Raw genomic sequence first — 72089 nt, 5'->3', positions numbered from 1 at the left:
AGCATAGATACCTTAATGTAATGTAATGTAAAGTAGGTCAGAATAAAACAAATTAACAAAAATGATGTAAAACAATGATTATCTATGATAGAACATTGGGGGTAATTTATCAAACTGGTATAAAGTAGAACTGGGGCTTAGTTGCCCATAGCAATCAGATTCCTCTTTTCATTTTCCAAAGGAGCTATCAAAAATAAAAGGTGTAATCTGATTGGTTGTTATGGGCAACTAAGCCAGTTCTACTTTACACCAGTTTGATAAATGACCCCCATAATTCTTAAAGGGGTTTTCCGAGACTTCTATACTGATTGGTAGGGTATGACGCCATTGATCAGCTGTTTGAGAAGGCACCAGTGTTCGCAGTAGTGCCACATCCCTCTCTCAGCTTACCAAGCACAGTGCCATACATTGTATAGTGGATAAGCTTGGTATTGCAGCTCAGCCCCATTCACTTCAATGAGGCTGGATCTGAATTCTTTTGTAATTGCATGTAATTAAAATAATGTAGCATACCCACTGAGATATTCAATAAAATGTATCTGTATAGCGCCACCTGCTGTTTGTCTTTTTTTCTTATTTCTTTGACCTGCTCACTGAGAAGGCCACACATGCTCAGTTTCATCCTTCAACTGCCTCCTGAGCTGTGATTGGGAGAGCATGGACACGCCCCCTGAGCTGCAGCAGAAAAGACACTCCCCTTGAGCTGCCATCTTGATATAACTCTAGTAGAGCAATGAATGGGGAGATCTCTGGATCCATGTGAGGTATCAAGTTGGTTCTAGCTTTGTTAAAAATATATTTTGAAATACTATATGATGCCTGATTTTAATTTTTTACATTACTCATTGGATAACCCCTTTAATATACAATTAGTGAATAAAAGCCTGAAGTTGCTCATGCACATAAGATCATTGTTGGACTATAATGATATATGCACCATTACTTATGCAGCACACCTTATTTTTTGTCCTATAAGATACATCCCCCCCCCCCAAAGGGGGAAAAATGTCAGTGTGTCTAATAGAGTGAAAACTAATGAGTGCTTCCATTATGAAAGTACACATTATTACCCGATGACCAGGAAGCGGCGAATGCAGCAATTCCGGGCTCAGTACTCATTGCTTCCTGGTCCTCAGCTGCTAGTTGTGCTGTGACTGTGCACAGTGTGAGGATGTTTGTGCTCTGTGACCTCATGCTGTGTGTGTCGGTTCACAGCACAGTGCACAATACGAAGAAGAAGGGAGCTGGATCCTAGGAGCGGTGGCTTCTGGAGCAGGAGAGGCAAGTTGATTTTTTTTCAATTTGCTCTGAGGTATTGGGGTGTGATCTGAGGCGTGGGGGTCTCACCTGAGGTGTGGGGGTCTCATCTGAGGCGTGGGGGTTCTTATTTATATTGGTGATCTTATCTGAGGTCTAATTAGGGGTCATTCACATTGGGGTCTGTGCTGAAGATTGGGGGTCTGATCAAAGGTCTTATTGGGGTCTTAACATTGGAGGTCTGATCTGAGGTCTGATTGAGGGTCTTTTTAACATTGGGGTCTGATTAGTGGTCTGATCTGAGGTCTAATGAAAAAATAATAATCTGATTCTCCGCCTCTAAAACAGTCTTATAGGGTGAAAAATACAGTATTTGGTTTTTCTATGAACAAGCAATGAATTACATTTTGATAATAACAAAGAATAGCATAATCAATAATAGTCACAATAGTACACCAATGAAGAGTCAAGCAAAACTGACTTTATATATGTGAGTACTTTCACACTAGTGTTTTTATTTTCTGGTGTTGAGTTCCGTCACAGGAGCTCAATACTGGAAAATAACTGATCAGTTTTATCCTAATGTATTCTGAATGGAGAGCAATCTGCTCAGTATGCATCAGGATGTATCAGTTCAGTCCCTCTTACGTTTTTTGGCCGGATAAAATACCGCAGCATGCTGCAGTTTTCTCTCTAGCCAAAAATCTGGATCACTTGCTGGAATGCCGTTTCCGGCATTAATTTCCATTGAAATGTATTAGTGCCGGATTCGGCATTAAGTGTTCCAGGAAAGCGGATCCGGTTTTTCCAGTCTGCACATGCGCAGACCTTTAAAAATGCAAGAAAAAAATAATACCCGATCTGTTTTTCTGGATGACACCAGAGAGACGGATACGGTATTTCAATGCATTTGTCAGCTGGATCCGCATCCGGATCCATCTGATAAATGCCATCCGTTTTTGCCAGGATTGCCGGCGATGGAACTGCTGGCCGGAATGCTCTTCCGCAAGTGTGAAAGTACCCTTACTCTCATGATAAATTCCCCCCTTAATTAATTTTTTAGGCTACTTTCACACTCGCGTTTGGTGCGGATCCGTCTTGCATCTGCACAGACGGATCCGCACCAATAATGCAAATGCTTGTATCCATTCATAACGGATCAGTTTGCATTATTCATAAAAAAAGAAAGTCTAAGTCAAAACGGATCCGTCTTGACTTACATTGAAAGTCAAGGGGGGGAATGATCCGTTTTCAATTGCACCATATTGTGTCAGTGAAAAACGGATCCGTTTGGCTCCGCTTAGTCAGCTGCAAGCTGCGTTTCAGTGACAGTCTAAAAAACGCAACGGAGACCAAATGCAGCCAAATTGATGCATTCTGAATGGATCCTGCATGCATGCAGTTTTTTCCCCGTGTAAGGGTACTTTCACACTAGCCTTATTCTTTTCCGGCATTGAGTTCCGTCCTATGGGCTCAATACTGGAAAATAACTGATCAGTTTTATCCTAATACATTCTGAATGGAGAGCAATCCGTTCAGGATGTCTTCAGTTCAGTTCAGTCTTTTTGACTTTTCAGGATGGAGATAGTACCGCAGCATGCTGCGGTTTTATCTCCGTGCAAAATTCCGGAACACTTGATGGATCCGGCATTTTTTCCCATTGAAATGCATAAGTGTCTGATCCGGCCCCGAGTGTTCTGGCAAAACGGATCCGGCATTGCGGTCTGCGCATGCTCAGACCGCAAAATTTTTAAAAAAATATATAAAATAAATAAATAAATGCCGGATCTGCTTTTCCAGATGAGATCGGAGAGATGGATCCGACATTTCAATGCACTTGTCATTCGAATCAGGATCCTGATCCGTCTGACAAATGCCATCAGATTGCATACATTTTGACGTATCCGGCAGGCAGTTCTGGCGACGGAACTGCCTGCCGGAATCCTCTGCCACCAGTGTGAAAGTACCCTAAGGGTACTTTCACATTAGCGGCAGGGGAGTATGGCAGGCTGTTTCGGCGGGTGAACAGCCTGTCGGATCGGTCCTGCCGCTAGTTCACGTGTGCCCCCGGACGGCGAGAGGCAGCCGGACTAAAAGTACTGAAAGTCACAGTAAAAGTTTCTATCACGTAGCTATATAGTACTTGCGCTGCTGGACCCAAAAGTGAAGTGGGTTGTGTTCACACAGAGAAAACAGAAGTAGTGTTGGAACCTCGCTGCTCATTCAAATAAGACCTTTTCTTTCGGTGCACATATCCACATGGCGAGACACAAGACAAAGATACTCTCGTTGTTAGTTCCACAAACTCCTAGAGAATTCTTTATGGAGTATCAAAAATCACACAATAGTGAAGTACCTCCGATGCATTTAAAATAACATGTTTTTTTTTATACTCACAAGCGTATTAAAATTGTCAGCATGTCATAAAATAGATGGGTATCATAGCCCGACCCCGGTTTCGCACAAGGCTTCGTCAGGGGCGATATCTAAAGTTCCTCTGCAGTAAGTTTGCTATATCTAAACCATCCCCCAATCCTTGAATTCATGGAAAGATCCAGGCAAAACACACTTTAAACAAGGGAGTTAACCCCTCCATAGCCTACTTGCGTATCCCACATAAGTAGAGGATAATAACTGAATCCTTCTTATATAAAACACTTATCCACATTTTTTCCAGTCAATATAATGACATCAATGTAAAAATTGGATAAATATAAAGGAATAAAATACACACAGCAATATTACAACTACCATTTATTTTACCTTCACGCAACCCACATGTTCTAAATAGCCAATAGAAGAAGGCGGTCATTCTTCATTCAAAATATGGTCACATGTTTAAACTACAACTGCATAGCCCTCCTCCTCCACGACAGTAGTCACGTGTTTAACGCGACCAATGGATACATAGTATTCCTCTTCATTCGTAATCTCATCCTTTCTCTGCATTTCCATATAGAAGGTTAACCTAATACAACTATTCATCATCTTTCACATATTTTCTCTGCTGTGCCTGATATGTCATCGGCACACTGGATAAGTTGGAACTACACCAAGGGCTGATGGTAATTATATTGTTACACTTTAAACGCATTTACGTTCTTGTGATGTATTTTTCTATTTTTTGAGGTAGAGTGATTTTTAGCGGAATTAAACCAAACATGGTTTCAGGTTAAATTCTATATACATCCCTTTTGGCTGTAAGGTGTTAAGCTTATATAAACATTCTACATCACGCTTATTGATCTGCGCAACAGGATCACCACCTCGCCAATATGTTTTTACAGACTCAATTTCCATAAACTTAAGACCTTTGGGATTTTTTTCATGGAATTGCTTGAAATGCTATGTTGTACTTTTAGTCCGGCTGCCTCTCACCGTGCGCTGCAGTGCTGTTGCCAGAACTCCACCCCCGCCCCCATTATAGTCAATAGGGACGAAGCAGCAGTCCGGGAAAACTTGTGAACTAGCGGCAGGACGTATCCGACAGGCTGTTCACCCTCCGGAACAGCCTGCTGGACTCCCCTGCTGCTAGTGTGAAACTAGCCTTAGGGTACTTTCACACTTGCGTTGTTGGATTCCAGCAGGCAGTTCCGTCACCGATCTGTATGCAAATGGGTAATATTTGTAGACGGATCCGGATCCGTCTCACAAATGCATTGCAATACCGGATCCGTCTCTCCGGTTGTCATCTGGGAAAAATGGATCCGGTATTTATCTTCTTCACATTTTTAAAGGTCTGCGCATGCGCAGACCACAAAACCGGATCCATTTTTCCGGAACACTTGCGGCATTAATGCAATTCAATGGAAAATAATGCCAGATCTGGCATTCCGGCAAGTGTTCTGAAATTTTGTACGGTATTTTCTCCGTCCAAAAACCGTGCAGTGACTGAATTGAAGACATCCTAATGCATACTGAAAGGATTGCTCTCCATTCAGAATGCATTAGGATAAAACTTTCTTTTTTTTTCCGGTATTGAGCCCCTAGGATGGAACCCAATACCGGAAAGGTTCAACGCTAGTGTGAAAGTACCCTAAAAAACGGATTTCAGACAGAAAGGGCTCAAACGGATGCCAACTGATGCAATAGGATCTGTTTTTTTACTGGATCCTGTTTTTTTCCTTCTATCTCTCTCTTCTTCTGATGGATCAGAAGAACGGAAAGCTTAACGGTGATGTGAATGCACCCTTAAGACCTCTTTCACACGGGCGAGATTTCCACGCGGGTGCAATGCATGAGGTGAACGCATTGCACCCGCACTGAATCCGGACCCATTCATTTCTATGGGGCTGTGCACACGAGCAGTGATTTTCACGCATCACTTGTGCGTTGCGTGAAAATCGCAGCATGCTCTATTTTGTGCGTTTTTCACGCAACGCAGGCACCATAGAAGTGAATGGGGCTGCGTGAAAATCGCAAGCATCCACAAGCAAGTGCGGATGCGGTGCGATTTTAACGCAAGGTTGCTAGGAGACGATCGGGATGGGGACCCGATCATTATTATTTTCCCTTATAACATAGTTATAAGGGAAAATAATAGTATTCTTAATACAATACAATAGTGCTGGAGGGGTTACAAAAATATAAAATATAATTTAACTCACCTTAATCCACTTATTTGCGCAGCCCGGCTTCTCTTCTGTCTTTATCTGTGAGGAAAAGGACCTGTGGTGACGTCACAGCACTCATCACATGGTCCATCACATGATCCATTACCAAGTCGATAAGGTGAGTTAAATTTATTTATTTTTTTTAACCCCTCCAGCCCTATTTTACTAAGTATTCTGTGTTAAGAATGCTATTATTTTCCCTTATAACCATGTTATAAGGGAAAATAATTACATCTACCCAACACCTAACCCAAACCTGATCTTCTGTGAAGAAGTTCGGGTCTGGGTACCACATTTAGTTTTTTATCACGCGTGTGCAAAACACATTGCACCCGAGCGATAAAAACTGAACAACGGAACGCAATCGCAGTCAAAACTGACTGCAATTGCGTAACTACTTGCGCGGATTTGCCGCAATGCACCCGGGACGCATCCGGAGCCAAAACTTCACGCCCGTGTGAAAGAGGCCTAACTGTTTCTTTTGATCTGATTGTAGCACAGTTACGTAATTTCAGTTTTTTGGATACCTAGAGACATTGTTGACAAATTCTGTTTATCTTTGATCCTTATAAATATAATTATTATTATTTGTATTATTATTATTATTATTATTATTATTATTATTCAGTTAGTTTGTCAAATATACTGTTGTTTGGGCATATATATTTTTCATTTCCATCTAGCACCTTGCATTGTAATAATTACATACATATTAAATCTGTACATGCCATACTTCTAGAAATATGCTAATACCTGTATTGCTATTTGCATTTAATTTCTGTTATTAGTAAATGTAATCATAAAATGTAATATTCATCATTATTGTCATTCTCATCATCATACATAATGGGTATTTACCCTGACATTCATATTAATTCCATTGTCCACATCAACTATTAAATATTGGGAAAATGACATCTTGGAACAATGATGAAAATCCTGATAATATTCTACATTATGCTCCTTGTATTGTCAGATTTCAGAAAATTTAATTCAGTTTTATGAAACATATGTTAAAAAGTTGTACACTTCCAATAATTATACTACAACATCTCCACTCTTATGCAAAACTAACTAGATATTGTCACATTAAAATAGCAAATTCAATCTGCTTTTTATGAAACACATGTTTAAAAAAAAAAGAGTGGAAAAGGCCCCCTGTAATTATTTCAAGAGTGTTTCAACAGACTGGCTGGCCGACTGGATATTGCATTTGTTTAAAACTCAATCATGCAAAATGAAGACTCGATTTGAAAAATTTTAATAAAGATAACCAGCCTATCATTATATCATTTGAATGCTAATCGCCACTTTCATTCGGAGGAGGAAAAACCGATAGTGTCAACTCTGCTGGAGGCTCTTTATTTTGCAATAAAAACATTTACATTCTAATGATTTTATTAAAGCACAGTAGCTGTCACCAGCCCCAGATGACTCCCTTGCAAACTGTATCAGTTATCAACTCATATTGCCTTTATCAAAACCACCCAGTGGTGAGCCAGGCCTACCACAATGAGGTGTCTATAGCTCGGAGAGCTGGTATTTAATCATTTCTTCTCCAGTATTGTTCTGCTTACAGTGCATAAATAAGTGCTTGAAAATAACCCCAGAGTGCTACTGACAATGAAACAAAGTATCGCTTCTATTTATCTTCCTTGCATTCTTCAGAAATGTCCCCCCCCCCCTATTCTAGTGCTGCAGGCGCTCTTTTTATTCACTATAACCTATCTTTTAACGGCTTTGAATTTCTCGAAGATGAGCAGTAGGACTCACATACAGAGTCTTTTTTTCCAATCAAAGAGGCGGGTGTTATTTGCTTTGGGAAGTGATATAATGAATGTTGAAAACAACTATATTAAAGACAAAGGGTGGACTGCGAAGTCAGGTTGACCTTAAGAAGGAAAGCTTGAAGAGCAAAGATGTGAGATGTTATTTTTGCTGCTGTCATTGTAACAGGGTAGTAATCTGAAGGCAAAACAGATATATAATATCAAAATGTGGGTGAATATATCTTGTTCCGTTCGGCATTACCTATAAAACATAACAGAAATAAAAAGGAGCTGTCATTACTTTAGTCAGTGTCTGTCTATCGCAATTCATATGTCGATGAATGTAACCGTGATGCTCCCCATATTCATAGACATTGAAGGCAATATATATTTTACACTGACATTGAAGCCATATGAGAAATTAAGAGATTATTGTCATTACATTATTGCCTTGAGCTATGTTTATAGTTTAAGGTCGAAAATTTGTATAACCCATTTAATGCACAATGTTGAGGCAGTTTACCTTATACATTAAAAAGGACATATCACCATGAATTGCAGTGCAATCTTCAGGCAGCATATTATAGAGCAGAAGGAGCTGTGCAGATTAAGATTTTTTGGGGAAAATTATTGAGAAAAATTTGTAATTTATAAATTTAAACCTCTTTAAACCTCTACTTTTCCAAAGCTTTCAGCAATCTATGTATGCACTCTTAAGCCTCATGCAGACGTTCATGGAACACGGTCGGTGAGATACCGGACTGGCATTGCAGGAGTGCACGGCATCATTGGTTGCTATGACGTCCTGTGCGCTGCTGCAATGCCAGTCCGGTATCTCACGGACCGTGTTCCACGGACGTCTGCATGAGGCTTTAAAGGGTATATTAGACTGCCAGATTTTCTGGCAGATGATTGCAAAGGAATGTTCCTATGAACGCTCATTAGTGATCATCTGGCAGTCTAAAACTGTCTCCATTGCTTAAAAATCGCAATGGTGCCAAAGGCAGATTGCACTGTGTCAATAGGTTTTGGAACCGCGCTGCTGGAAACTATGTGTTCCGGTCACAAGTGGATGGTACAAGGGTGTCAGCCCCTCTCCTCAACACCAAAGGATACGATCCTCCTAGATCCCCTCCTCTACAGGATTTAAGGAGATAGGCAAAATAGTGAAGCACCCTTGAGAATCTTATCATAAAAAGGTTTTATTCTACTTACAACAGGTCAGTAGACAAAAGGCATAAAAATACAAAGTGATCGTCACTTTCCTGCCCTGTAGGAAGGAAAGTGACGATCACTTTGTATTTTTATGCTTTTTGTCTACTGACCTGTTGTAAGTAGAATAAAACCTTTTTATGATAAGATTCTCAAGGGTGCTTCACTATTTTGCCTATCTCCTTAAATCCTGTAGAGGAGGGGATCTAGGAGGATCGTATCCTTTGGTGTTGAGGAGAGGGGCTGACACCCTTGTACCATCCACTTGTGACCGGAACACATAGTTTCCAGCAGCGCGGTTCCAAAACCTATTGACTTGACTTTGCCAGTGTGAAACCTACCACACTATTCCGGGACCAGCAGCAGCGCAAGTAATTGTCCGTGTTGGGACACAGGACTGACTTTCTGTTTTATTTAGATTGCACTGTGTAATAGCAATCTTCTGCCAGCACACCGCTTTCCTGCATGGAGATGAGCGATGGCATAGGGATCGCTCCTCCCCGTGCCATGAAGGATATTGCTGCATGTAATAGCCGTTGTGTCTTCCGCTAGCTATCTGACAATTACAGGGTGGGAACACTTCTCTCTGGACCAGGCATACTCAACCTACTCACTGATTACCCAATGATTAAGCAAAATGCTTGTTCACTGAGGAATATGATTGTGTGGTCACCACAAATATTTGCTGGCAGCAGATCGTGCTGTCTAAACAGTGTTCTGCTGTCGGCAAACAATGATTCTGTATGGGGACGAGCAGTGGCATTAGCAATCATTCCTCCCAATACTGTGGAGGAGATTGCTGCATGAAATGTAATGGTCTCCTTTATAGATGAGCGAATCGATGCTGACGAAGTGGAATTTGATCTGAATTTCTGAAAAAAATTTGATTTGCACCGAATGTGAATTTCCTCGCGCTTCGTAGTAACTAATCACATTTTTCCTAAAAAGGCTGCTGCACGTGTGAGGACATGGAGAAGGGAAGTCTGGGAAGGCGGCATCATGCATGCAGCCAATCAGCAGCCAGCCAGCCCTGTAATGTCACAGCCATATAAATACAGCAGCCATCTTAGATTCTGCCATTCACCAGTGTACTTAGTGCAGGGAGAGACGTGTCTGCAGGCGCTAGGGACAGTGATAGAAAAATTGCCATTGTGCTAAAAAAAAAAGATTTAGAAGTGCAGGGAAAGATTACTCAAGGTGAAAGGATAGGGTGGAATCATTTCACTGCATTTCTGTTGAACAGGGTTCATTCGGGGGGGTGACAGCCTGATTAATAGGAACATTCCTATTAGACCTTGCATTACTGACTGGACACACAAATTACCATTATACAGCTCTGTAATTCCAGCAAACCGTTGTTATTAGGGTGCAAGTGCTGTTTAATACAGGCATTAACAGGGGTTATTACAAGGAAATATTTCTACAGTGTGTCTAATTTTCCCTTGTGCGGTGCACTTATCTGTAGTAAAGGCTTTCGTGGATTGTTTTAGCGGAAAAAGAAAAAATACATTTTCTACTCTGCGGTGCAGTAATCTGTTGTAAAGGCTTTTGTGGGGTGTTTTAGCGCAAAAAAAATAATATTTTCTGCTCAGCGGTGTAGTTATTTCTTGTAAAGCCTTTTGTGACGTGTATCTGCACAAAAAGAAAAAATACATTTGCCGCTCTGTGGTGCAGTAATCTGTAGTAAAGCATTTTTTGGGGTGTTTTAGCGGAAAAAGAAAAAATACAGTGGATATAAAAAGTCTACACACCCCTGTTAAAATGTCAGGTTTCTGTGATGTAAAAAAATGATATAAAGATAAATCAATTCAGAACTTTTTCCACCTTTAATGTGACCTATAAACTATACAACTCAATTGAAAAACAAACTGAAATATTTTAGGTAGAGGGAAGAAAAAATATTAAAATAATATGGTTGCATAAGTCTGCACACCCTTAAACTAATACTTTGTTGAAGCACCTATTGATTTTATTACAGCACTCAGTCTTTTTGGGTATGAGTCTATCAGCATGGCACATTTTGACTTGGCAAGATTTGCCCACTCTTCCTGCAAAAACACTCCAAATCTGTCAGATTGCGAGGGCATCTCCTGTGCACAGCCCTCTTCAGATCACCCCACAAATTTTCAATCGCATGCAGGTCTGGGCTCTGGCTGGGCCATTCCAAAACTTTAATCTTCTTCTGGTGAAGCCATTCCTTTGTTGATTTGGATGTATGCTTTGGGTCGTTATCATGCTGAAAGATGAAGTTTCTCTTCATGTCCAGCTTTCTAGCAGAAGCCTGAAGGTTTTGTGCTAATATTCAGGGCTGTCTTTAATATTGATTGGACCCTGGGCAAAAATTTACTTGGGCCCCCTGGATCCTGCCTTCCCACACCCTAGCATGCAATCACGCCCTCCACCACAACACACACAAAAAAATCCACACATCTAGTAGAGTCCAGTGAATAACTGTAAATACTTCCAGTTCTGAAGACTCCAGCGGTTCAGGATCAGTGCTCTGGGCAGCTGGGCTCAGGCTGGAAGTGGGCACCGCTCTGCAGGAAGGAGACGGGGCTTGGCTCACCCTAGCATTGCAGTGTACCCCAGCACCCCACAGTATGCAGTATAGCACCCTATAGTATACAGCACCCCACAGTATGCAGCATAGCACCCTATAGTATACAGCACCCCACAGTATGCAGTACAGCACCCTATAGTATACAGCACCCCACAGTATGCAGTATAGCACCCTATAGTATACAGCACCCCACAGTATGCAGTACAGCACCCTATAGTATACAGCACCCGACAGTATGCAGTATAGCACCCTATAGTATACAGCACCCCACAGTATGCAGTATAGCACCCTATAGTATACAGCACCACACAGTATGCAGTATAGCACCATATAGCATACAGCACCCCACAGTATGCAGTATAGCACTCTATAGTGTATAGCAACCCACATTATGCAGTATAGCACCCTATAGTATACAGAACCCCACAGTATGCAGTATAGCACCCTATAGTGTATAGCAACCCACGTATGCAGTATAGCACCCTATAGTATACAGCACCCCACAGTATGCAGTATATCACCCTATAGTATACAGCAACCGACAGTATGCAGTATAGCATCCTATAGTATACAGCACCCCACAGTATGCAGTATAGCACCCTATAGTATACAGCAACTTACAGTATGCAGTATAGCACCCTATAGTATAAAGCACCCCAGAGTATACAATACCCCACAGTATATAGCACCCCACAGTATACAGAACACCACAGTATACAGTATGCAGCAACCCACAGTATATAGTAGAGCAGTATAGCACCCCACAGTATACAGCACCCCACAGTATACAGTAGAGCAGTATAGCACCCCACACTATACAGCACCCCACAGTATATAGCCCCCCACAATATACAGCCCCCCACAATATACAGCCCCCCACAGTATACAACATCCCACAGTATATACAGTAGAGCAGTATAGCACCCCACACTATACAGCACCCCACAGTATACAGCACCCCACAGTATACAGCTCCCCACAATATACAGTCCCCCACAATATATAGCCTTCCACAGTATACAGTAAAGCAGTATAGCACCCCACAGTATACAGCAACCCAATGGTATACAGCACCCCACAGTATACAGTAGAGCAGTATAGAACCCCACAGTATACAGCACCCTACAATATACAGCCCCCACAGTATATAGCACCCACAGTATACAGTAGAGCAGTATAGCACCCCACACTATACAGCACCCACAGTATACAGCCCCCCACAGTATACAGCCCCCCACAATATACAGTAAAGCAGTATAGCACCCCACAGTATACAGCCCCCACAATATACAGCAAACCACAATATACAGCACCCCACAATATACAGAAGAGCAGTATAGCAACCCACAGTATACAGCACCCCACAGTATACAGTAGAGCAGTAGAGTACCCACAGTATACATCACTCCACAGTATACAGTAGAGCAGTATAGCACTCCACAGTATACAGCACCCCACAGTATACAGTAGAGCAGTATAGCACCCCACAGTATACAGTAGAGCAGTATAGAACCCCACAGTATATAGCACCCCACAGTATACAGCCCCTCACAATAAACAGCCCCCTACAATATATAGCACCCCACAATATACAGTAGAGCAGTATAGCACCCCACAGTATACAGCCCTCCACAGTATACAGCCCCCCACAGTATACAGCACCCCACAGTATACAGTAGAGCAGTATAGCACTCCACAATATACAGCACCCCACAGTACACAGTAGAGCAGTATAGCACCCCACAGTATACAGCCCCCCACAGTATACAGTAGAGCAGTATAGCACCCCACAGTATACAGCACCCCACAATATACTCCCCCCCCACAGTATACAGCACCTCATAGTATACAGAAGAGCAGTATAGCACCCCACACTATACAGCACCCCACAGCATACAGCACCCCACAGTATACAGCCCCCACAGTATACAGTAAAGCAGTATAGCACCCCACAGTATACAGCACCCCTTAGTATACAGTACACAGCACCCACAGTAAACAGCACCCATGCAATATACAGCCCCCACACTATACAGCACCCCACACTATACAGCACCCCACAATATACAGTAATGCAGTATAGCACCCCACAGTATACAGCAACCCAACGGTATACAGTAAAGCAGTATAGCACCCCACAGTATATAGCACCCCACAGTATACAGCACTCCACAATATACAACACCTCACAGTATACAATACCCCAAACTATACAGATTACAGCACCTCACAGTAAACAGCACTCCACAGTATACAGTAGAGCAGTATAGCACCCCACAGTATACAGCATCCCACAGTATACAGTAGAGCAGTATAACACCCCACAGTATACAGCACCCCACAGTATACAGCCCCTCACAATATACAGCCCCCCACAATATATAGCACCCCACAATATACAGTAGAGCAGTATAGCACCCCACAGTATACAGCACCCCACAGTATACAGTAAAGCAGTATAGCACCCTACAGCATAAAGCACCCCACAGTATACAGCACCCCACAGTATAGAGTAGAGCAGTACAGCACACTGCAGTATACAGCACCTCACAGTATACAGTAGAGCAATATAGCACCCCACACTATACAGCAACCCACAATATACAGCCCCCACAATATACAGCACCCCACAATATACAGTAAAGCAGTATAGCACCCCATAGTATACAGCACCTCACAGTATACAGTATACAGCACCCCACACTATACAGAATACAGCACCCCACAGTATACAGTAGAGCAGTATAGAACCCCACAGTATACAGCACCCTACAATATACAGCCCCCACAGTATATAGCACCCACAGTATACAGTAGAGCAGTATAGCACCCCACACTATACAGCACCCACAGTATACAGCCCCCCACAGTATACAGCCCCCCACAATATACAGTAAAGCAGTATAGCACCCCACAGTATACAGCCCCCACAATATACAGCAAACCACAATATACAGCACCCCACAATATACAGAAGAGCAGTATAGCAACCCACAGTATACAGCACCCCACAGTATACAGTAGAGCAGTAGAGTACCCACAGTATACATCACTCCACAGTATACAGTAGAGCAGTATAGCACTCCACAGTATACAGCACCCCACAGTATACAGTAGAGCAGTATAGCACCCCACAGTATACAGTAGAGCAGTATAGAACCCCACAGTATATAGCACCCCACAGTATACAGCCCCTCACAATAAACAGCCCCCTACAATATATAGCACCCCACAATATACAGTAGAGCAGTATAGCACCCCACAGTATACAGCCCTCCACAGTATACAGCCCCCCACAGTATACAGCACCCCACAGTATACAGTAGAGCAGTATAGCACTCCACAATATACAGCACCCCACAGTACACAGTAGATCAGTATAGCACCCCACAGTATACAGCCCCCCACAGTATACAGTAGAGCAGTATAGCACCCCACAGTATACAGCACCCCACAATATACTCCCCCCCCACAGTATACAGCACCTCATAGTATACAGAAGAGCAGTATAGCACCCCACACTATACAGCACCCCACAGCATACAGCACCCCACAGTATACAGCCCCCACAGTATACAGTAAAGCAGTATAGCACCCCACAGTATACAGCACCCCTTAGTATACAGTACACAGCACCCACAGTAAACAGCACCCATGCAATATACAGCCCCCACACTATACAGCACCCCACACTATACAGCACCCCACAATATACAGTAATGCAGTATAGCACCCCACAGTATACAGCAACCCAACGGTATACAGTAAAGCAGTATAGCACCCCACAGTATATAGCACCCCACAGTATACAGCACTCCACAATATACAACACCTCACAGTATACAATACCCCAAAGTATACAGATTACAGCACCTCACAGTAAACAGCACTCCACAGTATACAGTAGAGCAGTATAGCACCCCACAGTATACAGCATCCCACAGTATACAGTAGAGCAGTATAACACCCCACAGTATACAGCACCCCACAGTATACAGCCCCTCACAATATACAGCCCCCCACAATATATAGCACCCCACAATATACAGTAGAGCAGTATAGCACCCCACAGTATTCAGCACCCCACAGTATACAGTAAAGCAGTATAGCACCCTACAGCATAAAGCACCCCACAGTATACAGCACCCCACAGTATAGAGTAGAGCAGTACAGCACACTGCAGTATACAGCACCTCACAGTATACAGTAGAGCAATATAGCACCCCACACTATACAGCAACCCACAATATACAGCCCCCACAATATACAGCACCCCACAATATACAGTAAAGCAGTATAGCACCCCATAGTATACAGCACCTCACAGTATACAGTATACAGCACCCCACACTATACAGAATACAGCACCTCACAGTATACAGCACCTCACAGTATACAGGACCCCACAATATACAGCACCCCAGTTATACAGTAAAGCGTCATCCTGGGTGTTATAGCACACGGTCTCTTTCGGTGAGTCTCTGTCTCTTTTTTACCTACACGGCATTTGACTCTGGACACTTCATACTTAGTTTCTACTGCGGGTTGCTTCTCATGATATTTATGTTGCACTTGCAATGCAAATCCTGCTGTAGTTTCCTTTTTTGCCTGTGTAGGTTTACTTTTGACTGCTGACTCACCAAATATTCAGGTCGCATTTTTTGGTCATTGGTTGGTCATTGTACCGCATATACTCTATCCCATTGATCACCACTTTCTATATTTTGATACGTGTGCTATCCCAGGGTGGCGCTCTTTTTCTGCTTTTTTTCACTTTTTAACGGCATATTACGGATTGCTTTATATATATACCTTTTAATCATGTTACAATAAAAATATATTTTTATTATTGGTACTATGAGCTCCGTTCTCTTGTTTTTTCGCTTGTTTCACTCGGGAGCTGGTACCGAGTTATAACTACAGGTGTCCACTTGTGGCTGTATTGGGTGGACACTGTTTTCCATTTACCAATTGGACACCTATGGTCTTTTTTGTTTTCTTTACAGTAAAGCAGTATAGCACCCCACAGTATACAGCAACCCAACAGTGTACAGCACCCCACAGTATACAGTAGAGCAGTATAGCACCTTACAGTATACAGCCCCCACAGTATTCAGCCCCCCACAGTATACAGCCCCCCACATTATACAGAACCCCACAGTATACATCACCCTACAGTATACAGTACCCCACAGTATACAGCACCCCATAGTATACAGTAGAGCAGTTTAGCACCCTACAGTATACAGCACCCTACAGTATACAGCACCCCATAGAATACAGCTCCCCACAGTATACAGTAGAGCAGTATAACACACCACAATATACAGCACCCCACAGTATACAGTAGAGTAGTATAGGACCCCACAGTATACAGCACCTCACAGTATACAGTATACAGCACCACAGTATACAGAAACCCGCAGTATACAGCCCCCCACAATATGCAGCACCCCAAAATATACAGACCCCCACAGTATATAGCACCCCAAAATATACAGCCCCCCACAGTATACAGCACCCCACAGCATACAGACCCCCACAGTATACAGCCCCCCACAGTATACAGCCCCCACAGTATAGAGTACACCACAGTATAGAGTAGCTTATAGTATACAGCCCCCCACAGTATACAGTAAAGCAGTATAGCACCCCACAGTATACAGCACCCCACAGTATACAGCACCCCTTAGTATACAGCTCCCCACAGTATACAGCACCCCACAGTATACAGCACCCCACAATATACAGTAGAGCAGTATAGCACCTTACAGTATACAGCCCCCACAGTATTCAGCCCCCCACATTATACAGAACCCCACAGTATACATCACCCTACAGTATACAGTACCCCACAGTATACAGCACCCCATAGTATACAGTACCCCACAGTATACAGCACCCCATAGTATACAGTAGAGCAGTTTAGCACCCTACAGTATACAGCACCCCACAGTATACAGCACCCCATAGAATACAGCTCCCCACAGTATACAGTAGAGCAGTATAACACACCACAATATACATCACCCCACAGTATACAGTAGAGTAGTATAGGACCCCACAGTATACAGCACCTCACAGTATACAGTATACAGCACCACGGTATACAGCACCCCACAGTATACAGCCCCCACAATATGCAGCACCCCAAAATATACAGACCCCCACAGTATATAGCACCCCAAAATATACAGCCCCCCACAGTATACAGCACCCCACAGCATACAGCCCCCCACAGTATACAGCCCCCCACAGTATAGAGTACACCACAGTATAGAGTAGCTTATAGTATACAGCCCCCCACAGTATACAGCCCCCACAGTATACAGTAAAGCAGTATAGCACCCCACAGTATACAGCACCCCACAGTATACAGCACCCCTTAGTATACAGCTCCCCACAGTATACAGCACCCCACAGTATACAGCACCCCACAATATACAGCACCCTACAATATACAGTAAAGCAGTATAGCACCCCACAGTATACAATAACCCAAAGGTATACAGTAAAGCAGTATAGCACCCCACCGTATATAGCACCCTACAGTATACAGCACTCCACAATATACAGGATCTCACAGTATACAGTACCCCAAACTATACAGAATACAGCACCTCACAGTAAACAGCACCCCACAGTATACAATAAAGCAGTATAGCACCCCACAGTATACAGCACCCCACAGTATACAGTAAAGCAGTATAGCACCCCACAGTATACAGCACCCCACAGTATACAGTAGAGCAGTATAGCACCCCACAGTATACATTAGAGCATTATAGCACACTGCAGTATACAGCACCTCACAGTATACAGTAGAGCAGTATAGCACCCCACACTATACAGCAACCCACAATATACAGCCCCCCACAATATACAGCACCCCACAATATACAGTAAAGCAGTATAGCACCCCACAGTATACAGCAACCCAACGGTATACAGCACCCAACAGTATACAGTAGAGCAATATAGCACTCCACAATATACAGTTCTCCACAGTATACAGCACCTCACGGTATACAGCACCTCACAGTATACAGTAGGGATGTCCCGATACCGATACCAGTATCGGTATCGGGACCGATACCGGGCATTTGCACGAGTACATGTACTCGTGCAAATGTCCCCGATACCACTGCCGATACCTGTGCGCCGCTTCTATGTGTCCGCAGCCTGCCCCTGCACCTCGCACAGCTAACAGCTTCAGAGGGCAGCAGCAGGCACTGTGTAATAGGAGCCGACAGTGGAAGGTAGCTCCGCCCCGCCCCTCCCCGCCCTCCAACCAATCAGAGACTCACAGCACAGGGAGCGTAGTGCAGAGACTCAGAGAATCGTCTGACAGTTTATTAGTTAAAAGAATCTAATGAGTCACAGAGTCCCTGCCAGGCCTCCTGCTCTGCGGCTCCCTGTAAGTCCGTCCGGGGGAGGGGGAGGGGGGGGCATTATTAGCATAGCATGTAGTGGAGCTGGGTGTGTACAGGGTGCATGTAGCAGAGCAGGAAGCATGGCAGGGACTCGGTGACAGTCTGTGACTCATTAGATTCTTTTAACTAATAAACTCTCAGATGATTCTCTGAGTCCCTGCAATAACTATACATTGTAATTACATCACAGTCTGCTCCACTGCATTCACTGCAGCAGAGCTGTGTTTGCCAGGAGCAAGTCCCTGGTGATAGTGTCTGTCTTCTATGGCCCTGGTCCTTCCCTTCCTGCCTGCAAGCTGCACATTGATGTCTAAAAAGCAGGCATTAGGGCAAGAAGAAATATACATTACTGTATGATGGCCACAGGACTATTATACTGAGGAGGGGGGCTTCAAAAATTGTTTTCCTGACTCCTTACAGTATGTCTCCTTGTGGCCGTCCCATACAGTATAACGTCTCCTTGTGGCCGTCCCATACAGTGTAACGTCTCCTTGTGGCTGCCCCCATACAGTAAAACGTCTCCTTGTGGCCCCCCATACAGTATAACGTCTCCTTGTGGCCGCCCCCATACAGTGTAACGTCTCCTTGTGGCCCCCCATACAGTATAACGTCTCCTTGTGGCTGCCCCCATACAGTATAACGTCTCCTTGTGGCTGCCCCCATACAGTATAACGTCTCCTTGTGGCCCCCCATACAGTATAACGTCTCCTTGTGGCTGCCCCCATACAGTATAACCTCTCCTTGTGGCCGCCCCATACAGTATAACGTCTCCTTGTGGCCGTCCCATACAGTATAACGTCTCCTTGTGGCCGCCCCATACAGTGTAACGTCTCCTTGTGGCTGCCCCCATACAGTATAACCTCTCCTTGTGGCCGCCCCATACAGTGTAACGTCTCCTTGTGGCTGCCCCCATACAGTATAACCTCTCCTTGTGGCCGCCCCATACAGTATAACGTCTCCTTGTGGCCGTCCCATACAGTATAACGTCTCCTTGTGGCCGCCCCATACAGTGTAACGTCTCCTTGTGGCTGCCCCCATACAGTATAACCTCTCCTTGTGGCCGCCCCATACAGTGTAACGTCTCCTTGTGGCTGCCCCCATACAGTATAACCTCTCCTTGTGGCCGCCCCATACAGTATAACGTCTCCTTGTGGCCGTCCCATACAGTATAACGTCTCCTTGTGGCCGCCCCATACAGTGTAACGTCTCCTTGTGGCTGCCCCCATACAGTGTAACGTCTCCTTGTGGCCGCCCCATACAGTGTAACGTCTCCTTGTGGCTGCCCCCATACAGTGTAACGTCTCCTTGTAGCTGCCCCCATACAGTATAACCTCTCCTTGTGGCCGCCCCCATACAGTATAACGTCTCCTTGTGGCCGCCCCATGCAGTATAACATCTCCTTGTGGCCGCCCCCATACAGTGTAACGTCTCCTTGTGGCCGCCCCATACAGTGTAACGTCTCCTTGTGGCCGCCCCATACAGTATAATAGTGGCTGCCCCCATACAGTATAACGTCTCCTTGTGGCTGCCCCCATACAGTATAACGTCTCCTTGTGGCTGCCCCCATACAGTATAACGTCTCCTTGTGGCTGCCCCATACAGTATAACGTCTCCTTGTGGCCCCCATACAGTGTAACGTCTCCTTGTGGCTGCCCCCATACAGTATAACGTCTCCTTGTGGCTGCCCCCATACAGTATAACGTCTCCTTGTGGCCGCCCCCATACAGTAGAACGTCTTCTTGTGGCTGCCCCCATACAGTGTAACGTCTCCTTGTGGCTGCCCCCATACAGTATAATGTCTCCTTGTGGCTGCCCCCATACAGTATAACGTCTCCTTGTGGCTGCCCCCCATACAGTATAACGTCTCCTTGTGGCTGCCCCCATACAGTGTAACGTCTCCTTGTGGCCGCCCCCATACAGTATAGCGTCTCCTTGTGGCTTCCCCCATACAGTATAACGTCTCCTTGTGGCTGCCCCCATACAGTATAACATCTCCTTGTGGCCCCCATACAGTATAACGTCCCCTTGTGGCTGCCCCATACAGTATAACATCTCCTTGTAGCTGCCCCCATACAGTATAACGTCTCCCTGCGGCTGCCCCATACAGTATAATGTCTCCTTGTAGCTGCCCCCATACAGTATAACATCTCCTTGTGGCTGCCCCCATACAGTATAACGTCTCCTTGTGGCTGCCCCCCATACAGTATAACATCTCCTTGTGGCTGTCCCCCATACAGTATAACGTCTCTTTGTGGCCCCCATACAGTGTAACGTCTCCTTGTGGCTGCCCCCCATACAGTATAACGTCTCTTTGTGACCCCCATACAGTATAATGTCTCCTTGGAATGTTATAGTTCTGTTTTTGGGCCTTTTGGTTGGTCAGTGGTCAGAAAATACATGTGTGTGTATTTTATTGTTAAAATTAGTATCGGTAATTGGTATCGGTGAGTACTTAAATAAAAGTATCGGTACTCGTACTCAGTCTTAAAAAAATGGTATCGGGACATCCCTAGTATACAGTATACAGCACACCACACTATACAGAATACAGCACCTCACAGTATATTGCACCTCACAGTATACAGGACCCCACAATATACGGCACCCCAGTTATACAGTAAAGCAGTATAGCACCCCACAGTATACAGCAACCTAACAGTATACAGCACCCCACAGTATACATTAGAGCAGTATAGCACCTTACAGTATACAGCCCCCCACAGTATACAGCCCCCCACATTATACCGAACCCCACAGTATACAGCACCCCACAGTATACAGTACCCCACAGTATACAACACCCCATAGTATACAGTATCCCACAGTATACAGCACCCCATAGTATACAGTAGAGCAGTTTAGCACCCTACATTATACAGCACCCCACAGTATACAGCACCCCATAGTATACAGCTCCCCACAGTATACAGTAGAGCAGTATAACACACCACAATATACAGCACTCCACAGTATACAGTAGAGTAGTATAGGACCTCACAGTATACAGCACCTCACAGTATACAGTATACAGCACCACAGTATACAGGACCCCACAGTATATAGCCCCCCACAATATACAGCACCCAAAAATATACAGCCCCCCACAGTATATAGCACCCTAAAATATACAGTCCCCCACAGTATACAGCACCCCACAGCATACAGCTCCCCTTAGTATACAGCCCCCCACAGTATACAGTACCCCCACAGTATACAGTACCCCACAGTATACAGCACCCCACAGTATACAGTAGCTTACAGTATACAGCACCCAACAGTATACAACACCCCACAGTATACAGTAGCTTACAGTATATTCACATAACAGCCCCTGTCACCTTTTTCTGATGTAATCTTCACAAAAAAAGCTCCACAGTTAAGACAAACTTCTCCTGCAGCAACACTCCTGGTAGACAGGACCTTTGATGACCTAATAGCCATGTGACCAGTAATATTGCTAGGTTACTGGTCACATGGTGATTATGTCATCTAAGGTCCTTTCAGAATCACAGCTCTCACAGATTGCTGCCTGGAGTGTCGGCAGGCAGGCATGGCATGGCAGCACCCCCCTGTGTAGCTGACAGCCTGACACCCGGGGCAGTGGCCAGCAGGACTTAAGAGGGAGCTGCCTTGGGCCCCCTAGGAGCAACTGGGGCCAGGGCATCTGCCCCTTTTTCCCCTTGTTAAAGACATCCCTGCTAATATTGACTGGTATTTGGAACTGTTCATAATTCCCTCTAGCTTAACTAAGGCCCCAGTTCCAGCTGAAGAAAAACAGCCCCAAAGCATGATGCTGCCACCACCATGCTTCACTGTGGGTATAGTGTTCTTTTGATGGTGTTGTTTTTGCCCCAAACATTTCTTTTGGAGTTATGGCCAAAAAGTTCAACCTTGGTTTCATTAGACCATAACACCTTTTCCCACATGCTTTTGGGAAACTTCAGATGTTTTTTTGCAAAATGTAGCCTGGCTTGAATGTTTTTCTTCGTAAGAAAAGGCTTTCATCTTGCCACTCTACCCCATAGCCCAGACATATGAAGAATATGGAAGATTGTTGTCACATGTACCACACAGCCAGTACTTGCCAGATATTCCAGCAGCTCCTTTAATGTCGCTATAGGCCTCCTGGTAGCCTCCCAGACCAGTTTTCTTCTCGTCTTTTCATCAATTTTGAAGGGATGTCCAGTTCTTGGTAATGTCACTGTTGTGCCATATTTTCTCCACTTGATGATGTCTGTCTTCACTGTGTTCCATGGTATATCTAATGCCTTGGAAATTATTTTGTACCCTTCTCCTGACTGATACCTTTTAACAATGAGATCCCTCTGATGTTTTGGAAGCTCTCTGTGGACCATGGCTTTTGCTGTGGGATGTGACAAAAAAAAAAATCTGGAAAGACCAACTAGAGTAGCTGAACTTTATTTGGGGTTAATCAGAGGTGAAGAAAAACAGCCCCAAAGCATGATGTTGCCACCACCATGCTTCACTGTGGGTATGGTGTTCTTTTGATGGTGTTGTTTTTGCCCCAAACATTTCTTTTGGAGTTATGGCCAAAAAGTTCAACCTTGGTTTCATTAGACCATAACACCTTTTCCCACATGCTTTTGGGAAACTTCAGATGTGTTTTTGCAAAATGTAGCCTGGCTTGAATGTTTTTCTTCGTAAGAAAAGGCTTTCATCTTGCCACTCTACCCCATAGCCCAGACATATGAAGAATATGGGAGATTGTTGTCACATGTACCACACAGCCACTTTAAATGATGGCAGGTATATGCTGACTCCTATTTAACATTATTTTAAATTTGATTGCTTAATTCTGAACACAGCTACATCCCCAGTTATAAGAGGGTGTGCACACTTATGCAACCACATTATTTTATTTTTTATTTTTTTGTTTTCTTCCCTCTACCTAAAAGATTTCAGTTTGTTTTTCAATTGAGTGGTACAGTTTATAGGTCACATTAAAGGTGGAAAATAGTTCTGAAATGATTTATCTTTGTCAGATTTTTTTTACAGCACAGAAACCTGACATTTTAACAAGGGTGTGTAGACTTTTTATATCCACTGTATATTTACCGCTCAGCTGTGTTGTTATTTCTTGTTAAGACTTTTGTGACGTGTATAAGCTCAAAAATAAAAAATAAATTTGTGGCTCTGCGGTGCACTTATCTGTAGTAAAGGCGTTTTAGGGTAAAAAGAAAAAATACATTTGCCGCTCTGCAGTGCAGTTATTTATTGCTAAGCCAGGTGGTGTATTCTGTTGTAAAGGTTTTTGTGGGGTGTTTTATTGTAAAATTAAAAAATCTATTTGCTGCTCAGCGGCGCAGTTATTTCTTGTTAAGCTTTTTGTGACGTGTATTAGCGCAAAAAGAAAAAAATACATTTGCCGCTCTGCGGTGCAGTTATTTCTTGTAAAGCCTTTTGTGACATGTATTAGCGTAAAATATATATATACATTTGCCGCTCAGCGGTGCAGTAATCTGTTGTAAAGGCTTTTGTGGGGTGTTTTATCGGAAAAAGAAAATATATATATGCCAATCAGTGGTGCAGTTATCTGTAGTAAAGGCTTTTGTGAAGCGTTTTAATTTCCTTTTTATTTATTTGATCTAACAGTATGTTAGGCAGAGAGGTGCCAGGCCCTGTACAGGGGAGTGGCAGAGGCCTAAATGTTTCCGGCGCAGGCAGAGCTCGCAGCAGAGTAAGGGGCTGTGGCAGCAGGGGTCACTTCGAGAAGCCTGAGCTCCCAGTCTCAGCTAGCGGTCGTGTCTTAGAGTTGGGTCTTAATCAATAAAGGGCATAAATCACCTAACATTCCTAAATTGTTTGGAATAACGTGCTTTAAAACATACAGTGTGTGTATACGATCAGGTATGAAGTTGTATCAATCAGGTAGTGTAAGGGTTTACGCCCGCTTCACAGTGACAGACCAAACTCTGACAGACCAAACTCCCCATTTAACGCACCGCAAACAACCGCAAACAGTCCATTTGCACAACTGCAAACTCCCCATTTGCACAAGGTTGGATACCAAGCTAGCCATGTCCCGTTCCTTGTCCTCACTGATGTCATTGAAGGTCTCTTCCTCCACCCAGCCACGTACAACACCAAGGGTCCCCAAAAGGTGACAACAAGCCCCCTGGGACGCCTGCTGTGGTTTGTCTTCCACCTCCTCAAAGCCACCTTCCTCCTCTGACTCCTCTTCTTCAGACTCCTCTCTTTGCGTTGCCGCAGGTCCAGCAATCAACGACGACAAGGCTGCTTCTGGTTGTGATGGTGATCACAACTCTTCCTCTTCATGCTCATCTACAGCCTGATCCAGCACTCGTCGCAGGGCACGCTCCAGAAAAAACGCATATGTATATATATTAAAGGGCAAAAATTAAATGACTTTTTTATCTGCAAGGTACTGTGCCAAACGATATGAGTGGTGGGCACTGGCAGTGGGCACAGTACAGTCTGTGGGCCTGACACACACTGGCAGGCAACTGCAATTATATTAAAGGGTAAAAATGTAATGACTTTTTTATCTGCAAGGTACTGTGCCACCGGATATGAGTGGTGGGCAGTGGGCATAGTACAGTCTGTGGGCCTGACTCTCACTGGCAGGCAACTGCAATTATATTACAGAGAAAAAATTTAATTACTTTTTTATCTGCAAGGTACTGTGCCACCCGATATGAGTGGTGGGCAGTGGGCACAGTACAGTCAGTGGGCCTGACACACACTGTCAGGCAACTGCAATTATATTAAAGGGTAAAAATGAAATGACTTTTTTATCTGCAAGGTACTGTGCCACCCGATATGAGTGGTGTGCACACAGTACAGTCTGTGGGCCTGTGGCCTCTCACACACAGGCAGGCAACTGCAATTAGAGATGGCCCGAACTATCCGACGGCGAACAGTTCCCGGCGAACATAGCTTGTTCGCGTTCGCCTCTGCCGGGCGAACACATGCGATGTTCGGTCCGCCCCCTATACATCATCATTGAGCAAACTTTGACCCTGTACCTCACAGTCAGCAGACACATTCCAGCCAATCAGCAGCATACCCTCCCTCCCAGACCCTCCCACCTCCTGCACAGCATCCATTTTAGATTCATTCTGAAGCTGCAGTCTTAGTGAGAGGAGGGAGACTGTAACTGCTGCTGATTTAATTGGGAAATCGATAGCTAGGCTAGTGAATTCAGTGTCCACTCCAGTCCTGAAAGACTCATCTGATCTCTGCTGTAAGGACAGCGTCCTGACAGCACCCCAAAAAGCCCTTTTTAGGGCTGCAACATTAGTCTGCTTTTTTTTTTTCCTTTATATACATATTGCAGTTGCCTGGCCTGCCTGTGTGTGAGGAGCTGCAGGCCCACAGACTGTAGTGTGCCCACTGCCAGTGCTCACCCCTGTCATTCCGTGTGGCACAGGACTTTGCTTAAAAAAAGGCACTTAATTTTTACACTTTAATCTAAGGTTAGTGCTTGCCTGCTGCCAGTGTGTGTCAGGCTGACTTCCACTGACTGTAGTGTGCCCACTGCCAGTGCCCACCACTCATACCGGCTGGCACAGGACTTTGCATAAAAAAGGCATTTAATTTTTACACTTTAGTGTAATTTCAGCTGCTTGCCTGCTGCTAGTGTGTGTCAGGCCGACTTCAACTGACTGTAGTGTGCCCACTGCCAGTGCCCACCCCTGTCATCCCGTGTGGCACAGGACTTTGCTTAAAAAAAAGGCACTTCATTTTTACACTTTAATCTAAGGTTAGTTGCCTGCCAGTGTGTGTCAGGCTGACTTCCACTGACTGTAGTGTGCCCACTGCCAGTGCCCACCACTCATACCGGCTGGCACAGGACTTTGCTTAAAAAAGGCATTTAATTTTTACACTTTAATGTAATTTCAGCTGCTTGCCTGCTGCTAGTGTGTGTCAGGCCGACTTCAACTGACTGTAGTGTGCCCACTGCCAGTGCCCACCCCTGTCATACCGAGTGGCACAGGACTTTGCTTAAAAAATAGGCACTTAATTTTTACACTTTAATCTAAGGTTAGTTGCCTGCCAGTGTGTGTCAGGCTGACTTCCACTGACTGTAGTGTGCCCACTGCCAGTGCCCACCACTCATACCGGCTGGCACAGGACTTTGCATAAAAAAGGCATTTAATTTTTACACTTTAGTGTAATTTCAGCTGCTTGCCTGCTGCTAGTGTGTGTCAGGCCGACTTCAACTGACTGTAGTGTGCCCACTGCCAGTGCCAACCACTGATACCGGGTGGCACAGTAGCTTGCCGATAAATAAGGCATTTAATTTTTAGACAGTAGTCTAAATTCAGTTGCTTGCCTGCTGCCAGTGTGTGTCAGGCCCGCTTCCACTGACTGTAGTGTGCCCACTGCCAGTGCCAACCACTGATACCGGGTGGCACAGTAGCTTGCCGATAAATAAGGCATTTAATTTTTAGACAGTAGTCTAAATTCAGTTGCTTGCCTGCTGCCAGTGTGTGTCAGGCCCTCTTCCACTGACTGTAGTGTGCCCACTGCCAGTGCCAACCACTCATACCGGGTGGCACAGTAGCTTGCCGATAAATAAGGCATTTAATTTTTACACTTTAGTGTAATTTCAGTTGCTTGCCTGCTGCCAGTGTGTGTCAGGCTGACTTCCACTGACTGTAGTGTGCCCACTGCCAGTGCCCACCACTCATACCGGCTGGCACAGGACTTTGCATAAAAAAGGCATTTAATTTTTACACTTTAGTGTAATTTCAGCTGCTTGCCTGCTGCTAGTGTGTGTCAGGCCGACTTCAACTGACTGTAGTGTGCCCACTGCCAGTGCCAACCACTGATACCGGGTGGCACAGTAGCTTGCCGATAAATAAGGCATTTAATTTTTAGACAGTAGTCTAAATTCAGTTGCTTGCCTGCTGCCAGTGTGTGTCAGGCCCGCTTCCACTGACTGTAGTGTGCCCACTGCCAGTGCCAACCACTGATACCGGGTGGCACAGTAGCTTGCCGATAAATAAGGCATTTAATTTTTAGACAGTAGTCTAAATTCAGTTGCTTGCCTGCTGCCAGTGTGTGTCAGGCCCTCTTCCACTGACTGTAGTGTGCCCACTGCCAGTGCCAACCACTCATACCGGGTGGCACAGTAGCTTGCCGATAAATAAGGCATTTAATTTTTACACTTTAGTGTAATTTCAGTTGCTTGCCTGCTGCCAGTGTGTGTCAGGCCCGCTTCTACTGACTGTAGTGTGCCCACTGCCAGTGCCAATCGTATACACACACTGGATGTTTTAAAGCACGTTATTCCAAACAATTTAGGAATGTTAGTTGATTTATGCCCTTTATGGATTAAAACCCGACTCTGCGTCCACTACGTAATTTTCCATGGGAGTTTTGCCATAGATCCCCCTCCGGCATGCCACAGTCCAGGTGTTAGACCCCTTGAAACAACTTTCTCATCACTATTGTGGCCAGAAAGAGTCCCTGTGGGTTTTAAAATTCGCCTGTCTATTGAAGTCTATGGCGGTTCGCCCGGTTCGCCAGTTCGCGAACATTTGCGGAAGTTCGCGTTCGCTGTTCGCGAACTGAAAATTTTATGTTCGCGACATCACTAACTGCAATATACACTCACCTAAAAAATTATTAGGAACACCTGTTCTATTTCTCATTAATGCAATTATCTAGTCAACCAATCACATGGCAGTTGCTTCAATGCATTTAGGGGTGTGGTCCTGGTCAAGACAATCTCCTGAACTCCAAACTTAATGTCAGAATGGGAAAGAAAGGTGATATAAGCAATTTTGAGCGTGGCATGGTTGTTGGTGCCAGACGGGCAGGTTTGAGTATTTCACAATCTGCTCAGTTACTGGGATTTTCACGCACAACCATTTCTAGGGTTTACAAAGAATGGTGTGAAAAGGGAAAAACATCCAGTATGCGGCAGTCCTGTGCCCAAAAATGCCTTGTGGATGCTAGAGGTCAGAGGAGAATGGGCCGACTGATTCAAGCTGATAGAAGAGCAACGTTGACTGAAATAACCACTCGTTACAACCGAGGTATGCAGCAAAGCATTTGTGAAGCCACAACACGCACAACCTTGAGGCGGATGGGCTACAACAGCAGAAGACACGACCAGGTACCACTCATCTCCACTACAAATAGGAAAAAGAGGCTACAATTTGCACGAGCTCACCAAAATTGGACTGTTGAAGACTGGAAAAATGTTGCCTGGTCGGATGAGTCTCGATTTCTGTTGAGACATTCAAATGGTAGAGTCCGAATTTGCCGTAAACAGAATGAGAACATGTATCCATCCTCTGATGGCTACTTCCAGCAGGATAATGCACCATGTCACAAAGCTCAAATCATTTCAAATTGGTTTCTTGAACATGACAATGAGTTCACTGTGCTAAAATGGCCCCCACAGTCAGCAGATCTCAACCCAATAGAGCATCTTTGGGATGTGGTGGAACGGGAGCTTCGTGCCCTGGATGTGCATCCCTCAAATCTCCATCAACTGCAAGATGCTATCCTATCAATATGGGCCAACATTTCTAAAGAATGCTATCAGCACCTTGTTGAATCAATGCCACGTAGAATTAAGGCAGTTCTGAAGGCAAAAGGGGGTCCAACACCGTATTAGTATGGTGTTCCTAATAATTCTTTAGGTGAGTGTATATATATAAAAATAAAATAAAAGCAGACTGATGTACCAGCCCTAAAAAGGGCTTTTTGGGGTGCTGTCAGGACACTGTCCTTACAGCAGATGAGTCTTTGAGGACTGGAGTGGACACAGAATACACTGGCCTAGCTAACGATTTCCCTATTAATTCAGCAGCACTATCTCTGCTCTAACTAACACTGCAACTTCAGAAAAAATCTAAGATGGATGCTGTCCTTGCTTTTTAATAGGAGGTGGGAGGGTCTGGGAGGGAGGGTATGCTTATTGGCTGGAATGTGTCTGCTGACTGTGAGGTACAGGGTCAAAGTTTGCTCAATGATGACGTATAGGGGGCGGACCGAACATCGCATATGTTCGCCCGCCGCGGCGAACGCGAACAAGCCGGCGAATAGTTCGGGACATCTCTAGTCGTGACCAGCAATCCAGCGGTTCTTGAGTGGTTCTTGAGTGGTTGACTCGATCTTTGACTTTTGTCGCAAGTGACATCAGACACCCCCAGCCAAGAGTCGTACACAAACCTTCGTTGGCATGGCCCTCGAGCAGGCCCTGCGCCCTCACCTGTCTTAAACCTATGTCCTTTTCTGTTCCAAGAGCCACAGAAGTATTGTATGCTGTAGGCTCAGCTCCACTATACAGCGAGGACGAGGAAGACAGTCAGCAGCTACTGTCCAGCCAAGATCTGGAGGAGACATCTTCCGTGGGAGCTGGTGTTGCGAGTGGTCAGGCTCCTGACCCAGAGTTCGTTAAGGAGGACATCAGTGACATGCAGACAGTACTTGATGATGATGATGATGTAGCTGATCGCACTTGGGACCCGGGTGACAAAGGGGCTTCATCATCACTGAGAGGAGAGAGTGGCAGTTTGCCCTTGAGCCAGAGGCGGAGCCAGCAAGTCACTAGCATGGGCGGGAGTCAGCATGGTGACAGCAGTGGGAGGTCAGGAGCCAAACGTGCCTGTGGTAGACCACCCACGTCGCGGGAGCCTACCTGCTCGGGAAGTAGTGGTGCAGGAGTTCAAGGAGGCAGCGGCAGTAGCATTAAGTCAGTGCGTAGTGTTGGTGGTAAAATAACCTACTCGGGGGTGTGGCAATTTTTTCTTAAGCCGGCGGAGGAGGTGAACGTGGCCATATGTAGAATCTGTGGGCAGAAGGTGAAGCATGGCCAGAGTGCCAATGTTGGCACCACGTCCCTGCGTCAACATATGCAGCATCTCCACACAGTGGCCTGGGAGAGCCGTGGCTCCGATGTGGTGGTCCAGCCTGCTACAGCAACCGCTGCATCACCCAGTGGCAAGCACCTGGTTTCAGGCAGTCAAAGCTCCACCACCTCAGCCGAAGGGAGCTGTCTGTCATTCTCATCATCTGCTGGTCCTGATTCTTCTACTCCCCCTACTTCTACTCCTTGTCAGTCATTCCATCAGCAATCGATCACAGAAGCAATTGCCAAGAGACAGCAGTATGCATGCACTCATCCAAAGGCGCAAAAGCTGAATGTGCTCCTGTCCAAGTTGCTGGTGCTGCAGTCCCTCCCTTTCCAAGTGGTGGACTCTGCACCTTTCAGAGAACTGATGATTATGTAGAACAGAAGGTGGGCCAGTCCTTGAGCCTTTCGGTGTCTGCCAAAGTGCACGGCAGCGCCGACGTAACATAGTAACATAGTAAATAAGGCAGAAAAAAGACATTTGTCCATTCAGTTCGGCCTGTTATCCTGCAAGTTGATCCAGAGGAAGGCAAAAAAAAAAAAAAAAAACTGTGAGGTAGAAGCCAATTTTCCCCACTTTAGGGGAATAAAAAATTCCTTCCCGACTCCAATCAGGCAATCAGACTAACTCCCTGGATCAACGACCCCTCTCTAGTAGCTATAGCCTGTAATATTATTACACTCCAGAAATACATCCAGGCCCCTCTTAAATTCCTTTATTGTACTCACCATCACCACCTCCTCAGGCAGAGAGTTCCATAGTCTCACTGCTCTTACCGCAAAGAATCCTGTTCTATGTTTGTGTACAAACCTTCTTTCCTCCAGACGCAGAGGATGTCCCCTCGTCACCGTCACAGTCCTGGGGATAAATAGATGATGGGATAGATCTCTGTACTGACCCCTGATATATTTATACATATTAATTAGATTTCCCCTCAGTCGTCTTTTTTCTAAAGTGAATAACCCTAATTTTGATAATCTTTCAGGGTACTGTAGTTGCCCCATTCCAGTTATTACTTTAGTTGCCCTCCTCTGGACCCTCTTCAGCTCTGCTATATCTGCCTTGTTTACAGGAGCCCAGAACTGTACACAGTACTCCATGTGTGGTCGGACTAGCGATTTGTAAAGTGGTAGGACTATGTTCTTATCACGGTCATCTATGCCCCTTTTGATGCAACCCATTATCTTGTTGGCCTTGGCAGCAGCTGCCTGACACTGGTTTTTGCAGCTTAGTTTGCTGTTTATTAAAATTCCTAGATCCTTTTCCATGTCAGTGTTACCGAGTGTTTTACCATTTAGTATGTACGGGTGACTTGCATTATTCCTTCCCATGTGCATAACTTTACATTTGTCAGTGTTAAACCTCATCTGCCACTTATCTGACGTGTGGCGCTATAACTACGGACAGGGACAGAACATGTCCTTTACGTCCCACTGGGTGAATGTGGTTCCTTTACAGCAACTTGGCCAGGTGACGCTGCTTCCACCTCCACGTTGTCACGCTGTTGGTCCAGCGACAATGTCCGCATCTGCTCCCTCATCCTCCACCGTGTCCTCATCCTCCACTGCAGGGACAATGCACAGTGCCCCTCCAGAATACCAAATGTGCAGGGCACGGTGGTGTCACGCTGTTCTGCACCTCGTTTGACTTAGAGTACGCAGTCACACAGGGGAGAAACTGCTCTGTGTCCTTCAGCAAGAAATCCACTGCTGGCTTTCTCCGTGACAACTGAAAATGGGATCAATGGTGACCGAAAATGGGAATAACATTGTGTCGGTGCTGTGTCAAGGAGGGCTGAGCCATGCACTGTGCATGGCACATGTGTTCAATCTGGTTATCAAGTGGTTCCTAAAGTCTTCCACCCATCTTCAAGACATCCTAAAAATGGCCAGGAAACTTTGCATGCATTACAGCCACTTATACACTGCGAAGCACACACTCCTATAGCTGCAGCGGCAGAACAGCATCCCCTAACATAGGCTGAGATGCGACATTTCCACCCGTTGGAATTCCACCCTCCATATGTTGGACCGACTGTACGAACAGAGAAAGGCCATCAACAATTTCTTGATGATCCAAGCGGATAGGAGTACTCCCCTTTCTAACTTCGAGGTCAGCCAGTGGCAGCTCATGCATGACACCTGCCGTTTACTCAGGTCCTTTGAGGAGGCCACGTTATTTGTCAGTTGCCTGGACTACGGGATGAACGCCGTCATTCCACTGCTTTATGTCCTGGAACAGATGCTGGTGAATATGATCTGTCAGGAGACGTGGTGCCTAGATCTCACGGCCACGTGAGCCCTGTGGGGCCTGAACTGGAGGAGGAGGAGGAGGACATTGGAGCACAGGCAATATGTAGCCAATTGAGTGGGTTTACTACTGCAGTGAAAGGAGAGGAGGAGGAGGAGGAGCCGGAGGAGCAAGAGGGCGATGAGGAAGACAAGACAGAGGACCCAGACACACCGTGGCAGTATGAGGTGGAGATGGATGCAGGGAATCCCTCAGTGTTTGCATAGCGACAGCAGAATTGTCACCATTCGGCAGAGGGACGACTTCTGTCTCTCCACCATTTTGTACCCTCGCTACTTTTTTAGACCGACTGAGAGGGAGGACAAGCTGAAGTACTATACAGACATATTATTTAGTCAGTTCGCCTCTGACTATCTGCGCCATCATTCATCCTCTCGCAGGTCTGACCAGGGGGGCCCTCTGCGCTCACATTCCACTGCCATGGTTGCTGGGGAGGTGTGCGGTGGCAGGAACAGTAACAGCTCCATCAGCAGCAGCCGGAGTCTAGAGTCCACAATGAGCAGCTTTCTTTACCCGCATAGTGAAGAAACTACTCACCAGCAGCATCAGGTAGACCTGGATCAGGACCTGAACCAGCAGGTGGTGGCATACTTGGACAGCACCCCGCCACCCCACATTCAAAATCCGCTGGACTACTGGGCAGCCAAACTTGATTTGTGGCAGCAACTGGCAGAGTTTGCCCTGGAAAAGCCATAGTTACCCCAAGAAGAACTCGCCTGTCCACCCAAAATGTGGAGAGACTGAACTTTGTGAAGATGAATCAGGCGTGAATCATGGTTTCTTCTGGCTAACTGCCTCAGCTACTATTTGGAGCTGCCACCCGCCTGATGCCACACATCTGATGCCATGTGCTCCTTCTTTAACCTACCATCTTCTTCGGATACTGGCATTGCCACCCACCTCCACACTATGTCACTGTGCAACTCTGTGGCCTCCTCATGGTGCCGCCAGCTCCACACTCTGTCATTGGGCCTTTCTGTGGCCTCCTGATGTTGCCACAACCTTCAGACTCTGTCATTGGGACACTCTGTTGTCTTCGCATACTGCCTCCACCTCCAGACTCTGTCATTGTGCCACTCTGTGGTCTCCTCATGGTGCCACAACCTCCAGACTGTCATTGTGCCACTCTATGGCCTCCTCATGCTGCTGCCACCTCCACACTCTGTCATTGTGCCACTCTGTGGGCTCCTCATGCTGCCACCACCTCCACACTCTGTCATTATGCCACTCTGTGGACTCCTTATGCTGCCGCTACCTCCAGACTTTGTCATGCTGCTGCCACCTCCACACTCTGCCATTGGGCCACTCTGTTGTCTCCTCATGCTGCTGCCACCTCCAGACTCTGTCATTGTGCCACTCTGTGGCCTCCTGATGCTACCGCAACCTTTAGACTCTGTTATTGGGCCACTCTGTGGTCTCCTCATGGTGCCACAACCTCCAGACTGTCATTGTGCCACTCTATGGCCTCCTCATGCTGCTGCCACCTCCACACTCTGTCATTGTGCCACTCTGTGGCCTCCTGATGCTGACGCAACCTTTAGACTCTGTCATTGTGCCACTCTGTGGCCTTTTGATTCTGTTGCTGCCACCTCCACACTCTCATTGTGCCACTATGTGGCCTCTTCCTGATGCTGCTGCTGCCACCACCTCCACATTCTGTCATTGTGCCACTCTGTGTCCTCCTGATGCTGCTGCCACCTTCAGACTCTTTCATTGGGCCACTCTGTGGTCTTCTCATGCTGCCGCCACCTCTACACTCTGTCACTGTGACCTTCTGTGGCCTCCTGATGCTGCCGCCACCTTTAGAATTTGTTATTGGGCCACTCTGTGGTCTCCTCATGCTGCCGCCACCTCCACACTATGTCATAGGGCCACTCTGTGGACTTCTCATGCTGTTCTCACCCTCCCAACTTCATGACTGGGCCACTACTTAGCCTTTTTGGCTTGGCTGACATCCTTTTTTATTTGACCCTTCTTCTGATCTTTCAGAAGGTAGGTAAAATGAGACGGACAACAGATCCTGTCTGTGTAGTAGCTGTATGGCCTGTATGGTCCCATCAAAATTTGCTTATGATTTGGTAGCCAAAAGCAATAGTGGGTACAAAACACAGAAGACATGCAACTATTCCGTTCACGTGTCATCTCTATTTTGGATCCACTCCTGTTTTTTTGGCATTAGGAATACTGATGGAATGCTAACCAAGTGAATGCTCCACAGACAGAATCCGTTTTTTGTGGTTTATTTTTCTGACGGATCAGTGGAAGGGCAAATTAATCAGTGACGTCGACACACAGTTAGTGCTGGCATCCTCTCCACTCTGTCAGGGGGGCTCTACTTGTATAAGTGTGTAATAGAACAGGTTCTGTAGACATAATGTGGAATCAGCTGATGACGGTGTAAAAGGAGTGGGCTTCTTCTTGGTGCTAACATTGACCTCTTAGGCTGAGTTCACATTTGAGTTATTTGGTCAGTTTTGGCTTCGTGACTGCCCAAATAAGTGAAGTGTGCAGTGATTCTAAGTGTGACGCCTGTCATCTGCATGTAATGCGGACTCACAGTATTATTTCACAACCAAAGCAGACTCCCTATGCGTGTTACTGCAAGGCACAGTGTTCTACACCACTATGAAGGCTGTCTGCAGCCACGAAATAGTAGTTTTTTAAAGTAATTTGTCACAAATTTATTAGGATTGAACCAAATTTTTCCCCAAAAATTTGGCTAAGCGGCTAATTGAATTTTTTAAAAATTTGCTCATCTCCAGTCTCCTTCACTGACAAGCAGGTGATTGTCAGGAAGGAACTCTTCCTAACTTACAGTTATCTGCTATATCTAGCAGTTCAAAGGGACCTTTATACAGGGAAAACTGTCAATCACAGATTAGGAAGGACCAAATGAGCTCACAATGAGCAGAGTAAAAAATATATACATTACAATTTTGCTGAATGTTGTTGTTCGTCCATTGTTTTTTGATGAGGACCTTGACATCTGGTAGATAGATCTTCGGCCATTAGCGATGTTTCCTTAGATGGCTAATAAGACCTATGTTAGCATTAAATGTTTTGTTACATACTGAACAGACAAATATGGATGTTTTTGTTTCAGCATTTGCACTTGCAGCTTTGTGTTTATGAAGTGTATGCTTCTCCTGTGCTAGGATTGTTCTTCTGGATTGGTATGTCTGGCAACCCTGATGGATCAGAGAACGCCATGTATAACGATCATGCGCCAGAGATTCCCACGAGGTGATGTTGATATCCAGGGACTTGAGAGAGGCTTTCAGTGTATCTTTGTATCAATTATTTTGCCCCCCATGTAATCGCTTACCCTGGGACAGCTCTCCATAGAAAATCTGTCTAGGTATGCAATGGTCTAGCATCCTTACGACATGGCCTGCCCAGTGCATCTGGGCTTTCATCAGTAAGGTGTAAACTGATGGTAAGCCTGCTCTGGAGAGGACTTATGTATCTGGCATCTTATCCTGCTACTGGATCCTCAGGATTCTACGGAGGCAAGTCATCTGAAAGGGGTTCAGCTGTCTAGCATGTCTTCTGTATACTGTCTAGGTCTCACTAGCATACATCAGGGTGGTTAACACTACTGCCTGGTAGACTTTAAGCTTTTGAGCAAGGCTTATTCCACGGCGGTCCCACGCAATGGTCCGCAGTCTGCTGAATGCAAAACTTGCCTTTTCAATTCTGCAGTTGACCTCGATGTCAATTGTCACTGCACGGGAGAGGGTACTGCCAAGATACGTATATTGATCCACTGCATGTAGCTTTTCGTCCTTTCACTGTGATAGTAGGTTCTTGATATTGGGCTTTCGGAGCTGGCTGTTACATCACTCCTGTTTTCTTTGCATTGATGATGAGGCCAACATTGTCACATGCTGCTGCGAATTTGTCCATATTGGCTTGCATTTCCTGCTCTTATTCCGCATTAAGGGCACAATCGTCAGCATAAAGAAACTCATGAAGCACAGTCTCTTTTACCTTGGTGACAGCCTGGAGTCTTCGTAGGTTGAACAGTTTCTCATCGGTTCTATACCTCAGATTGATTCCCAGTGAACTGCTCTGAAAGGCGATTTAGCAACATTAGTGCCAAGATCTTGCCTGCAACTGATAAAAGTGATATTCCTCTATAATTATTGCAGACTTGTCTATTTCCTTTCCTCTTATAGAGGTATACGATGAACATGTCTTTCAGTTCCAGAGGTATGGAACCTTGATTCCAGAAAGACTGGAACAATTGGGTGAGTTTTTCAACAAGAACTACACCACCAGCCTTATAGACTTCCGCCAGAATTCCATCAGATACTGGCGCCTTACTGCTGGACAGTTGACTGATGGCCTGTAAGGTTTCAGCCTCTGATGGAGGGACATCCAGGCAATAGTTGATATCCACGTGGGGTATTCATTTAATTGCCTCATTATTGATGGAAGATGGGAGATTCAGCACAGAGTGGAAATGTTCAGCCCAACGCTTTAGAATCAGCGTTTTCTCAGTGATGAGAGTTGTGCTATTCGAATCCAGTAGAGGGGAACTTCCTGAGGGCTGAGATCCATACAGGGATCTGATGACTTCATGAAGTCGTTTGGCATTGTTTCCATCCGCAAACTTCTGAATTTCATCTGCTTTGGCACTCAGCCAGGAGTCCTGCATCTTACAGAGTTTACTCTGTATAGTCCTGCGAGTGCTGATAAAAACATTTTTCTTTGCAGTTGACGACGGTTCATTTTGATGACCACGGTGAAGGCAATGTTTTTTTTATCTAGCAAGGCCTTACTAATTTCCCAGAAAACTACATATCAATCAGCTTAGATACTTCTGCTCTATAATGTAATTCATGGTGATTGGCCCTCTTTAAAGGGGTTATCTGAGATTAGAAAATAAGGTCTGCATTAGAGATGAGTGAACTTCTTAAGATTCACTTTGTGTCCGATAGTACCCTCTAGTCTCCTAGGACTCAGATTTTTATATATGTCTGAGTGACATTGACATATACAGTATAGCTATATGTAAACACGTTTGACACTATTAGCAAACACTGTGTTTAAAAGCACACTGTGCCATTGCATGTCATGCATTTTCATATTATAAAGCTTCCAAAAATTGTCCCTTATCAGGAGCAAATAGTGTTTAAATAGAAAATGCATTTGGTGTTATGGAAAAAGACAGTGGCCTGTTAGGACCAGTAGTCCAAAAATGATGCATTAATGGAGGCAGAATGCCTGCCGGTAATATACATGCAGTGTTAATTGCTAGAAGAAAGTGTCTTGTTCTTAATCAGCCTTGAAAAATTCTCCCTTTTGATTTTGAGCAACAGCAGTACAGTGTGGATTTGAAAACTGTAGGGTAATGGCATGGTAGGGTGGCATGTGACCACAAAAATAGTGGCAGCAGTAGCAGCACAGCATGGAACAGACATGGCAGAAGATATGTGTGTGGCTGTTTAGGCGTAGTAGTATTAGTATGTGGTAATGGTAGTGGCAGTAGGAGTAATGGAAGTGGCAGTAGGGGATTAGCAGCAGGGAGAAAAGGCTGCAGTGGCAGCCATACGGTACAGAAAATAATGATAGTTAGACGGACAGCAGTAGTGATGACGGCAGCAGCCAAACAGTACAGAACTCGATGGTAGGTAGGCAGACAGTGGCACAACGGCAGCAGCAGAAGTCATATGGTACAGAAAATTATAGTAGGCATACAGTGGCAGTGGCATGATGGCGGCAGCAGCAGCAGCAGCCATATGGTACAGAGAATGATGCTAGGCATGCAGACAGGAACAGTGGCAAGATGGAGCACCATCAGCAAGGGCAAATCTACTCATTGGCCTCAGCCTAAGGAGTGTAAAAATCCTCACAGATCCAGGCCTCATTCATTTTCACAAAGGTGATGTTTTGAACACTGATGAAGGACAACTTCATCCCTGCTGCCCTAAAAAACCCTTTCTGAGATAACAGTGGAGGATGGGGAAAAGAGAATAAGAACAGCATACTGGAGCAGTTCGGGCGACTGTTCTTGTCTGCCTGACCAGAAGTTCATGAATTCAGGAAGCATGATATGCAGCGGAAAAAGGCCAGAGTTCTCCATCATGTTGATGATATTGAACTGGCTTTTAGCAGAGATAACAGCAAGTGGGTTTGTCTTTGGGGGTTAGAGAGGGGCCTCCCGGTCAGTCACTCTTGTAGCAGGCATCTGCTTTCTGAAATCTGCTACAAGCTGCATACAGTGGTTCCTGCTAATAAAGTAATCTATTTCAGCAGGAGGAAAACATTCCTAATTTTGCTTTTATAGTGAGGGTCCAAAAGTAATCATCAGACTGCTTTATGTAAAAAAATATGCCTGTCAGTGCAATGAGATTCTAACCAGTGTGCCGGAGTGCCCATTTCTTTCACTGAGATGATCGGGCTTTGTAATCGTCAACATCATCATAAGCTTCCTGCTCTTCCTCCACTACTAACTCCCCCCCTCCCCCACATCCAGTCACTTGTTGCATCAGTGTGATCATTTGCTCTAACATAAATTCAGGAGGATTGTTTAAGCCACAATTGTCCCTATTGACAAATTTGGTGACTTCTTTGAAGGGCCTGAGTATGCAACATGCGACTCTAATGAGCTGCCAATGGCTGAACTCAAAACAAAACATGCTCTATGCTGAGGTGGTCTGGTGCATGACAAAATCATTAATAACTTTACGAGGCTCAATGCAATGGAATATTGTTCCGCTGCTGCAAGTCCAGGAGAGTGTTGCTTGCCAAATAAGAATTCTACCTAAGAATGCCTAAAATATGGATAATGTTCTGAACATGGAGAACACCCTCTGCATGTCAATGTACTTTTTCAAAAAGCATTGCATGACCCAAATGCAGGACTGTCATGATGATCTGGCATCTGTCACTGACCACTTTGCCAATTTAGAGTTGGCTGGGAGACAGCCAGCTGGATGTTTTTTCCTGCTTGATGCACTTTAGTAAGTAATTGGCTGTGTAGCTGCTCTGGCCCCGGCCAATGAGCTCTAATACCGCATGGCAATGCTTTACATGTGATAATAACAGCTGCTCCAGGTGTCCACCATGGCCTGCACCTTTCCACAAAGCGAGAATTGCAAGGAGTGGCCCACTTTCTCCTCAACCTGAAAGTACAAGGTAGGGATGGCTTTTTGGAGAAACAATGCTGGCTAAGTATCTTCCAGCGAAGCTGAGTGCTTACCAACAGCTCCCTAAAGGCAGCAGATTGTACTAAGTGATACAGCAGCGACTGCACCACCAGCAACTTGGCTAGGTTGAAACCCCTCTTGCACACCAGCAAATTGCTAGGCAGGTAGACTTGTTTCCTGGCCACAGATTCCTTTATCAATGTTTGACAATGGAGCCGAGTAGGAGGAGCAATAGTCTAAACAGGAGAAAGTAAGTTATAATGAGGATTACATAGACAATATGGCATGTAAATACAGCCTGGCTGCTACAAATGAGACTAGGAAAATGAGGACTCTCTTGTGCTAGCTGGAGTCTATTTTTGTTTTCTCACATCAACTGATGATACCACTTCATGTGGTTCAATAGAGCCATGGTGCTCATATTTGTGTTTGACTGCCTACGGCTTATTTTAATCCTACAGATTTTGCACTCCTGGCACTGTGGAGAAAAACTTCCAGATGGGAGATAGTCACACAGAGCTAGCAGCAGCCTAGCTTGGCTTAGCTCTGACATGTTTTGGTTTACTTACCCACAGTATCAACAGTAGAGATGAGCGAATTTCTCGAAAATTCGATTCGGCTAGTTCGCCTAATTTTCCGGAAAAATTTGATTCGATCCTAATTTATTCGCAGCGGATCGCGTTACAACTGGCTATTTCCGGGCTGCAGAGAGCCTTTATATGGAGGTAGAACACTGTGCCTTGCAGTAACATGCATAGGGAGTGTGCTGGGTTAGTGAAATAATACTGTCAGTGAGGATGACATGCGGATGACAGGCGTCGCTATTAGAATCACTGCACACTTCACTTATTTGAGCAGTCAAAGGGCCAAAATTGACCAAATAACTCAAGTATTAACTCAGTCTTACAGGTCCATCTTAGCGTCAAGAAGGCTACAGAGTGGCAAAATGACAGAGTCTGGAGGTGGCAACAGCATGAGGAGGCCACAGAGTGGCACAATGACACAGTGTGAAGTTCGCAGCAGTATGAGAAGGCCACAGAATGTAGCGGAGAGCTGATATTCCACAGCGAATCTCCACTTAAGATCCCAGTGAGGCTCAGGAACAAGTCTTATAAATCCATAGAGTAGGAATTCCAGCAGGCAAAGTAATCCAATAATATCCCAACAGCAATCCCAATGACTGGACCACACACAGCATCAGGAGCAGAACTGACTTTATTTAGACACAGCACACACTTTTAAACTCCCCAACAGCCCCATTTACATACAATAGGGCACATAGAAGATTATGGTACAAGGAAGGGTAGGGCCAGACAATAGCAAGGGCTGATGGGAGATGGCGGAGGGACAGAAAAGCAATACATTTAACATAGTAAACATTGCAGTTGACAATACATAGCAACACAATTAACTGAATGCCGTTTTACAGGAATTAAACAGGCCAGGCTGAATACAATCCGCTACACTGCTCCCCCTTGCCCACAAGCCGGCATACACAGTCTGATCCAGCACGGATCGGCTTGGGGATGTCCGGGGTGCTCACGGATCATTTCTCCAAATCAGTTTGTCTCGACAACCCGTCAGCGTTTCCATTTTGTTTGCCCGGGCGGTACTGAATATTAAAGTCAAAAGGCTGCAGCGCCAAACTCCAGCGCAGCAGCCTGGCATTGTCCCCAGCCACCCGGTTCAGCCATACTAACGGGTTGTGATCCGTGAGCAGGGAAAAAGCCTGTCCATATAAATACGGCTGTAACTTCTTTAGGGCCCACACCACAGCCAGGCATTCCTTCTCGATGGCGGCGTAGCTTACTTCTCTGGGTAATAGTTTGCGACTGATGTAAGCCACGGGATGTTCTCCGCCATCGGCCCCAACTTGGCTCAGCACTGCCCCCAATCCAAACATAGAAGCGTCTGTGTGAACAAGAAAACGTGTAGTTGGATTGGGAGCTGCCAAGACAGGGGCGTTAATAAGTGCATTTTTCAGATGTTGGAAGGCCTGCTCACACTCCGGGGTCCAGGTTACTTGGCGGGGAAGATTCTTACGGGTCAGGTCAGTAAGGGGTTTGGCCAGGGCGCTATAATTGGGGACAAACTCTGTAATATCCTGCTGTCCCTAGAAATGCCAACACCTGAGTCTTAGTCCTAGGGGTAGGCCATTGGGCTACAGCCTCTACTTTGGCTGGTTCTGGCTTCTGTTTCCCACAACCCACTCGATGGCCCAGGTACTGTACCTCGGCCATTCCTATACTGCATTTGGCCGATTTCAACGTCAAACCGGCCTCCCTAATCCTGTCTAGAACCGCTCCTATATGGGTCAAGTGCTCCTGCCAGGTATTGCTAAAAATTGCAATATCGTCGAGGTAGGCACAGGTGTAGTCCTGGAACCCATCTAGAAGTCGGTCCACCATCCGCTGGAACGTAGCCGGAGCGTTTTTCATCCCAAATGGCATAACCTTAAAGTGGTATAGGCCGAATGGGGTGACAAAGGCTGACTTAGGGATGGCGTCCGGAGCCAGGGGTATCTGCCAGTACCCCTTACACAGATCAATAGTAGTGAGGTATTGGCCTCTGGCCATCCGGTCTAGCAGTTCATCTATCCTGGGCATCGGATAAGCGTCTGATACAGTCTTTTCATTCAACCTCCGGTAGTCTACGCAGAAGCGGGTCGTACCGTCCCGCTTCGGTACGAGGACTACCGGAGATGCCCAGGGGCTGTCTGAGGGCTCAATCACCCCCAGCTGGAGCATCTCGTCGATCTCCTTACGCATATTCTCTCGCACCGCTTCAGGGATGCGGTACGGGGTCTGGCGCATGGGTAGTTGCCCTGGGGTTTCTACTATGTGAGTGGCCAGAGGAGTGTACCCAGGCACATTGGAGAAGGTCTCCTGCTTCTCTCTTAGCAGCTGTTGTACCTCGGTACGTTCCTGTGGGCTCAGCCGGTCCCCCAGTACAACTTCTCCTAAATCCCCAGACAGCTGACCGTCCCCCAGTAGATCCGGCAGGGGAAGACTGTCAAACTCTTCAGAGCTGGGTGAACATATAGTGGTCACCTCCTCTGAGCGTTCCTGGTAGGGCTTCATCATGTTCACATGGAGCATGCGTCGCCCTCCGGTCCCTGCGCAGGGGCCAATTATATAAGTGGTGTCACATCTATGTTCCACTACTTTATAAGGGCCTTGCCAGGCGGCCTGTAACTTATCATGTCGGACAGGTTTCAAAATTAAAACTTTCAGCCCAACCTGGAAGCTACGGTCCCAGGCGCCCCGATCGTACCATGTGCGCTGGCGCGTCTGAGCCGCCCGGAGGTTTTCCTTTACTGTCTTGGTTAGAGCTTCCAAGCGATCTCGGAGCGCCAACACATATGGTACAATGGGGGTGCCGTCTGCGCTCCTGTCTCCCTCCCAATGCTCCCTAATTAAGTCCAGCGGTCCCCTTACTCTCCTCCCGAACAACAATTCAAATGGGGAGAATCCTGTGGATTCCTGCGGCACTTCCCGGTAAGCAAAGAGGAGATGAGGCAGGAATCGTTCCCAGTCTCGGTGGGTCTCAGCAAAGGTTCGGAGCATTTGTTTTAAGGTGCCATTGAATCGCTCGCAGAGGCCATTGGTTTGAGGATGGTAGGGGGCACTGATTATAGGTCTGATTTTGCAAAATTTCCAGAGGTGCTGGGTGACCTCTGCAGTGAATTGAGTACCCTGATCTGAGATGATCATCCTGGGTAACCCCATCCGGGAGAAAATCTGCATCAGGGCCTCTGCCACGGTTTCTGCGTGGATGTTTGTCAAGGCTACGGCCTCTGGGTAGCGGGTGGCGTAATCCACCACCGTCAAAATATACCTCTTGCCAGAGGGGCTAGGTTTCCGGAGGGGACCTACTATATCTACGGCTATTCTATGGAACGGTTCCTCGATTATAGGTAGCGGGTGTAACTTTGCTTTCCGCCGGTCCCCCCTCTTCCCTACCCTCTGGCACGTATCGCAGGTGCTGCAATATTTGCGTACTTCCTGGCTAATTCCTGGCCAAAAGAAACTTCGGGTCAGCCGATATCTAGTACGACTGACCCCCAAATGTCCGGATAACGGAATATTGTGCGCTATCCGGAGCAGTTCGGCTCGGTACCACTGTGGTACAACTAGCTGTCTCATGATGATCGGGTCTGACCCAGCTACCTGCTTGTCTGACTCCCTGTACAATAGCTGCCTATCCCATACAAATCTTTCCCCCTCCGCCCCCGGTTGGTCAGAGGTGACTTTGTCTCTATATACCTGTAGAGTAGGGTCAGTGATCACCTCTGCCGCAAATTCGTCAGGAGGGGCCCAAGGGACACAGTCTAGGGAAGGGGAAGGTTGTCTTACCTGGACCTCCGGCAGTGTGTTGTAGTCCTGGGTGCGGGCCTGTTGCCTGGTGACCACTGGATGTGCTTCCTCAGTGGTTGTGGTTTGCGGCTCAAACGCAGATGTGAGCTTTCCCAGGTCATTTCCCAGTATCACCTCTGCGGGTAATTGGGGCATCAACCCCACCTCCACAGTCCCTGACCCCGCACCCCAATGCAAATGAACCCTTGCTGTATTCAGCCGATATACGGCTCCCCCAGCAACCCTGACAGCCACAGTCCTATTGGTTTTAGCTTTGTCCACGACCAAGTGGCTTTGGACCAAGGTTATGGTTGCTCCCGAATCTCTGAGTCCCTGCATAGGTTTCCCCTCCAGGTATACTGTTTGCCTGTGGTGCTGCCGATTATCCGCCTGTGCTTGTAGTGGGTTGGCTTCGCGGAGTACTTCCCACTGTTCTATAGTGGTGACTGGAGCTGCAGAGCCATAAGCGGTGGGTGTCTCCTCCTGATAGTGGTGTGCTGCTGCTCTCGGTGGTGGTGGTGGTCCTGGTCGGATCCAAGTGGATCGGTCTCTAAGCTGCGGGCATTCCCGCTTGTAGTGTCCCCACCTCTGGCACTGGTGGCATTGCACAGAGGAGGGTGGGCGAAACCTCGGTTGAGCCGCTGTAGGAGCTGGTGGGGGTAGCGGTCTCAGTGGTGTGTTAGTGCCAGCTGAAAATTGGTTTACCCCTAGAGGTCACACAGCTGGTTTAACACCCACAAGCTTGTGCTGCCTGCGGGCATCCATATAGTCATCGGCCTTTTTAGCTGCTTCTGTGATAGACGTGGGGTTACGGTCTTTCACTCATTCCTGCAGGTCTGCGGGTATCCCATCATAGAACTGTTCTAGTAGCAGCATTTGTAATAGGTCCTCCATGGACCGTGCCTGGTTCGCCTGTACCCATCCGAGGGCTGCCCTTTGTAAACGGCAAGCCCATTCTGCATGCGAGTCTTTTTCTGCCTTTTTCAATTCCCTGAACCGTCTCTGGTATGCCTCTGGTGTCATAGCATATCGGGCCAGGATAACCTCTTTGACACGGCTGTAATTCCTAATTTCTGTATCTGGTATCGTACGGTAGGCTTCAGCTGCCCTCCCAGTTAACCGTCCTGCTAAGATGGGTACCCAATCTTCCATATGTATTTTATGTAACGTGCATAGTCTTTCAAAGTCTTGGAGGAATGCATCTATATCTTCCTCCGCTTCTACATACATTTTAAATGCCTGGTATGGAATTTTTGGCTTACCCTCTTGCACCATAGACACTGCTGGGCTTGGTGTTTGTGGTCTCCTTTGCCGCGTTATAAATTCTTGAACCTCTGTCATTTTCTTGGAGATAATTTCCACTGGTGGGTTCTCCCCATAAAATGACAGTCTGAATTGGAGCTGCCTTTGGAACTCTGCTTGCTCTGTTCCGTCCGTCTCGTCCCTCTGTGCAGTGACCGAATCATCCTCTGTTCAGATTTCTGCCATTATTTCAGAGATAAGTGTTGCCTTTGTTTTGTTGCTGGCTGAAATACCTCTTGCTTCCAGAAGATCTTTAAGTGTGGATCGTTTTAAAGTGGAGTAATCAATCTCCATTAATCCTTGTTCCTCTGTTAGTCTGGATCCCAGCGCTGCCAACCAATGTAGCAGAGAGCTGATATTCCACAGCGAATCTCCACTTAAGATCCCAGTGAGGCTCAGGAACAAGTCTTATAAATCCATAGAGTAGGAATTCCAGCAGGCAAAGTAATCCAATAATATCCCAACAGCAATCCCAATGACTGGACCACACACAGCATCAGGAGCAGAACTGACTTTATTTAGACACAGCACACACTTTTAAACTCCCCAACAGCCCCATTTACATACAATAGGGCACATAGAAGATTATGGTACAAGGAAGGGTAGGGCCAGACAATAGCAAGGGCTGATGGGAGATGGCGGAGGGACAGAAAAGCAATACATTTAACATAGTAAACATTGCAGTTGACAATACATAGCAATACAATTAACTGAATGCCGTTTTACAGGAATTAAACAGGCCAGGCTGAATACAATCCGCTACACACAGAGTGGCACAATGACAGAGTCTGGAGTTGCCAACGGCATCAGGAGGCTACAGAGTGGCTCAATGACAGAGTCTGGAGTTGGTGACAGCATGAGAAGGCCACAGAGTGGCACAATGATATAGTCTGGATAAAAGACTGAGGGCATAGATTGTTGAGAAAGATGCAGATGGAAAGTTATCTGTAGAGCTGTATGACGGTAACCTGCGGGCGGGTGATCAGTCCAAGACCTTCAAGCAGCAGCAGCATGATGATAAAAATGAGTGGCAAGGTGACATAGTGTGGAGATAGCAGCAACAGCAGCAGCATGATAACACAGAGTGGCAAGGTGACTAGAGATGGCCTTGCGGTTCGCCTGGCGGTCGTTTCGCGGTTAAACTTTGACCTATGACACATCCATCAGGTGGTACAGGACAGCCAATTGAGACGTTTTTAGCACATGGACATACCCCCTACCTTATAAATAAACCTGATCTGGGCACCATTTTACATTCAGTCTTTTGCCAGTATAGGGAGAGGTTGTTGTGTGGAGCAGGGAAATAATTTCTATTGGTGTGATTTACCAGTTGCCCCCCAAAAAAACTGATTGAGGCAGGGGTGTTATATACCAATAATATACTTTCTATATAGTGCATTTAGATAGTGCAGCATTTGTTTGCGGTTTTGCTGCATTACCTCATCTACACAGAGTGACAAACGCTATTGGAACCAATAATTTCTACTGGTGTGATTTACCAGTTGCTCCCCAAAAAAACTTATTGAAGCAGAGGTGTTATATACCAATAATATACTTTCTATATAGTGCATTTAGGTAGTGCAGCATTTGTTTGTGGTTTTACTGCTTTACCGCATCTACAGTCGTGGCCAAAAGTTTTGAGAATTACATAAATATTGGAAATTGGAAAAGTTGCTGCTTAAGTTTTTATAATAGCAATTTGCATATACTCCAGAATGTTATGAAGAGTGATCAGATGAATTGCATAGTCCTTCTTTGCCATGAAAATTAACTTAATCCCAAAAAAAACTTTCCACTGCATTTCATTGCTGTCATTAAAGAACCTGCTGAGATCATTTCAGTAATCGTCTTATTAACTCAGGTGAGAATGTTTGACGAGCACAAGGCTGGAGATCATTATGCCAGGCTGATTGGGTTAAAATGGCAGACTTGACATGTTAAAAGGAGGGTGATGCTTGAAATCATTGTTCTTCCATTGTTAACCATGGTGACCTGCAAAGAAACGCGTGCAGCCATCATTGCGTTGCATAAAAATGGCTTCACAGGCAAGGATATTGTGGCTACTAAGATTGCACCTCAATCAACAATTTATAGGATCATCAAGAACTTCAAGGAAAGAGGTTCAATTATTGTTAAGAAGGCTTCAGGGCGTCCAAGAAAGTCCAGCAAGCGCCAGGATCGTCTCCTAAAGAGGATTCAGCTGCGGGATCGGAGTGCCACCAGTGCAGAGCTTGCTCAGGAATGGCAGCAGGCAGGTGTGAGCGCATCTGCACGCACAGTGAGGCGAAGACTTTTGGAAGATGGCCTGGTGTCAAGAAGGGCAGCAAAGAAGCCACTTCTCTCCAAAAAATACATCAGGGACAGATTGATCTTCTGCAGAAAGTTTGGTGAATGGACTGCTGAGGACTGGGGCAAAGTCATATTCTCCGATGAAGCCTCTTTCCAATTGTTTGGGGCATCTGGAAAAAGGCTTGTCCAGAGAAGCAAAGGTGAGCGCTACCATCAGTCCTGTGTCATGCCAACAGTAAAGCATCCTGAGACCATTCATGTGTGGGGTTGCTTCTCATCCAAGGGAGTGGGCTCACTCACAATTTTGCCCAAAAACACAGCCATGAATAAAGAATGGTACCAAAACACCCTCCAACAGCAACTTCTTCCAACAATCCAACAACAGTTTGGTGAAGAACAATGCATTTTCCAGCACGATGGAGCACCATGCCATAAGGCAAAAGTGATAACTAAGTGGCTCGGGGACCAAAACGTTGACATTTTGGGTCCATGGCCTGGAAACTTCCCAGATCTTAATCCCATTGAGAACTTGTGGTCAATCCTCAAGAGGCGGGTGGACAAACAAAAACCCACTAATTCTGACAAACTCCAAGAAGTGATTATGAATGAATGGGTTGCTATCAGTCAGGAATTGGCCCAGAAGTTGATTGAGAGCATGCCCAGTCGAGTTGCAGAGGTCCTGAAAAAGAAGGGCCAACACTACAAATACTGACTCTTTGCATAAATGTCATGTAATTGTCGATAAAAGCCTTTGAAAAGTATGAAGTGCGTGTAATTATATTTCACTACATCACAGAAACAACTGAAACAAAGATCTAAAAGCAGTTTAGCAGCAAACTTTGTGAAAACTAATATTTGTGTCATTCTCAAAACTTTTGGCCACGACTGTAGACAGAGTAATAAATGCTATTGGAACAACTAATTGCAACTGTTGTGATTAGAGATGAGCGAATCGAAGCTGACAAAGTTGAATTCGTTCCTAATTTCTGGAAAAATTTGATTATGAACGAATGCAAATTTCCTCACGTTTCGTGGTAACAAATCGCATTATTAGCAAGAGTTTAAAGTGCCTACATATAGCACATAGTGGGACACTGCATCAAGATGAATCAGACGTGGATCAGCCAGGATTTCAACACACCAATGCTTGATGCATCAGACTAGATCATCCATGGTGCCACACCAACAATTTGACAAAAGAGACCGTTTTCTTCTGGCTACCTGCCTCAGCTACTATTCTGATGCTGTTACCCGCCTGATGTCAAACATCTGATGCGAGTACTAGTATTGCCACCCACCTCCACACTATGTCACCTTGCCACTCTGTAGCCTCCTGGTGCTGCCATGTCCACACTATGTCACAGTGCCACTCTGTTGTATCATGCTGCTGCTGCTGCCATGTCCACACTATGTCACCTTTCCACTCTGGCCTCCTGATGCTGCCATTTCCACACTATGTAACCTGGCCATTCACTGGCCTCCACATACTGCTGCCAACTACATACTCTGTGATTGTGCCACTCGGTGGCCTCCTCATACTACTGCCACCTCCACACTGTCATTGTGCAACTCTGTGGCCTCCTGATGCTGCCGCTAATTCCAGACTTTGTCATGGGGCCACTGTGTGGTCTCCTCATGCTGCTTCCACTTCACCACTCTATCATAGGGACACTCTGTGGACTTCACATGCTGTTCACACCCTCCCCACTTCATGACTGGGTCACTATTTTGGCTTTTACCTTTCTTCTGATCTGTCAGAATGAAGGAAAAATGAGACGCACAACAGATCCTGGCTGTCTGTGTAGCAGCTGTAAGGCTGTATGGTCCCATCAGAATTGGCTTATGATTTGGCAGACAAAAGCAGGAGTAGGTACAAAACACAGAAGCCATGAAAATATTCTATTCACGTGTCATCTCTGTTTTAGATCCACTCCTGTTTTTATTGGCATTAGCAATACTGAGCAAATGCTGACCGGGTGAAGGTGTATGCGCCAAAGACAGGATCCGTTTTTTGTGGATTATTGTTCTGATGGATCAGAGGAAGGGCAAATTAATCAGTGACGTCACCACAAAGTTACTGCTGCCATCCTCTCCACTTTGTCAGGGGGGATCTACTTGTATAAGCGTGTAATAGAACAGGTTCTGTAGACATCTATGTGGAATCAGCTGACAAGGGTGTAAAAAGAGTGCACTTCTTCTTGACACTAACATCGACCTATAAGACAGAGTTCATACTTGAGTTATTAGGCCAGTTTTGGCAAATTTAAGTATACTTTCTTATAATTTTAATCAAGTTTTAGTTTAATAAAATCAATGTTAAAATATTTAATACATTTAATAATAGTGTTGATTATGAATATTCGAATTTCAAATTTTTATTGCGAATATAGGTACTTCGAAAATTTGCGAATATTTCAAATATAGTGATATATATTTGTAATTTTGAATATTCAAATTTTTTTTTTAATCAGTACACATGATCTCTCCCTACTTCTAGCTTGTGGGCCAATGAGAAGGCTGCAGTATATTAGCTAAATTGCTCTATATTCTTTTTTTTTTGGAATATTCACTATATTGCTATAACTTCGTTTTTTCGAATATTCTTAATATTCTAAAACAAGAATATATAGCAATATAGCGAATATTCGAAAAAAAAAAACAAATATAGAGCAATTTAGCTAATCTAGTGCTATAATCTTCTTTATCTAATAGTTGTAATTTTTTTCTCATCTGAAGTCCAGATTGGAAAAAAATTACAACTATAAAAAAAAAAGATTATAGCACTATATTAGCTAAATTGCTCTATATTTGTTTTTTTCGAATATTCGCTATATTGCTATTGTCACGGCTGAGGATGGGGGAAATCCTCAGCCGTGCGGTAATGGAAGATGTCCAGTCGCTACTGTTGCATACCTAACGCTGACCCTGTCTCCTACCTGCATGGGCCGACCTTGATGGTAGGAGGACCCATGCGCAGGAACCTCGGATCCCTGACTTACCCTCCGACCGGTCCCTGGGCTAAGGAGCAGGGTAAGACAGCCCACTCCTCCTAGGCACGGAGGAGCAGGAGTCTCACTGGCCAAGCAGCATGAAGAAGGGGGTACATAAACAGGACTATGGATAAGACAGGTGAACCAAACAGTTCCACACAAACCTGTCTCAGCCTTGCTGACTGGAGCCCGTGCTAAGGAAAGGCTGTCCACACAGACAAAGGTAAACAGCACACACATGAAGACACACAGGGACCAGGACATCCATAGCTGCACAAAAACCAAAGACACAAGACATCAACAACACATCACGGTATTAGAACTTATGACCTGAAGGGTGGCCCTTACAAGAAGATGGAAAATCACAGGAGGCAGCCACAGCAAAGCAGGACTGAAGCAACCTACTGAGCCATGCCAAAGTGAGAGGCTTTATAGGCCAAAGAGGCCACATCCAACGGTCAGACACACCCAGTGACATCACACACACTGGGAAGGGAGTTAACCCTTCCAGCACCACAGGAAAGGGAAAACACCAACTTAAAGGGAAAGTGTCCAACACAACAAACACACTGTGGTTGTTGCCGCAGGCAACGACATGGGTGGCAACCGTGTCCTGGGAGTCAGCCCCAAGGCCGGGACACTTCCACCACATGTACACAACGACAAACGTTGCCACAGGCAACCACAGTGCAGGAAAGGTGTCCGTGCACACTACACAGAGTGCACACAGACAAACGACAGTGCATACATACACGCACACAAACTCCAAAGGGACCGCACACATACCTGTTGTCCGCGACAACCGCACTTGAGGCAAACAACAACAAGCCTTAAGCTGCGGTTGAAACAACAACCCAAACCGCGGGCAACTTTATGCAGCTCCCAAGGAGTCACGGCCAAAGTCGTGGCCATGACAGCTATATATTATTGTTTTAAAATATTACGAATATTCGAAAAAACGAAGTTATAGCAATATATAGCGAATATTCGGAAAAAAAAACGAATATAGAGAAATTTAGCTAATATAGTGCTATAATCTTTTTTTTTAATAGCTGTAATTTTTTTCCAATCTGAACTTCAGATGAAAAAAAAATTACAACTATTAGACAAAGAAGATTATAGCACTATATTAGCTAAATTGCTCTATATTCTTTTTTTTTCCGAATATTCGCTATATTGCTATATATTCTTGTTTTAAAATATTACGAATATTCGAAAAAACAAAGTTATAGCAATCTAGCTAATATAGTGCTATAATCTTCTTTGTCTAATAGTTGTAAGTTGAAAAATTCACAATAAAAATTCGCATTACAAAAATTCGCATATTACACGATCATTACCTTGCCGATTTTTCGAGTAAAAAAATCATAGAATATAACGAATATTCGAATTTTCTACAAATATTCTACAAAATATTCGCGAAATATCGCGAATTCGAATATGACCCCTGCCGCTCATCACTATTTAATAATAAAAATTAAATGTTGCATAAGACAGGAGAGAATCAGCCAGTCTTTTGTTTATTTAATAACGTGGTGTTGCGATGGAGAAAGCATTCCAAAAAAGAGCTGGAGCCGAATCCTGTCAAGATTGATGCAAGTGCGGTATTGTCTTTTCATCCAGCAAGATACTTTTGGGGGAACCTGCCTGGCATGCTTAGGCCTCTACTAGCGACAGACAATGAGAAGAAAACAAAGCTTCAAGATTGCTTGGAGCCCGGAAGAGTTGCAAATTTATTCACAATTCAAACCAACCAGGGCCCAGTCTCTTCATCAGGGGTTCCCAGTCCTCATGGAATGGAAAGGAGGGCATCCTTATTATATTTAATACATTTAATAATAAAAATTAAAATTTTCCTAATACAGGAGGAGGATATCCTGTGGTGCACGGAGATGGAGATGGTCTTCGGATTCCCACACAGACATCTTAGAAATGAACCGTGGCTCCCAAAAGCAGCTCCTGGGAAGATCATGGAGCATCCCGATCATCCGTCATCTATTTGCCCCACTTTATTTTGGAAGTGTGTAGAACCTGTGTGGGACCCCCATGCTGAAGATTGATCATGGAGACAACAAATTTAATAATATATTTTGAATAAATTTCAAAATAAAATGTTTAATAAATTTAATAATAACATTAAATAAAATTCTTAGGAGAGAATCGGCCAGTCTTCAGTTTATTCAACGACGTGGTGGGTGCTGCAATGGAGAAACCATTCCAATAAACCAATTCCTCTACACCTGCAGCCAAATCCTGTCTAGATTGATGCAAGTGTGGTATTGGCTGCTCATCCAGCAAGATACTTCTGGGGGAACCTGCCTGCCATGCTTAGGCCTCTACTAGCGAAAGACAATGAGAAGAAGACAAAGCTTGTTCTTTTCTGTACATTGAATGAATAATTTTTGGGGCCTGTACTCCACTGGCCTGCAGTAAAATTGATATCTAATGACCGTCTAATATACCTCCAGCCACATAACCACTTGATGTTTTCTGTCCGGTGAATGCGTAATTTTTGGGGCCTGTACTCCTGTGCCATAAAATAAAATTTCTCTAGGCTCCAGCAGGGCACATTTTTTAGAGTTTCATTTAAGACGCAAAAAAATGGCCCCTGATTAACCCCTTAAGGACACAGCCTTTTTACACCTTAGGACCAGGCCATTTTTTTGTAAATCTGACCAGAGTCACTTTAAGTGCTGATAACTTTAAAACGCTTTGACTTATCCAGGCCGTTCTGAGATTGTTTTTTCGTCACATATTGTACTTCATGACACTGGTAAAATGAAGTAAAAAATTTATATTTTTTTGCTCCAAAAAATACATAATTTAACAAAAATTTTGAAAAATTTGCAAATTTCAACGTTTCAGTTTCTCTACTTCTGTAATACATAGTAATACCCCCAAAAATTGTGATGACTTTACATTCCCCATATGTCTACTTCATGTTTGAATTATTTTGGGAATGATATTTTATTTTTTGGGGATGTTATAAGGCTTAGAAGTTTAGAAGCAAATCTTGAAATTTTTCAGAAATTTACAAAAACTCTATTTTTAGGGACCAGTTCAGGTCTGAAGTCACTTTGTGAGGCTTACATAATAGAAACCACCCAAAAATGACCCAATCTAAGAAATTACACCCCTCAAGGTATTCAAAACTGATTTTGCATACGTTGTTAACCCTTTAGGTGTTGCACAAGAGTTATTGGCAAATGGGGAGGAAATTTGAGAATTTCATTTTTTTGTCTAATTTTTCATTTTAACCCATTTTTTCGACTAACAAAGCAAGGGTTAACAGCCAAACAAGACTGTATATTTATTGCCCTGACTCTGCCGTTTACAGAAACACCCAATATGTGGCCGTAAACTACTGTACGGCCACACAGCGGGGCGTAGAGTGAAAGATGCGCCGTATGGTTTTTGGAAGGCTGATTTTTATGGACTGGTTTATTTACACCATGTCCCATTTGAAGCCCCCTGATGCACCCCTAGAGGAGAAACTCCCTAAAAGTGACCCCATCTAAGAAACTACACCCCTCAAGGTATTCAAAACTGATTTTACATACGTCGTTAACCCTTTAGGTGTTGCTCAAGAGTTATTGGCAAATGGCGATGAAATTTGAGAATTTAATTTTTTTGCCTAATTTTCCATTTTAACCCATTTTTTCCACTAACAAAGCAAGGGTTAACAGCCAAACAAGACTGTATCTTTATTGCCCTGACTCTGCTGTTTACAGAAACACCCCATATGTGGCCGTAAACTACTGTACGGCCACACAGCGGGGCGTAGAGTGAAAGGTGCGCCGTTTGGTTTTTGGAAGGCAGATTTTGCTGGACTGTTTTTTTTGACACCATGTCCCATTTGAAGCCCCCCTGATGCACCCCTAGATTATAAACTCCATAAAAGTGACCCTATCTAAGAAACTACACCCCTCAAGGTATTCAAAACTGATTTTACAAACTTTGGTAACCCTTTAGGTGTTGCACAAGATTTAATGGAAAATAGAGCTACAATTTCAAAATTTAAAATTAAGTAAGATGTCGCACTAAGAACACTCAAACGACACCAGGTGCTCCTGTAAATTGAGGCCACTCACTCAATATAGAAAAGCATATACGTATATAGGTGAACAGGGCACTCAAGGATAGCTGCGACCATGTATTTTAAGCAAAGATGAGCTTTATTGATAATATAAATATATTTGATGCATAAAACAATCAAGAATGCAGTAGAATAAATAGGTTATTAACAAATAAATATAATGAATATTCAACAGAGCAAAGGCTATTATTCGATTAATCAACAAATATTCAAATAGTCCAATATTGTAAATCTTGGATCCAATGATTGTGAACATCCAAAGACTTGTTTGCAATAAGTCTATTCGTTTTTTACTTTCATATTGAGACAACAGTCATATGCTTTGCAGTTATTCAAATAGTCGCGGCGGCGTCCCGCCAAAGCGACGTGAATGGCAGCAACTCACTGCTGAAAAGCTTGCAAGCGAATTAAGTCCATTACCTTTGTATCGACCAAGTGTTCGTCCGAAATGATCACAAGAGCCTTCAAGTGTACTTACTCCCAGGATCTGCCTTTAGATATTTGTAGCAGTATTCAGTCAGGAGATTAAAGCCGGCTCTCTGTTCGGTTATGGTCGATTTGATGGTAAGGTAGGTTTTTCAGTACAAAGATGGGGTGTAGCACCAGACGCGTTTCGGGGTCCAACCCCTTCCTCAGTGGTATGCTTCACCCCATCCATAACCCCTCTTTTATACTGGATGTTACTTGTTTAACTTGGTCTCAATCCAATCTTCATTTCCTGTCTGTCGGTACTCAGGTGTTCCACATTGTATCACAATCACAAAGAGAGATGTCATATGTGGAAACTAAAAAATACTTTTGCTGACTTTTGCAATACATCATATTCCTGCAATTTCACCCAGTTATATACTTTGAATTTCTACATCCATTGATGCAAAAAACGCATCTGGACACCATGCGTTTTTGATGCGGTTTCCATGCGTTTTTCGAATTTTTTACTTAAATAAAGGTACATATTGCCCATCAACAATATATATTAATTTTAAAACATTAAGAACAATATCAAATACCATTTCTGTCTGTGATACTCTGGTATTCCACATTATATCGCAATCACAAAAAGAAATGTCATATATAGAAACTAAAAAATAAAATATCATATGTGGAAACTAAAAAATGCTTTTGCTGGCTTTTGCAATTCATCACATTTCTGCAATTTCACCCAGTTATATACTTTAAATTTCTGCATCTATTGATGCAAAAAACGCATATGGACACCATGCGTTTTTGATGCGGTTTCCATTTTTTTATTTTTTTTTCTCACTTAAATAAAGGCACATATTGCCCATCCACAATATATATTAGTTTTAAAACATTAAGAACAATATCAAATACCTTTAAAAGTCTCTATTACAACTTTAAAAGGGAAATATAGACAGGATTATAATCTACCAAATGACTCCTAAATAAATATGTTAAAATGCACAAATTCTATAAAACTGTCAATATAGACATAAAAGATATAAAAATGGTTCATGTTAATACGAGGGATATATTATGTGGGGCGCCCACGTCTAGAGGAAAAACCGACTGTAGTATAAACAGTCAGTTAAACGTCGAAACGTCGGCGCCCACCAATTACTTATAAGAATCCAAAGAGTTCAAACTCTGCATTAAGTCCTCTTGGTATCAGAGTATCGAATTCAAAGATTCGCTTGGTTTCAAGTCTCGACATCCTTTCAATATGGTTGCCACCTCTCCATTCTTTCTCCACTTTATCAATGGCTAAAAACCTCAAGCCTGAGGGATCCTGATTATGTGTAATTTTAAAGTGGTATGATAGCGAATGGTTCTCAAATCCCTTCCGTATATTATTTATATGCTCCGAAATACGTTTTTTTAAAGATCTTTTAGTTCTGCCTATGTATAATAATTTACACGGGCATTCCATAGCGTAAATAACATTCTCTGAATTGCACGTTAGACAATCCTTTATTAAATGACGATGATTGTTATTAATGGACACCAATTCGTTGGTTCTTTTTTGGAAAGATGTTAGTTTGCAGTTCCTACAGGTACCACACCTGAAGAAGCCCTGTAGACCTATCCAACTTGAAATGGTGGATTCCCTATTTAATTGTTTTTTCACCGTAGGGGCCACTTTTATACTTAAATTAGGTGCCTTTGTAAAGGTGATTTTTGGATTTACCGGCATTAAGGTTCCTATAATCTTGTCCTTTTGTAACAAATGCCAATGTTTGGTCACAATTTGGCGTATTTTTTTATAATCGTCACTAAAGGGCAAGATTAAACGTAATATTTCTTGGGGAGGGTCCACAGATTGTGTCTTCTCCCCAAAAAAGGATTTCCTATCCATATTGTTAACTTGCTCCAATGCTTTATCCAAAATTCCTGTGGGGTAGTTCTTCTTCAAAAATTTATCTCTCATCTCGTCAACCTCCAACTTATATTGGGTTTCCAATGTGCAATTCCTCTTAATTCTTCGGAATTGTCCTTGTGGGATATTTGATAACCAGCTAGGCAGGTGACAACTGTTAAATAAGATGTAACTGTTTTTGGCGGTAGGTTTAATGAAAGTACTGCATACTATATCTTGATTCACAATACTAATATTCAAGTCCAGGTATTCTACTTTTTCCTGGCTTGTTACCCCTGTGAATTTGAGGTTTCTATCATTAGAATTAATATCTTTCAGAAATGATTGTAGACTTTCATTACCACTTTGCCAAACAAACAGGATGTCATCGATATAGCGCTGCCAGAGCACCAGGTCCGTCCCCAGCTTGGGCTGTATGATCTGCCGTTCCCACTCTGCCATAAACAAATTGGCATAGCTGGGGGCGAACCTGGTGCCCATGGCAGTCCCCTGTGTTTGTAAGTAAAAATTCCCCTCAAAATTAAATTAGTTGTGATTTAAAATGAAGTCTATCCCTTCAATTATAAACTCAATTTGTTCCACTCCTAGTCTACCTTCCAATGTAAGTTGGGACCTAACAGCCTGTTTGCCCTTATCATGCTCTATTATTGTATATAGAGATTGTATATCCAAGGATCCCATAATCCAGGTGTCCTTAAATTTCAATTTCTCCACTATTTGAATAATTTGTGTGGTGTCTTTTGTATATGACTCTGTTTTTTGAACCCTGGGCTGCAACATTTGATCTATATACTGAGATAAATTTGACATAAGGGATCCTATTCCTGACACTATAGGTCGGCCTGGAGGATTTTCTTGGTCCTTGTGTACTTTTGGTACACAATAAAACATAGGTATACGCGGAGTTTTATTCAATAAAAATTTGTGTTCCTCATCTGTTAAAAGTCCTTTCTTATAACCTCTATTACAAAATGCTAAAAGTTCTAAATAACCAATTTTATTTAGAACTTTTAGCATTTTGTAATAGAGGTTATAAGAAAGGACTTTTAACAGATGAGGAACACAAATTTTTATTGAATAAAACTCTGCGTATACCTATGTTTTATTGTGTACCAAAAGTACACAAGGACCAAGAAAATCCTCCAGGCCGACCTATAGTGTCAGGAATAGGATCCCTTACGTCAAATTTATCTCAGTATATAGATCAAATGTTGCAGCCCAGGGTTCAAAAAACAGAGTCATATACAAAAGACACCACACAAATTATTCAAATAGTGGAGAAATTGAAATTTAAGAACACCTGGATTATGGGATCCTTGGATATACAATCTCTATATACAATAATAGAGCATGATAAGGGCAAACAGGCTGTTAGGTCCCAACTTACATTAAAAGGTAGACTAGGAGTGGAACAAATTGAGTTTATAATTGAAGGGATAGACTTCATTTTAAATCACAACTATTTTAATTTTGAGGGGAATTTTTACTTACAAACACAGGGGACTGCCATGGGCACCAGGTTCGCCCCCAGCTATGCCAATTTGTTTATGGCAGAGTGGGAACGGCAGATCATACAGCCCAAGCTGGGGACGGACCTGGTGCTCTGGCAATGCTATATCGATGACATCCTGTTTGTTTGGCAAAGTGGTAATGAAAGTCTACAATCATTTCTGAAAGATATTAATTCTAATGATAGAAACCTCAAATTCACAGGGGTAACAAGCCAGGAAAAAGTAGAATACCTGGACTTGAATATTAGTATTGTGAATCAAGATATAGTATGCAGTACTTTCATTAAACCTACCGCCAAAAACAGTTACATCTTATTTAACAGTTGTCACCTGCCTAGCTGGTTATCAAATATCCCACAAGGACAATTCCGAAGAATTAAGAGGAATTGCACATTGGAAACCCAATATAAGTTGGAGGTTGACGAGATGAGAGATAAATTTTTGAAGAAGAACTACCCCACAGGAATTTTGGATAAAGCATTGGAGCAAGTTAACAATATGGATAGGAAATCCTTTTTTGGGGAGAAGACACAATCTGTGGACCCTCCCCAAGAAATATTACGTTTAATCTTGCCCTTTAGTGACGATTATAAAAAAATACGCCAAATTGTGACCAAACATTGGCATTTGTTACAAAAGGACAAGATTATAGGAACCTTAATGCCGGTAAATCCAAAAATCACCTTTACAAAGGCACCTAATTTAAGTATAAAAGTGGCCCCTACGGTGAAAAAACAATTAAATAGGGAATCCACCATTTCAAGTTGGATAGGTCTACAGGGCTTCTTCAGGTGTGGTACCTATAGGAACTGCAAACTAACATCTTTCCAAAAAAGAACCAACGAATTGGTGTCCATTAATAACAATCATCGTCATTTAATAAAGGATTGTCTAACGTGCAATTCAGAGAATGTTATTTACGCTATGGAATGCCCGTGTAAATTATTATACATAGGCAGAACTAAAAGATCTTTAAAAAAACGTATTTCGGAGCATATAAATAATATACGGAAGGGATTTGAGAACCATTCGCTATCATACCACTTTAAAATTACACATAATCAGGATCCCTCAGTCTTGAGGTTTTTAGCCATTGATAAAGTGGAGAAAGAATGGAGAGGTGGCAACCATATTGAAAGGATGTCGAGACTTGAAACCAAGCGAATCTTTGAATTCGATACTCTGATACCAAGAGGACTTAATGCAGAGTTTGAACTCTTTGGATTCTTATAAGTAATTGGTGGGCGCCGACGTTTCGACGTTTCGACGTTTAACTGACTGTTTATACTACAGTCGGTTTTTCCTCTAGACGTGGGCGCCCCCCATAATATATCCCTCGTATTAACATGAACCATTTTTATATCTTTTATGTCTATATTGACAGTTTTATAGAATTTGTGCATTTTAACATATTTATTTAGGAGTCATTTGGTAGATTATAATCCTGTCTATATTTCCCTTTTAAAGTTGTAATAGAGACTTTTAGTGGTATTTGATATTGTTCTTAATGTTTTAAAACTAATATATATTGTGGATGGGCAATATGTGCCTTTATTTAAGTGAGAAAAAAAAAACGCATGGAAACCGCATCAAAAACGCATGGTGTCCATATGCGTTTTTTGCATCAATAGATGCAGAATTTTAAAGTATATAACTGGGTGAAATTGCAGAAATGTGATGAATTGCAAAAGCCAGCAAAAGCATTTTTTAGTTTCCACATATGATATTTTATTTTTTAGTTTCTATATATGACATTTCTTTTTGTGATTGCGATATAATGTGGAATACCAGAGTATCACAGACAGAAATGGTATTTGATATTGTTCTTAATGTTTTAAAATTAATATATATTGTTGATGGGCAATATGTACCTTTATTTAAGTAAAAAATTCGAAAAACGCATGGAAACCGCATCAAAAACGCATGGTGTCCAGATGCGTTTTTTGCATCAATGGATGTAGAAATTCAAAGTATATAACTGGGTGAAATTGCAGGAATATGATGTATTGCAAAAGTCAGCAAAAGTATTTTTTAGTTTCCACATATGACATCTCTCTTTGTGATTGTGATACAATGTGGAACACCTGAGTACCGACAGACAGGAAATGAAGATTGGATTGAGACCAAGTTAAACAAGTAACATCCAGTATAAAAGAGGGGTTATGGATGGGGTGAAGCATACCACTGAGGAAGGGGTTGGACCCCGAAACGCGTCTGGTGCTACACCCCATCTTTGTACTGAAAAACCTACCTTACCATCAAATCGACCATAACCGAACAGAGAGCCGGCTTTAATCTCCTGACTGAATACTGCTACAAATATCTAAAGGCAGATCCTGAGAGTAAGTACACTTGAAGGCTCTTGTGATCATTTCGGACGAACACTTGGTCGATACAAAGGTAATGGACTTAATTCGCTTGCAAGCTTTTCAGCAGTGAGTTGCTGCCATTCACGTCGCTTTGGCGGGACGCCGCCGCCACTATTTGAATAACTGCAAAGCATATGACTGTTGTCTCAATATGAAAGTAAAAAACGAATAGACTTATTGCAAACAAGTCTTTGGATGTTCACAATCATTGGATCCAAGATTTACAATATTGGACTATTTGAATATTTGTTGATTAATCGAATAATAGCCTTTGCTCTGTCGAATATTCATTATATTTATTTGTTAATAACCTATTTATTCTACTGCATTCTTGATTGTTTTATGCATCAAATATATTTATAATTTCAAAATTTCACTTTTTTGGCAGATTTTCCATTTTAATATTTTTTTTCCAGTTACAAAGCAAGGGTTAACAGCCAAACAAAACTCATTATTTATGGCCCTGATTCTGTAGTTTACAGAAACACCCCATATGTGGTCGTAAACCGCTGTACGGGCACACGGCAGGGCGCAGAAGGAAAGGAATGCCATACGGTTTTTGGAAGGCAGATTTTGCTGGACTGGTTTTTTTGACACCATGTCCCATTTGAAGCCCCCCTGATGCACCCCTAGAGTAGAAACTCCAAAAAAGTGACCCCATTTTAGAAACTACGGAATAGGTTGGCAGTTCTGTTGGTACTAGTTTGGGTACATATGATTTTTGGTTGCTCTATATAACACTTTTTGTGCGGCAAGGTAACAAGAAATAGCTTTTTTGGCACCGTTTTTTTTTTTGTTATTTACAACATTCATCTGACAGGTTAAATTATGTGGTAATTTTATAGAGCAGGTTGTCACGGACGCGGCGATACCTAATATGTATACAATTTTTTTATTTATGTAAGTTTTACACAATGATTTCATTTTTAAAACAAAAAAAATGTTTTAGTGTCTCCATAGTATAAGAGCCATAGTTTTTTCAGTTTTTGGGCAATTATCTTAAGTAGGGTCTCATTTTTTGCGGGATGAGATGACGGTTTGATTGGCATCTATTTTGGGGTGCATATGACTTTTTGATTGCTTGCTATTACACTTTTTGTGACGTAAGATGACAAAAAATGGCTTTTTTTACACCGTTTTTATTTTTATTTTTTTACGGTGGTCATCTGAGTGGTTAGATCATGTGATATTTTTATTGAGCCGGTCGATACGGACGCGGCGATTTCTAATATGTATACTTTTTTTTTATTTATGTAAGTTTTACACAATGATTTCATTTTTGAAACAAAAAAAATCATGTTTTAGTGTTTCCATAGTCTAAGAGCCATAGTTTTTTCAGTTTTTGGGCGATTATCTTGGGTAGGGTAGGATTTTTGCGGGATGAGATGACGGTTTGATTGTTACATTTTTGGCGTACATGCGACTTTTTTGATCACTTTTATTACCTTTTTTGGGAAGTCAGGTGGGCAAAATTTCAATTTCATCATAGTTTTTTATTTTTATGGCGTTCACCGTTCGGGTAAAGTAACATGACCGTTTTATAGATCAGGTCGTTTCGGACGCGGCGATACCAAACATGTGTAGGGAATTATATTTTTTTCATTTTTAATCAGTGATAAATGTGTTTTTTGATTTTTACTTTATTTTCACTTTTATTCACTTTTTTTGGACCCAGACTCACTTGGTTCTTGAAGATCCAGTGGGTCTGATGTCTGTATAATACAGTACAGTACAATATATATTGTACTGTACTGTATTTTACACTTTGTCTGAACAGATCTATGCCTTTTAGCACAGATCTGTTCAGCACCATGGACAGCAGGATGCCTGAGACGGCGTCCTGTTGCCATGGGAACTTTCCCCGTCTGCTCAGTACCGGTCAGAACTGCGCAGACGGGGAAGGGTAAGGACGGGGCTGTCGGGGGGCTGTCTGGGAGCTGTCTCCCTCTCCCATCGGGGGGCTGCAAAGGCACAGCAGCCCCCTGATGGGAGAGGGAGGGAGCTCCCTGCGCTGTTAACCTTTTCCATACATCGGTCCGTACGGACCGCTGTATGGAAAGGGTTAAACGGCTGACATCGCATCACAGATGTCAGCCGTTTATACCAGGGTGCCAGCAATGTGCTGGCACCCTGGTATTCCCACTGTACACCAACGATTATTCAAGGGGAGGCGGGCGGGGGATCGCGATCCCGCCTGCCGCACCGCCCGCCTCCCGCACCGCCCGCAACCCTCCCCCTGCACCTCCCACCACCATAAAATCATTCGGGGGTGCAGGGGGGGTGAATAAAAGGATATTTTAGGCATATAAAGTTTCTGATCCCCGCGGTCAGGGACCGCGGGGATCAGAAAATGCAGAAATCGCAGCAAACCGCAGGTTTGAATTGACCTGCGGTTTGCCGCGATCGCCGACATCCCCCCCGCGCATTTAGCCTAGATGCCTGCTCAATGATTTGAGCAGGCACCGGGTTCCGATCACTGCCAGCCGCACATGTACGCCCTGTGTCCTTAAGTACCAGGGCACAAGGGCGTACCTGTACGCCCTATGTCCTTAAGAGGTTAAAATACATATTTTTTGTGGGAATTTTTGCCATTGATCCCCCTCTGGTATGTCACTGTCCATGTTGTGGAATAATTTGTGCAATTCTTGTAAGTATTTGGTGGCTGAAAATATGAGCTGAAGGTTTTTCAGGTTTGCCTGCCATTAAAGTGAATGGGCTCCCACCGCGAACTTGCGTTTCGTGAACATTTGATCGCGTTTGCGAACCGTCCCGGCCGATGTTTGTCCATCACTAAAGGTGACAGTGTGGAGATGGCAGCAAAAGCAGCAGCGTGATATCACAGAGTGTCAGGGTGACATAGTATGGAGATGGCAGCAACAGCAGCAGCGTGATTGCACAGAGTAGCACGGTGACATAGTGTGCAGATGGATGATCTAATCTGCTGCATCAGGCATCGGTGGATGGAAATCCTTAACGATCCATGCCTGATTCATCTTGACAAAAGGAAGTCTCTCCACAAGGCGAGTTCTTCTTGGGGTAACTATGGCCCCCGCCGCACTAAACACCCGCTCTGATGCCACACTACTGGCTGGGCAGGACAGCTTTTCCAGGGCAAACTCTGCCAGTTGAGGCCACAAATCCAGTTTGGTTGCCCAGTAGTCCAGCGGATCTTTAATGTGGGGTGGCAGGGTGCTGTCCAAGTATGCCACCACCTTCTGGTTCAGGTCCTGCTCCAGGTCTACCGGCTGCTGCTGGTGAGTAGTTTCTTCACTATGCGGGTGAAGAAAGCTGCTCATCATGGACTCTAGACTCAGGCTGCTACTGATGGAGCTGCTACTGTTCCTGCCACCGCACCCCTCCCCAGCAGCCATGGTAGTGAAATGTGAGCGCAGAGGGCCCCCCTGTTCAGACCTGCGAGAGGATAGATGATGGTGCAGATAGTCAGAGGCCAACTGACTACATAGCATGTCTCTGTAGTACTTCAGTAGGTCCTCCCTCTCAGTGCGTTTAAAAAAGGCCCCCATTTTGGAATGGTAGCAAGGGTCCAACATGGTGGAGAGCCAGAAGTCGTCCCTCTGCCGAATAGTGACAATTCTGCTGTCGCTATGCAAACAAGTGAGCATGCAGCGGGCCATTTGTGCAAGTGACTCTGAGGGATTCCCTGCATCCATCTCCACTGCATAAGGCCACGGTGTGTCTGCGTCCTCTGTCTCATCTTCCTCATCGCGCTCTTGCTCCTCCGGCTGCTCCTGCTCTTCCTCTCCTGTCACCGCAGTAGAAAACCCACTCAATTGGCTACATATTGCCTGTGCTCCAATGTCCTCCTCCCCCTCCTCCTCCTCTTCCAGTTCAGTCCCCACAGGGCTCACATGGCCGTGAGATCTAGGCTCCACGTCTCCTGACAAGCCATATTCACCAGCATCTGTTCCAGAACATGAAGCAGCGGAATAACGACATTCATCCCGTAGTCCAGGCGACTGACAAATAACGTGGCCTCCTCAAAGGGCCTGAGCAAACGGCAGGTGTCACGCATGAGCTGCCACTGGCTGACATCGAAGTTACATAGTGTCCGTTTGGATCATCAAGAAATCATTGATGGCCTTTCTCTGTTCGTACAGTTGGTCCAACATATGGAGGGTGGAATTACAATGGGTGGAAACGTCACATATCAGTCTATGTTGGGGGGTTTCCATTCTGCCGCTGCAGCTCAAGGAGGGTGTCCTTTGCAGTGTATGAGTGGCTGAAGTGCATGCAAAGTTTCCTGCCCATTTTGAGGATGTCTTGCAGATGGGTGGAAGACTTCAGGAACCGCTTGGCAACCAGATTGAACACGTGTTCCATGCTTGACGCAGTGCCGTCAACATTTTCTTACCGTTGTTGGTCACCATGGATCCGATTTTAAATTGTCGCGGAGAAAGCCAACGGTGGATTTCTTTCTGAAGGACACAGAGCAGTTCCTCCCCTGTGTGACTACGTTCACCCAGGCAAACCAGGTGCCGAACCGCATGACACCGTCCTGTGGAATGCTGGAGGGGCACTGTGACTTGTATCTGCAGTGGAGGCTGAGGACATGGTGGAGGATGAGGAGGCAGAGGCGGACATTGTCGCAGGACAAATGGTGTGACAACGTTGAGGCGGGAGCGGCGTCACCTGGCCAAGTTGCTGGTGTGGCTGTGCAGGAACCACATTCACCCAGTGGGCCGTAATGGACATGTATTGTCCCTGACCGTAGTTACAGCTCCACACGTCAGCGCTACCATGCACTTTGGCAGACACAGACAGGCTCAAGGACTGGCCCACCTTCTGTTCTACATACGTGTGCAGGGCTGGTACTGCCTTTTGTGAAAATAAATGATGGCTTGGGACTCTCCACCTCGGCTCGGCACAAGACATCAGTTCTATGAAAGGTGCAGAGTCCACCACTTGGAAAGGGAGGGACTGCAGCACCAGCAACTTGGCCAGGAGCTTCTGCGCCGTTAGTTGCGTGCATGCATACTGCTGTCTCTTGGCAATCGCTTCAGTAATTGATTGCTGGCGGAATGACTGACGAGGAGTAGAAGGTGGAGGAGCAGGAGCTACAGGACCACCAGACGATGGGATAGACAGACAGCTCCCTTCTGCTAATCCGGTGGAGCATTGACTGCCTGCAATGGGGTGCGTGCCACTAGGTGATGCAGCAGTGGCTGTGGCAGGCTGGACCACCACATCAGAGCCACGATTGTCCCAGGCCACTTTATGGTGTCACTGCATATGTTGTCACAGGGCAGTAGTGGCAACATTGGCCCCCTGGCCACACCTCACCTTCTGCCCACAGATTCGACATATGGACTCCTCTGGAGTCTTGACAAAAAACTGCCACACCACCGAGTAGCTGATTTTCCCCCCAACACTTCGCCCTGACTGTCTGCTAGTGCCGCTGCTTGCGGGAACCCGTGCACCACTCCTTTCTGGGAAGTTAGGCTGCTGTGAAGCGGGTAGTCTACCCCGGGCCCATTTGGCTGCTGACCTCCCACTGCTGCCTCCCTGCTGACTCCCAGCCATGCTACCATGTTGCTGGCTCAGCCACTGCCTTGTGGGCAAGCAGCCACCCTCTTCTCCCAATGATCATGAAGTCCCTTCTTCACCCGGCTTCCAAGTGTGATCGACTTCATCTTCATCGAGTAGTGTCTGCAAGTCACTGGGGTCCTCCTCAATGCTCTATGGGTCAGGAGCCTGACCGCTCGCAACACCACCTCCCACGCCACTCTCCTCATCACTACATGCCCGCCTAGCGGAGGAAGCGGCAGATGTCTCCTCCAAATATTGGCTGGGCATTAGCTGCTGACTGTCCTTGAGTAGCTCTTCCTCGCTGAATAGTAGAGCTGAGCCCACAGCAGATAGTACTTCTGTGGCTGAGGGAACAGCAAAGGACAAAGGCAGTTTGAGCACAGGTGAGGGCACAGGGCCTGATCCCGTGCCATGCCAACTAAGGGTTGCGTCTGACAAACCCACTGGTTGTTGGCTGGGGGTGTCCGATGTCACTTGGGATGACTTGGATGACCGAGTTAACCAATCAATAACCGCTGGGTTGCTGGTCAAGACACGACCAGTAGATGACACCGGGAGCTCAGGCCTCTCACTGCAACTCCTGCTGCCACGGCCTCTTAATCTGCTGCAACCTGTGCTTGAACCAGAAACATCTATGCCTCTGCCACTCCTCTGTGCAAGTAGTAGATATTGAGGCACTCAGATCGTTTGGTTTTGCATTTAAGAGGAGATTTATTATTCATACATCATTTTCATAATCCAATTGCCCAATTTTTACCAAAATCAAAAATAAAGAAAGATGACCGGACGTTTCGGTCTCAAATGGACCTTCCTCAGTGGATAAATTTTTATCTGCAAACAACAGGTACATAGGACATATTGTCATTGTCAACCGGTATGACTCAAAACAAAGTAAATAAAAAAAACTGTAAAAAATATATATAAGAGAAAATATAAAATTAACTAGCTATACATGGTGCACAGAAAGATAAATTGATCAGCATCAGGTGGTATACCATATATACATGATTAAAGGTAGCTATGGACATAAGTAAACATGATTGAGGGTAGTTATAAACAATAAGGTACATGATTGAGAAAGATGGTAGGCTATAGTATCAAGTGGATTGCATTTCCCATGATTTTAAATACATTTTTGTGGGCTACATATGACAAATCATATAAAAGAGAACTGCCACTCTCGATAAATAATACATAAATGGAGGATGTCAGCTGTCCACTTGTCAAGTATAGAACCGGACACAGAAAATAAATAACCTTTTGGGGAATCCGTATATATTAATATAGATATACTAAATAAGAGAAGATGAAAGGATGTAGGAGGATGGTGGAAAAATGGGGGGGGGGTAGGGAGGTTTGGGAAAAGGGGAAGGAGGGAAGGGCGGGCTATGGGGCAGAGAGGGAGTGCAGAAGGGCAAAAGAAGGAACATGGGAAGGAGGGGGTGTTATCTCACCCTCGCCAGCTGTGGTTAGAGAGTCAGTGGGTCTGTGAAAAAACAACAGAATAGTGTTAGATCATATACATATTATGTATAACCATGTAAGACAAGTTAGACATTGATGAAAAAGTCACATTCGCAATTGAGACCATGTGCCGAAAGTGTTCCCAATTTGTGGATCCAGAAGGCCTCTCTTTGTTTTAAAAGGAGTATTCGGTTTCCTCCTCTTCTGGGTGGATCAATGTTACGACACTCACCGCCAGGTAGATGAAGCCGCCGTTTAGTGAATAAGCCCCTTTCTCCAGAAATGCAGTTTTTAATCCAGCCGATCGTCAAACTCCAGAATGGAGCATACGAAGTGGCAACTCCCGATCAGCAATTCAGTCGAACTCCTTCCACAGCTAGCAATATACGAAAGCGCTGTCCCAATAATAAATCCCTCCACAAACGAGACCAAGCTCCGTCTTGAAAGTCAAACAGGAATCAATTTTATTGAGGGCTACCCACCCGTATTTATGCAGGTCTCCATCTGGTGGACACGCCCCTAGGGGACCAGACTGGAGACTGACACAGGACAGACATGCAGCACTACAGAGACAATACATCCCCCACAATGCATCATGGTCTCCTCCTCTCTGCCCTGGAGACCTGAGGAGTAATCCCATTATCTCTCAAGACAGAGGGTAACCACAATACACATGTGGGGACAACAGAACAGAATCACCATTTAAACATACAATGTCACAACCCTTTTCAATACACAGACATTTAACATCCCAAAATGGCACGCATTAGACCAGGAGTTCAAGTTAGTTTAAGTCCTTTGTGAACAATGAGGCCATTTGGGTTAACTAGCAGCACACTCTTCTCCTGGGTGGCCGTCCGTTCAGTAGTTCCAATCGGTATTTGGGGAAACACACGAACAGGGGCATACGGGCAGGAAATCCAGCGAAATGAAGGCAAACAGACGAACCAGCAATATAGGCCTATACAGATGGATCTGTCACACGGCTCCCCCCTTGTGGGACACTCCGGCAGACCCAGCTTGACCCTTTAGCGGGTCAACTTGGGGATGACCGGACTAGGAGGTAGCAAGAACGTCGGTTTGCCGGGACAATCCATCTGCATTCCCATTCTGCTTACCGGGTCGCTAGCTGATGGTGAAGTTATACGGTTGTAAAGCTAAACTCCACCGCAGCAGTCTACCAGTGTCTCCTGAGACCCGGTTAAGCCAGACAAGGGGATTGTGGTCCGTCACAAGGGAAAATTCCTGTCCATACAAATAAGGGCTTAACTTTTTCAATGCCCAGACCAGGGCCAAGCATTCCTTCTCCACTGCCGCATAACTCACTTCTCGGGGTAACAGCTTTCTACTGAGATATGCGACAGGGTGCTCTCCTCCATCTTCCCGACCTGGCTCAGCACAGCCCCCAGTCCATACATGGAGACATCTGTATGGACGAGAAAACGTTTGCTAGGGACTGGGGCAGCCAGGACAGGGGCATTTACAAGAGCCTGTTTGAGTGCTTGAAACGCAGCTTCACAAGCCGGAGACCACAGGACCTGCTTAGGGAGATTTTTCTACGTAGTGCTCGCTTGACTGTGCCGCCCCCTACCTTACTTGTTTGGATTGCTCAGGACTTTGTCTTTGGGGCTGTCTGCACGTCATTTAGCACGCATTGTATCAGTCATTTGCTTGTTTCTTTCACGCATGATGGCTACAGAGGCATCCAGCCAATCTATCTTAGAAGGCAGAGAGGGGGCAGAAGATTTCTTCACGTTATGCAATACCAGGGACACCCTGCAGAACCTCAGCACTCGTGCGCTTGAAACGAAAGTAGCGCAACTAGCTGATAAGGAAATACGTCTAATTTGGACGGTCAAGTCACTTAAATCGTATCAAGAGAGTGGAAGAGTGCCTAGAGGATTAAGGGTGTACAAGTACCCTGCACAGTATGAATACGACGAGATGTTCCTAAAGGAATGGCAACAGTTGCATGCAAGCTTCTCCTTGCAAATTTTAGATGTAGTCCTGAAAAGAGACATAAAAGAATACGACATGGTGAAGGAAGAACTCGCCAAAGCAAGGGCAGAGCTGGAATCTAGGTTGCCTGATAACCTTATGGAGGCATTTGACAAAAAATTAAATAAGAAGCTTACAGTCACACAGGCTGAAGTAAAAGAAAGAAAGAAAGATAAATTTATAAGAGATAAGCAGGATTATGAGTCCGGTCACATTTTTGAGTGGAATACTGGCAGAAAGTTCAAAAAACAACAGAAAAGAAAACCTAAACGCCGTCAAAATAACGATTACTGGACCACAGATTCAGATTCCAGTATCTCGGATGACCCCAACCTAACATCTATAAAAAATGCAGGGGAGTCACAAGACCCTTTAGGAAAAAGATCAGAAGGGGACGGAGGAAAACTAAGAAGAACAGGTGTCAGGAGGTCGGAAAGGGAGAAGAAGCAGGTGTCTTGGAGAAAATGATAACCCCTCCCACAGCACCAGATGTGAATTTAGTGATCAACCTTACGGACTTGGTCTTACCACCCGGCTGTATTAGCATCCTGAATAAAGGACTTGGTTATAGTCTTACTGAACAATTCGACCCTGTTACCTTTGAAATAGATCTATTCAAGGCCACCCGCAAGATGTACCTATACAAAATGTTTAAAGATGCCCCCAAGAAAGTGTCAACTACACAGGGAGAGTCTCCACTCTATCCCGACCCTGGAGCTTTCCAAATATCCACTAAATTCAGTGACGAGGAAATAAAATGCCTTAACCTACTCACTGGTCTAGATACAGTTTAGAAATCCACTCTTGATACCCCTGTAGACCCTTTCAGAGGTGGAGTTCAATCCACTTTTTGTCCCCTTATGTCCGCCGGCAGTAGCATTGATATTTTCCAACATCAGGTGATGGAAGATATTAGGGCAATTGTATATCCCACCGCTCCACCTAATGTTACCCAGGAAGAAGAAAGGGCCCTATCCTGGCTCAGCTCCCAGGATAATATCATTGTGAAACCGGCGGACAAGGGGGGAAATATTGTTCTTATGTCTAGGGAGTTTTATTTGACTGAGGCCCTTAGACAGTTGGGAGATGTCCGCGTGTACGAAAGGATACGGGGGGACCCCGTGGCCAATATCCAGCAGTTACTTAAGTCCTTGATTACCAAGTATGTGGAGCTTGGCTTCCTTCCTAGGAACTTTTTGGACAAGCTTGTCCCATCATCCCCAGCTAAACCGTCCTGGTACTTTCTGCCGAAAGTCCACAAATCGCTGAGCCATCCCCCGGGACGTCCTATCGTCGCGGGGATTGGCTCAGTGACTGAGCCTCTATCTAAATACGTGGACTGGCTTTTGAGACCCATTCTTACCAGTGCTCCAGCGTATCTCAAAGATACCAATGATTTTCTGCTTGCCCTGAAGGATTTACATTGGCAGGATGGTTACCAATTGGTGTCCCTCGATGTGGAAAGCCTCTACACCCGCATCCCACATGATGCGGGTGTAGAGGCGGTCCTCGACATCGTGGCCAATTTGGGCAAGAGTCAGACCTACTGCAATTTTATTGGTGAAGCACTGGAGTTCATTTTAACCAATAACGTGTTTCAGTTTGGGGCTGATTGGTACAGGCAAAAACTGGGTACGGCCATGGGGACCCCCGTCTCCTGTACATTC

This window comes from Bufo bufo, chromosome 5 (genome assembly GCF_905171765.1).
Source record: "Bufo bufo chromosome 5, aBufBuf1.1, whole genome shotgun sequence".
NCBI classification, from domain to species: domain Eukaryota; kingdom Metazoa; phylum Chordata; class Amphibia; order Anura; family Bufonidae; genus Bufo; species Bufo bufo.
The sequence above is the reverse complement of the archived record's forward strand: the minus strand, read 5'-3'. Positions refer to the sequence as shown.